Source organism: Echiichthys vipera, assembly GCF_963691815.1.
Source record: "Echiichthys vipera genome assembly, chromosome: 6".
Lineage (NCBI taxonomy): Eukaryota > Metazoa > Chordata > Actinopteri > Perciformes > Trachinidae > Echiichthys > Echiichthys vipera.
In genome coordinates, this window is record NC_139831.1 from 32,194,778 (window position 1) to 32,266,866 (window position 72,089).

General features: G+C 40.7%; 2 protein-coding genes across 5 annotated transcripts; one reads left to right on the forward strand and one right to left on the reverse strand.

The window, feature by feature from the left end:
* Positions 1–3,834: 3,834 nt before the first annotated feature.
* On the forward strand, positions 3,835–11,692 carry hvcn1 (hydrogen voltage-gated channel 1). 4 transcript variants are annotated; one of them, XM_083914764.1, is made up of 6 exons: positions 3,835–3,945; positions 6,871–7,087; positions 9,122–9,226; positions 9,322–9,553; positions 10,411–10,523; positions 11,209–11,692. In XM_083914764.1, exons 2-6 carry the CDS (start codon positions 6,914–6,916, stop codon positions 11,263–11,265), a joined length of 681 nt encoding a protein of 226 aa, XP_083770890.1. In that variant the 5' UTR covers positions 3,835–3,945; positions 6,871–6,913; the 3' UTR covers positions 11,266–11,692. The 4 variants fall into 4 exon arrangements, with proteins under 4 accessions (XP_083770890.1, XP_083770888.1, XP_083770889.1 ...); XM_083914762.1 differs by having other exon boundaries at positions 3,850–3,945; positions 6,866–7,087; XM_083914763.1 differs by lacking the exon at positions 3,835–3,945 and adding an exon at positions 4,245–4,286 and having other exon boundaries at positions 6,866–7,087.
* A 304-nt stretch (positions 11,693–11,996) lies between these two features.
* On the reverse strand, positions 11,997–28,157 carry tctn1 (tectonic family member 1; the record flags this gene model as incomplete). The annotated part of the gene is made up of 14 exons (XM_083915615.1): positions 11,997–12,451; positions 12,550–12,681; positions 13,254–13,407; positions 13,505–13,640; positions 13,823–13,913; positions 15,592–15,717; positions 15,923–16,057; positions 17,642–17,662; positions 18,681–18,793; positions 21,455–21,557; positions 21,646–21,797; positions 22,711–22,844; positions 26,743–26,860; positions 27,866–28,157. 14 exons carry the CDS (start codon positions 28,155–28,157, stop codon positions 12,305–12,307), a joined length of 1,854 nt encoding a protein of 617 aa, XP_083771741.1. The 3' UTR covers positions 11,997–12,304.
* Positions 28,158–72,089: the final 43,932 nt, after the last annotated feature.

A 72,089-nucleotide genomic window follows, 5' to 3' on the forward strand; every position in this document is an offset into this window, starting at 1 on the left:
AAATTGTTCTAAAGTATCCCCAGAGAGCCAAAACACGTGCTAAAGTGCCCTGTAGGAGCAAGAAATGTGCTAAAGTAACCTCTAGAAGCAAAAATGTGTGCTACAGTGCCCTCTTGGAGCCAAAACGTGCGCTAAAGTGCTCTCTTGGAGCCAAAACGTGTGCTAAAGTGCCCTCTAGTAGCAAAAATGTGTGCTAAAGTGCACTGTAGGAGCCAAAAATGTGCTGAAGTATCCCCTAGGAGCAAAAATGTGTGCTAAAGTGCCCTCATGGAGCCAAAACGTGTGCTAAAGTGCCCTCTAGGAGCAAAAATGTGTACTAAAATGCCCTCATGGCAGCCAAAACGTGTGCTATAGTGCGCTCTAGTGCGCTCTAGGAGAAAAAATGTTCTAAAGTGTCCCCCGAGAGCCAAAAATCTGCTAAAGTAACCTCTAGGAGCCAAAATGTGTGCTAAAGTGCCCTCTTGGAGCCAAAACGTGTGCTTAAGTGCCCCCCAAGAGCCAGAACATGTGCTAATGTGCCCTCTTGGGAGCCAAAACGTGTGATAAAGTGCCCTCTTTGGAGCCAAAACATGTGCTTAAGTGCCCTCTAGAAGCAAAAATGTGTGCTGAAGTGCACTGTAGGAGCCAAAAATGTGCTAAAGTGTCCTCTAGGAGCAAAAATGTTTGCTAAAGTAATCTCTAGGAGCCAAAACGTGTACTAAAGTGCCCCCCCGAGAGCCAAAACATGTGCTTAAGTGCCCTCATGGAGCCAAAACGTGTGCTAAAGTGTTCTCTTGGGAGCCAAAGCGCATGATAAAGTGCCCTCTAGGAGCCAAGATGTTTGATAAAGTGCCCCCCGGGAGCCAAAACATGTGCTAAAGTGCCCTCTCGGAGCCAAAATGTGTGCTACAGTGCCCCCCGAGAGCCAAAACATGTGCTAAAGTGTCCTCTAGGAGTCAAATTGCGTGCTAAAGTGTTCTCTTGGGAGCCAAAATGTGTGATAAAGTGCCCCCCCGCAAGCCAAAACACGTGCTGAAGTGCCCTCTAGGAGCCAAAACGAGTGTTAAAGTGTTCTCTTGGGAGCCAAAACGCGTACTAAAGTGTCCTTTAGGAGCCAAAACGTGTGCTTAAGTGTCCTGTAGGAGCCAAAGCGTGTGATATAGTGCCCCCTAGGAGCCAAATCATGTGCTAAAGTGTCGAGCATAAATGTGTGCTAAAGTGCCCTCTTGAAGCCAAAACGTGTGCTAAAGTAATCTCTAGGAGCCAAAACGTGTGCTAAAGTGCCCCCCCGAGAGCCAAAACATGTGCTAAAGTGCCCTCTAGGAGCAAAAATGTGTGCTAAAGTAACCTCTCGGAGCAAAAATGTGTGCTACCGTGCCGTCTTGGAGCCAAAACGTGTGTTAAAGCGCTCTCTTGGAGCCAAAACGCGTGCTAAAGTGCCCTCATGGAGCCAAAACGTGTGCTAAAGTGCCCTCTAGTAGCCAAAACATGTGCTTAAGTGCCCTCTTGAAGCCAAAATGAGTGCTGAAGTAATCTCTACGTGCCAAAAAGTGTGCTAAAGTGCCCCCCCGAGGGCCAAAACATGTGCTTAAGTGCCCTCATGGAGCCAAAACGTGTGCTAAAGTGTTCTCTTAGGAGCCAAAGTGCATGATAAAGTGCCCTCTAGGAGCCAAAATGTGTGCTTAAGTGCCCTCCGAGAGCCAAAACATGTGCTACAGTGCCCCCCGAGAGCCAAAACATGTGCTTAAGTGCCCTCTTGAAGCCAAAATGCGTGCCAAAGTGCCCCCTAGGAGCCAAAACTTGTGCTAAAGTAATCTCTAGGAGCTAAAAGGTGTGCTAAAGTGCCCCCCCGAGAGCCAAAACATGTGCTAAAGTGTCCTTTAGGAGCCAAAACGTGTGCTTAAGTGTCCTGTAGGAGCCAAAGCGTGTGATATAGTGCCCCCTAGGAGCCAAATCATGTGCTAAAGTGTCGAGCATAAATGTGTGCTAAAGTGCCCTCTTGAAGCCAAAACGTGTGCTAAAGTAATCTCTAGGAGCCAAAACGTGTGCTAAAGTGCCCCCCCGAGAGCCAAAACATGTGCTAAAGTGCCCTCTAGGAGCAAAAATGTGTGCTAAAGTAACCTCTCGGAGCAAAAATGTGTGCTACCGTGCCGTCTTGGAGCCAAAACGTGTGTTAAAGCGCTCTCTTGGAGCCAAAACGCGTGCTAAAGTGCCCTCATGGAGCCAAAACGTGTGCTAAAGTGCCCTCTAGTAGCCAAAACATGTGCTTAAGTGCCCTCTTGTAGCAAAAATGTGTGCTTAAGTGCACTGTAGGAGCCAAAACTGTGCTAAAGTGTCCCCTAGGAGCAAAAATGTGTGCTTAAGTGCCCTCTTGAAGCCAAAATGAGTGCTGAAGTAATCTCTACGTGCCAAAAAGTGTGCTAAAGTGCCCCCCCCGAGGGCCAAAACATGTGCTTAAGTGCCCTCATGGAGCCAAAACGTGTGCTAAAGTGTTCTCTTAGGAGCCAAAGTGCATGATAAAGTGCCCTCTAGGAGCCAAAATGTGTGCTTAAGTGCCCTCCGAGAGCCAAAACATGTGCTACAGTGCCCCCCGAGAGCCAAAACGTGTGCTTAAGTGCCCTCTTGAAGCCAAAATGCGTGCCAAAGTGCCCCCTAGGAGCCAAAACTTGTGCTAAAGTAATCTCTAGGAGCCAAAAGGTGTGCTAAAGTGCCCCCCCGAGAGCCAAAACATGTGCTAAAGTGCCCTCTAGGAGCAAAAATGTGTGCTAAAGTGCCCTCATGGAGCCAAAACGTGTGCGTAAGTGTTCTCTTGGGAGTCAAAGTGCATGATAAAGTGCCCTCTAGGAGCCAAGATGTTTGATAAAGTTCCCCCCCGGGAGCCAAAACATGTGCTAAAGTGCCCTCTCGGAGCTAAAATGTGTGCTAAAGTGCCCTCTGAGAGCCAAAACATGTGCTACAGTGCCCCCCGAGAGCCAAAACGTGTGCTAAAGTGTCCTCTAGGAGTCAAATTGCGTTCTAAAGTGCCCTCTAGGAGCAAAAATGTGTGCTAAAGTGACCTCATGGCAGCCAAAACGTGTGCTATAGTGCGCTCTAGGAGAAAAAATGTTCTAAAGTGTCCCCCGAGAGCCAAAAATCTGCTAAAGTAACCTCTAGGAGCCAAAATGTGTGCTAAAGTGCCCTCTTGGAGCCAAAACGTGTGCTAAAGTGCCCCCTTCAGAGCCAGAACATGTGCTAAAGTGCCCTCTTGGGAGCCAAAACGTGTGATAAAGTGCCCTCTTTGGAGCCAAAACATGTGCTAAAGTGCCCTCTAGGAGCAAAAATGTGTGCTAAAGTGCACTGTAGGAGCCAAAAATGTGCAATAGTGTCCTCTAGGAGCAAAGATGTGTGCTAAAGTGCCCTCTTGAAGCCAAAATTCGTGCTAAAGTGCCCCCCAGGAGCCAAAATGTGTTAAAGTGCCTAAAGTGGCGTGATGTGCTATATGTGCCCTTTTTTCCTTTTCAACCCTGCCCTTCAAAAAGTCTGTGCACGCCACTGGTAGATAGTTTGACAGGATGCAGAAGTCCTAGGGGAAAAGCTGCTTTAGAGCAGCTCCAGGTCCGTTATTTTTCAACACTAACACCGTGCCGGAGCACTTTGATTCGCTCGTTTTGACACAAGTGGAACGGTTCATAGACACGCTTCCCGCCGTAAGAATGAGTTTTTGGGATAATACCTTTGGTTTCCACTGGAATTAGTGTTGCAGTGTAAGCAGGGTCTATAGTGTAACGTGAGACGACATTAAAGCTCCAACAGCACCGTAGTTTTGCAGCAGCAGTCACAACAGACTGGGCCGAGGCGGACCGGGGCTGGTTGGACTGAAGGAGGCGGAGTTTTCTGCCCGAAGTTCACACAGTTGAGTCTGTGAGGAGGAGGAGGAGGAGGAGGAGTGTGTGTTTCCTAACCCTGGACAGAGCGGAGAAGACAAAGGTAAGGCGTTTAACCCGATACACCGGTGTCACGGTGACAGTCGGCCTTGAGCACTTCAGTCTCGGCCTCTTCACAAACTTTTCTTCCTGTCAGCAAAAACGCTGGGTTGGCAAAAAACCCACGACGGATGTTTTCATCACGAGTTTTCTCCTGCTGTCCAACAGCTCAAACACACACACACACACACACACACACACACACACACACACACACACACACACACACACACACACACACACACACACACACACACACACACACACACACACACACACACACACACACAGCTGCACTGATCTCTGCGGAATCTGGTGGGAAAAGGCTCTTCTTGTTGTTTATGTGTGAGTGAGTTTTGTTGTAGCTTTGTATCCACCGTGACTTTCCTGTTCACGGAGGTGATGCGTTCAAAGCCATATGTTTGCTGTTCTCTTTGTATTGTGTATAATTGGACTTCGTAGACTCAATAATAACCGTGTCCTGGCTTCATTAACGGTGTAGAAACGGGACGGTGGCAGTTTAGATCTACTTTACGAGACACATGGATTATGATGCTATCTGCTGGCCCTCCGCCTCAGCCAGGGCACATTTCAGTGTTTCAGACACTTAAAGAGCTTAACAAACATCCTGGGTGATGTAGGGGAGACGAGCAAGGTTGTAACTATTACAACTAACTTCTGTTATGATTTGGCACTATAAATACAATTGAATTGAAAAGTTGTTGACACTCTGTCTGTATTGGATCTTTAAAGTCAGTGACTTCTAATAGTCCCACAGACTAGTGACATGTGTCTGCTGCAGCGGTGTCGCCTAAACCTCTGCAACACTAACAGAAAATGTAGGAGTCACCTATTATAATTCGACCAAAATCCGGCTTAGTTGTGTCCTGCCGTGGTATTGAAAGATGGCAGAACTTTTAAAACAGCAAGAGTTAGAACTAATATAAAGAACAGATGTGTGTCTGTAAAAGGGGTGAACTTTAATCTTGAGAGGAACTACAAATGTGTAACTCCGTTCCCAAGTTCAAGAGCAACAGCAAAGAAGCAACGTAAGGGAATGCATCTGCTCTCTGTTTGTCTTTGTTTTGTTTGCCATCATTTTCAAAACGATGCCAATCATTTCAATGTACGAAGTAGTGATCGACCGATACATCACCGTCTGACATCATCGGCTGATATCAGTGTCCCTGAGGCAACTTCAGTCAAGAGCAACTGGACTTGGTTGTTTGTCTAGGACCCACAACCCTTTTTCAGTGGCTCCCTGTAACTTTCCAAAGAAATAACATGTTTTTTTTGGCATAGTAGACAATCTTTCAGAGGGAACACCTGTTATTCTGGAGTTCAAGGTGATTTAAAAATAAATTTTAGGTGAAACTAAAATATGCGTCACATCCTACGTCTACGGCCCAGCGCCTTTCACTGCAGGTCCTAGTCTTGAGTTTCTGATCCGCGCTGTCCTTATGCTAACCGTGGATCAACCCCCCCCCCTCCAAAAAAAAATAGTGAAGTGGACATTAATTTGCTTTCAAATGATGATTGCTTAAATCATCATTTGATGATTTAAGCAATCAATCATCAAATTGATTGCTTATCAGACATTGGTGAGAAATTAGCAAACAACCAAACCTTTTTTATAAAAGGTAATAATAGGAATAAAATGTCAACAGTTTTCTTTTCATTCTATCATTTTGATAAATGCAGCAATATACAATATACTATATATTTTTTATATATCATATAATTTTATATAGACCTTTATAAGCTGTGACATCAAATATGTTTGGTGGCTCCAGACACATTTTATTTGGTGGAAGAGGAGGGGAAAATGGCTCTTTTATAGTAAAGGTTACAGGACCCTGGTCTAGAACCACCCAAGATGCTTCATCAGTTCATGAACGCACCTGACCAGGCTGGGACTGGACCAGGACCAGTACCAGCCTGGGACTGGTCCAGTCAGCCTGGTCGTCTTCCTAGACAAATAACCAAGTCCAGGTGCTTTTGAATGAAGTGGCTTTGGGGATAACGATGACCCGGACAAATGAGAACATTCACTGGCTGATATTAGTGTTTTTTAGTTGCGAGCTGCTATGTTCACCGATAGTTTTTCCCGGCGTTATTTACAGACAGGCGTCCACAGGCAGCTCCGTGTTGATGGAGACGCCTTTTTTAAAGATCAATAAATGACCCTTTTTAAAAAAAAATTTTAGACTCGGAACATTTTTTATCATCATTGTTATTTTTATGATGTAAATTTAGAGAGCAAAAGTCGCATCAGCTCCAAATATCAGCTCAAGTAAATCAGCAGTCCGTTTCTGTCATCGGCTAAGGCTGATGTAAAAACAAAATTGGTATCGGCCCTGACATTTCCATATCGGTCGATCCCTAGTGAGAAGGGTATTTATAATAAACTGTAGCTTCAGCTGACACCTTTTCAGTCTACATAACATGTTTTGTTGCTAAATTGATTGTTATAACTTTCCTTTAATTTAAGGCTTGATATTGTGGACTGAACTAAAAGAATGAAATGATATGAATCAATGATCACATCTGGGGGTTAAGAGGCTGCCTGCAGCTTCCTGTTGACACCACACTGAGAGCTCTTGCTTTCTCAATGACATGTTGCAAACCTTGAAAAGCAGAAGTAAACTCAGATTGTCTAACAGATGGAGAAATCTGCCCAGATGCTCACATTTATGAGAGAGCTCAGGGTGGAAGAGAGCAAACCCGTTTAGGCTCTCACTGACTTGCATTAGTCTGCAACCTTAAAAAAAAGATTTGGCTTTGCTGTTATCGAGGGGCCCAACCCGCTGTTTCCTGGAATAACAGAAAAACAAGTTGTAAGTTGTGATTCATGAAGTTGTGCAGAAAAAGTGGCGTGTATATGCATCTGAATTGAAATGCACACTCCCATTGTTCCCTCTGAGGTGAGCTGAGGTGGGGCTTGGTCCACTCCTGCCGTAGAGCCTGCCATCATGGCTCGGTACCTGAGCTATTTCACCACCGTGGGGGATGGGCCAACAGTCCAGTGGGACGAAGAAGAGCTGCACGTGACCAGTGAGGAGCTGAGTCCGGCCACTGGCCTGGTGCCAACAACGCTGACCTTCAGGGATTCACTGAAAAGGCTCTACAGCTCCGCACGGTTCCAGGTATGCTACTCTAGTCTATTCAACCATTCATGCACCAACGACCCGTCACTTTGAGAGCATGTTTTATGGCTGCTCCACTCTGATGGCCCTGATGTGGATATAGATGTGGGGACCCATCTGTTGGAGCCATTTAGAGGTTTTTTTAAAAGTAACTTTGTCTTGAGTTATGGCTGGAATTGTGAATTATAAAATGCATTAAATATGTACCTAAGTTTGATTTGGATTGATATGTATTTGTAGGCATTTGTTATCTGTGTTTCACCTGGGAAATACACGGCCCACGTCACGCTCTGTCCTAGTCAATGCCCTTATAAGGCAGGCAGAGCCATTTTGTTCGGATTAGGAAGGACACAGAGCAAAGAGTCTTCTGACCGCATTTACTGCATTTATTTTGGTGAACTCATTTATATCATTCAGTCATTTTTGATGACATTAGACTGTCATCTTGGCTGCGTAAAGAGAGGCTTTTTGCCCCCCTGGAAAGTCAACTGGAGATTATTGTTTTGTAAATAAATATCAGACATTAATACAACACTCTCTGCGTGCTTTACATAAAAATGCTGGTCATTATTACAGTACTTTGGATCTGAATATATTACTATTGTAAATCTGATATTTTATGTATATATATATATATATGTATATGTATAGTTACATAAGTATATACTTCTTCCCCCCCGGAAAGTCAACTGGAGATTATTGCTTTTAAAAAATATATCAGAAATAAAGACAACACTCTCTGCGTGCTTTAAATAAAATTATTGTTATTATTATCTGTATATATTACTGCTTTTAACAAATATATGTTATCTGTATAATATTGTTGTTGTTAAATATGTTGTTGTATCGCTGGAGTTTGCCGTTTCGTTATCAGAATTTGATGAATTCGATTCGATAACATTAAGAAAGTCTAGAAGAGCTGCAGAGCTAAATAACTTAATCCCCATTCAAGTTAGCAGAGAGCTGAACCGGACGTAGTCTAGTGCTGCGCCTTCTCTATTGGCCCAACAGAGCGCTGTGATGAAGTAGTGCCGAACATCATGAGCAGCTCCCACAGGAATGAGCGGAGCTCCGCCTCCAAAGCTGTGTCCAGATATCTTAATACATCCATGGTTATGCTAGAAGAAGCTAATGCAGCCTGAAGCCTCCAACCTGCAGCAGAGATGAGAGGCTGGCTATAGAAGTCTTGTAAGATCACTTCTTTCTAACTCCTTCCTCCAGATTTTTTTACCTTTTAAACTTGTAGTCTTCAGACCAAGCAGCAACCTCCAGCTCTGAAAAGTAAAGCCAATGTGAAAGTGCCAAAACCCTGCGTTCTTTCTAATTTACAGCAGGCTTGTCTGCATTGGAGCAGGAAAACAATGGCAGCCAGGTTGTAATATTGTAGCCAGGGATTGAACAGTATAATCTGGCAATAGAGTAACGTCACCGAAGTGAGGTCCAAAAACCTGCACGACCAATAGTGAGTTGATCACGGCTGTCAATCATGACGTTTCACCCCGTTTTTATAGCATCAAATTACTAATTCAAATCAAACGTTAGAGAAAAAGAACAGCTTGATAAAAACTACATACATCAACAGAAATCATCTTTGGGAAAAATCTATTCGAGGTCGACGTTTATAGTTTGGGACTTATGACCTATACTGCAGCCAGCCACCAGGGGGCGATCAAGATGCTTTGGCTCTGCTTTTGGGGAGCCATCAAGCCGTCCATCTTCATATAGAGTCTATTGTTTGATTTGAGACCCGGGAGCCTGGACAGAGAACCCTGGTTACATTAGTAACTATGACACTCCTCTGTCGGTCATCATCTTAAACCCGCCCCACATGAGATAAACGCTTCTGACTGACTTCCCCAGGATCTTGCCAGCTGGAAACCTTTCTGAATGGGAGAGCAGCCAGACATACCTGCCAGAGAACATGAGTTCTTCCCGGCACCTGAAAACACACTTTGATGTGTAAGATGGGTGCAGTTCCTCTTTAAGTTGCTGTGTGAAGACAGGACTTTACTGATAGTCTGACTTTGCTTCCAGGTATTGGTGGTGTGTTTGGTAATCCTTGATGCCATCTTTGTCCTGGCAGAGCTGCTAATCGATCTGTCTGTTATTAAGTTGGAACATGGCCACATTGCTCCTGAGGTGAGACACAGATTTGTCGTCACTTACTCAAACTTAGTTCGACCTCTGTCTAATACCATGTACTATACCATCTACTAACACTAAGTTTTTTGCAGGTGTTCCACTACCTGAGCTTGGCTCTTCTCACATTCTTCATGGTGGAGCTGGTTGGTAAGCTGTTTGCTTACCGCCTGGAGTTCTTTCAACACAAGTTTGAGGTGTTTGATGGCCTGGTGGTGGTGGTTTCCTTCGTGTTGGACGTTGTGTTCATCTTCCATGAAGACGCCTTTGATGGGATGGGTCTCCTCATCCTGCTGCGACTCTGGAGAGTAGCCAGGATTATCAACGGTCAGTAGTGTAGATACTGATCTGATCAGTCAGTGTAGATACGGTTCATATGTTTAAAACACATCTACAGACTGATCTGATCAGTCAGTGTAGATACGGTTCATATGTTTAAACACATCTACAGACTGATCTGATCGGGGGGGTTTACTTTACCCCGAGTACCGTTGGCTACAGTAAAGTCATCAAGCACTATGCAAAGTCACCTCAGCACCACCACAGCTCTCTGCTAAAATGAACCCCCTTGTAAAGAAAATGCTAACATTTTAGAGTAGTGTTAAATTGCAAAGAGGAAGAAGAGGCAGCTGTAGCTCAGCCCATAGGCGACTCAGCTGGGAACCAGAGGGTCGCCGGTTCGAGTCCCTGTGTGGACCATGAATGGAACGTGGACTGGTGGCTGGAGAGGTGCCAGTTCATCTCCTGGGCTCTGCCGAGGTGCTTTTGAGCAACCAGCAACCACTTGCAGCTCCCTCGCTCTAACATATCTCCATTAATTGCATGTATATAGGTCCTGTTTGTGCATTGTGTGTGTATTTCGGGCCTGTGTGTGTGTGTGTATGTGTGTGTAACATGAATAATAATAGTGAAAAAATTGAATTTCCCGTTGCGGGATTAATAAAGTAATTCTTTTTTTTCTATATAAAAATATGATTCAGATTGTATCATGAATACATTAAAGAGGCATATCACCCAGAAAAAAACATATTTAATTATGTGTCTAAATCTTTAGTAAAAAAACTGTTAGAACAGGCTCATATACAGTAGATTGCTACAGTATATCTTTATATATATATAATATGTAATATTTTAAGAGAATTTTAATGAGACTATAGGGATGACTGGGTTTGAATGTGTTCCAGGTATCCTGGTGTCAGTGAAGACCCGTGCAGACCAGAAGATCCACAAGCTGAAGGAAAGTTATGACCACCTTGTTCACAGAGTCACAGAGCTACAGGAGCGCAGTGATAAACAGGTGACTCCTAACAACTGCATCACACTAAACCAGGACGGATCACATTTATTACAGTGAAGAAGATCACTGAGGTCTCTCACACTCCACATACATGGGCAGAGATGAATAAAGTAAGGATTTAAATGGGGCCACTGCTATAATTAAGGGTATTGACACATTTTGACAGTTTAAAGCTTACACATGGTAAGTAATTTTGATCCTATTAGATTTATATTTTACTTACAAATAAATTAATAAGAGGTTTCAGAATTGTATTTCAGCTCCTTAACTGATTTCAAGAGTACAGTTTAGTTTTATTGTGTAGTTCTGGTAATAGAATGAAGACTTTTTCCATTGGATTTTGGAATATTGCACAAAATAAGTCCAGTGGTGAACAAACGCTTATGATACTCATGTTTTGTTCAGTAAAATAATCAGTAAAAAAGTAAAGGAGGTAAAAAGCAGAGTATAAAATCCACCCACTAGCTTCTGACTCATTCCTCTCCTGTTAGCAGCCACCTTTTTAAAGACATGTAGAAGCTTCAAATTCAGGAGTATTTACTGATGCATTTTATGTTTCTCAGCCCGTGTAAACCACAGGCCTTATTTAAGGAATCTAACAAAAACCTGCTGACCTCGTGACGATGGAACAGGATGTTCATCAGTGCATCACTCTCTTCTCTCTGTCTGTCTCCATCTACTTTAGGAACAAGAGAACCAGAAACTTCAAGCACTCCTGAAGAAGCATGGCATAGACTTCTAACTCATGGAGCCACAATACCTGTTGTTGAGCTACTGTTCAGTGTCATTTATCATCATATACCTTTCTGCACTATTCTTAAAATATATATTCCACGACGAACTTTTATTTTAGACCTGATTTCAATATATCTACTACTTGTTTACAGACCTTTAACCGTTACTACATTACCTGAAGAGAAATCATCTTTCCTGAGTATCTGTATCGTATCTGTATCAGCAGATCCATATCCAGGTTTCTTGGCAGTAGAGATGGAAACATGTTGGTCTTCTAATGAATTCCAGATATTCAGATGCTCCTGGATATCACTCAATGAAGATCATTCTCCAAACATTCCTCACACTGATGACAAATAGTTGTACATTTGCCTAATGAAATTTAAAAGTATTATGTTGTGTAAAAAAAACAGTTGACAATAAATGAAGTTATTTCATTTATTAAAAAATACTTGTTAAATTGTCTTTTTTTTTACAAACAAATCCTATATACATTATACACACAATATATATATATATATATATACATATATATATATATATATGTATATGTGTATATATATATATATATATATACATATATATATATATACACACATATACATATATATATATATACATATATATATATATATATATATACATATATATATATATACACATATATATATATATACATACTGTTCATACTGTTCCGACGGAAAGGAAGAAGAGTCCACGTGGACTGTTCCGACGGAAAGGAAGAAGAGTTCACGTGGACTGTTCCGGTCCGACAAGAAGAAGAGTCCAAGTGGACTGTTCCGACGAGAAGGAAGAAGAATCCACGTGAACGGTTTCAGTCTGACAAGAAGGAATAAGAGTAGACGTGGACTGTTCCGACGAGAATGAAGAAGAGTCCACGTGGACTTTTCCGACGAGAAGGAAGAAGAGTCCACGTAGACTGTTTCGGTCTGACGAGAAGGAAGAAGAGTCCATGTGAACTGTTCCGGTCCGACGAGAAGGAAGGAGAGTCCAAGTGGACTGTTTGGCAAAAGGGAAGAAGCTGTTCAGACAAAAGGGAAGAAGAAGTCAAAGGGCAGTTTGGCGTCAATGGTGGGCGTGGCTCTGTGACCAGGAAGAGCAGCAGCAGAAACTGGTATGAAGGCCACTGAGCTCCTGACTGACACGATGCTGCTGCCTCCAGACAACATGTCCTGTGGAAGAACAAGACAATCAGACACAGTAGAAAGGATTACACTGTCTTTATTGTTATGTTAAAACCTGAAAGTCTTTATGAGTGAGTGAGTCTTACCAAAGTGGTGGTGTTGGTTTGAATTACTTCTTTGATGCCCACAATCTGAGCTTGGGGGTTCACCAAGGACCCATATTTAGTCCATCTGATTTCTAAATGAAGTGACAGTGGGATGCTGCAACTCTGTGCTTCCTGCAAAACACAAACATACGGTTGGGTTATGGCCCTTACAATATATTTTTAAATGATTGATTATATTATCAACTGCAATCAAATGGCTGAGACCAGTATTCTGAGATGGTAAAATCATATATATGTTTTTGTTTTTTTGTCAACATGCAGTATCTTTCTATCTAAGGGGAAAGCATCTCATCCTGAATTCTGAATTGGAATCCAGACTTGAAGATTGACTGAAGTCACAGTTGTATTAATGCAAAACTAAGCATGTTTGTGAATACTGCACACTCCTGCAAAAAGTAGTGATTATCAAAGTCATACAGGTGTGTAAAGTAGGCTCAAGCTCATCACACAATCAATGCTGCAGGCTGTGTCAAAGTATCAAACGGGAAAATAATAAAAACATAAAAAACTAACAAATAAAAAAGTTTAGACCCCAAACACTCAAACTGTCACAAAGAAAAACTGCACAAGTTTTTAAGATATTGCATTGTGGACATAAAATATATACGTATTTGACTTATATGCTCTGCTTCGTCTTACACCTCTCCAGTCAGATTCAGGATTTGACTAGACCTGAGACTCACCCCAGGATTGAAGTTGCTCTGGATTGGTACCCATTCCAGTGCATAGTCTAACGGGGAGTTTCCAAAAGAAGCCACATACTGGGCGTGGTTGGGTCCTCTCAGGACATCCAAAAGCACCTGAAAGACCAGGGAGCAGTTGGCAGCATCCTCCAGTCTGTAGAGACAAGTCGCTGTCACACATGTATGAAGACACAAGGGAGCACTGCACCTGTGCACACCGATCACATTTGTAACATGTAAAGATGTCCTGCCTCAATGTGCAGCCGGACACAGAGTTCACACCGAACAGGACAGGGGAGCGCTGATGTGGTCCCTGCAGACAGTCCTGGTCATCAGCACTGTGGAGAAGAGACAGTGTGTCTCTGGGGTCAATGCTCCGGGAGATCCCTGTGACGACAAAGGTTAAGGACAAATCCTGGGCCTTGTAGCACATCAAAGTGTCATGTCGTTCTTACCAAACACTGTCAAAGTATCCTCACAACTGCTGTCAAAGGACACAATACAATCAGTCATCAATCAATCATACTTTTTTTTATAGACCTAGTGTCCAGAAAGGACAGGTGAAGGATATTCTGCTGTTCTTGTTCCAGACACAAGAGGTAGTCCATCCACATAACCTGGATTTCCACTGTAGTGGACAGCTACCTCCTCCACGTCCTCCTGTTCAACAGATGCAAGGTAAAGAACATTACTCTCATTGAGCATTTATTTTAATAACACAGTTATAGTTGACAGAGGGAATCAGTCAGAAAAACATCTCTTTTTAATATAAGTCTACAGAATCAATTGGCTGCTTTTTTGTTTTTCAAAATATAGAATTAGGTAAACTTAAAACCTTCTGGAGCAACCTAGCAGCCCCATAGCCAAAGGTCGTTACAGGTGCAGAATGTTATGGATGGCTACGTTCTTAAAAGTTTCACAGATCTGGGCCTGAACTCACTCAACATCTTAGGGATAAGATGAGCTCCTAACTTTGTTCATTTTTAGGACTCCTAAATGTAAAGTTAGTTGGTCTCTCGGAACAAATCACAAACAACTCTAAAATGACTGCTGATGGAAATCCACCTCATCATCATCATCATCATCAACATTTCAGAAACCTTTAATGACACTGCGCTCTAAAAAAGCTGTCATTTGTCTTTTGTTCTTTGTTCTTGTTTCTTCTGTTTTGGAAACTCTTCATTCACGTATGGAAACATCCCTCCTACAGTATTTCTATCAACAATTAACTGACACAGCCAAAACAGTCAATCACAGTCTGATAAAACATGACATCATCCATAGCAATAGGGTCAACTCCGCCCTTTCTCTGAGATGAGCAGTTCTTTAGTGCTGGTGTCAGCAGATGTGGGGACGGGTTTATACCATAGACTGTATAAAAAATGGACAGAACACGTTACTCAATAAGATTTTGAGTCAATGTTGAGATTTTTTTTCCGGGACTGGGAGAAAACTGGAGGGAACGGGATTTTTTTTATTTTGTAACGGGAACAGGATTTTTTAGAGGGTAGAGACTGACACGGGAGTCAAGTGCAGGCACTCCCGTGTCTAGTGGACACTCGTCAAACAGCAATTTTTGTCACTTTCTTATTGGATTAACCAGGAAGCCACTGTGGTGGGGGCTTGGTTTGCAGAGGACACTGCTCCTGGTGGGAAGATACAATGTTTTAGGAGAATGGGCCCAGAGCAGTAGCATCCATCCGCTCTTAAATGCACATTTCTCTGTGTGATTCCCTGCTGCCTGTAGCACTCCTTCTTTCTTCTCTCAGTCAAATATGACTGTGAGACACTGAAGGTGTGATGATCCTATGGCTCTACCCCCTCAGACACATCTAAACAAAAGTACAAGCTAAATAAATCACAGAAAACTAAAAAAAATAAATGTATTGTGGGTTGAAGATATATTTAGTTGGATATTATATGAATAAAGTCTTTAACCTATTTTAATAATAACTTCATGCTAACAACATAAATAGGGTTCCAGTATTATTTCATGATGTAATCTTTGATGTGATGAGACAGTAATGAAAGCCCTTTAAAACTGAATGATACAGTCTCCATCAAATATATATTGAAATGAAGATATCAACACTGCTTAACCCCTGAGCTCATTCCTTTCTTATAATGTTATTATTGTTTGAATAAAGAACAAGAGAGGTTAAAATAGACAAGCTGAGGAAAAACAGAGTTGAGCCTACTGATCTGTCTTTATTAAACCTGTTCTGAAATAAATATTTGAACTTCTTAGAATAGTAGTTCTGAGTGCACTACTAAGATGTTGAAAAGAGAAACCTTTTGTGGCTAACACTCCATGGTATGCAGACTGTTGCGACACTACCTGGACAAATGTGACATGAAAGTCCTGCTCCAGGGACAGTGCTGCTTCACGGACAAACCCGAGTACCATAGACACCGTCACATTCTTGATCTCACCGGCTGGGCTGTACTTAATCACAAAGGCAACCTACGGAGACAAGAATGTCTAATTGGTCTTCTTTCATTTGCAAGAGTATATCCACAGTGCCAGTAACATTGTCATTTTTGTGACCTATAATGTCTATATTCCCGTTTGAGGGCTCATACTAAATAACTAATACATAAAGTATCTTGGCAGCTTTAATAAAAGAGTGCAGACACTTCCCTTCTGTGTTTAAGTGTGGTTAACTCACCTTCAGCACCACATGAGCACAGAGGTCTGGCTTCAGGAGAACAACCTGGATGTTTTCTCCCACACTGATCTTCAGCTCTGTCTGAAACCCATCTACAGACTGCAGCACGACTGAAGCCACCTCCACAGGAACCACCTCCAGCAACGTGACAAGCACCCACATCAGTCAACTTTTACAAACATTACAGACATTCATGTTCCCCTCAGGATGAATTAAAATAACTTCCAATCATCATCTGACTTTTCATCTAGTGCAATTACCAGATAAACATTTCAACTTTGGATTAAGACCAAATACCTGCAGAACTAATGTGTCCACCAGCCTTAGCTGTTCTTTGTGCTAGTTAGTATATGTTAACGCCAAACAACTATGACTGTGAACATGATGAAAATGATGCTGTTAAACATGAGAATTTTGACATTGTCCTTGTGAGCGTGCTTGCTTGCTGATGTTAGCATTCAGCTGAAAGCACCAAAACACAAATTTCAGTGCGTTTTCCCAGCGTTCCAGGCAGGGCTGGCTGATGTGGGCAATATCTTCCGTCATGGTATAGATCATTTCTTATCTGGATAAAGATTTATATTATGATATAGCACATTTTCTGGTAATTCAATATGCACACAAATCTTCAAATCATAATCCCTAAAAATATCTCACATCTGATTGTCTGAGAAATTTGCTTGTTATTATCAATTTAGACAACTTGATTGTGTTTCACGATATCTTGATATACAACCCTGTTCCCAAGTTGGAATTCTGTGTAAAATGTAAACAGAATGTGATGTTTTGCAAAAACATTGAAACTCCATATAATTTGATAGAAAATAGCACAAAAGACAGGATCATTATGAAACATCAAACCCAACAAAGGAGACCCTGAACTGTTGAGCAGCTCAAAACCTACATCAAGCAAGAATGGGAAAAATTCCCCTTTGAAAATGACAGCAGTATGTCTCCTCAGTTCCCAAAGGAGTGTTGTTAAAAGAAGAGGTGGTGCAACAGAGTGGGTCACATGACCCTGTCCAACTGTTTTAAACCTGCTGCTGCCATCACATTCTAAATGAGGAGATTTTCAAAAACAATTCATGTTTCTGTTTCAACGTTTGAAACCTATTTTCACCTACATATGAGCTTTTGATGATTTACAAATCATTACATTTTGTTTTTATTCACATTTCACACAGTGCTCTAACTTCATCATGATACAATTCCACTAAAAATGATAAATTATCATATCATCACCCAGCTCTACTGTAACAGTATTTGATTAGTTTGATGTGAAACAAAAAGTTAAGTGTGATGTCAATGCAAATGTGACAGTAATTGAATAGTTCCTTCTTCTGGGGAACATAGCATAACGTTATATATTTCCTGTCCTCACATTGCAACAGTTAACCTCGATCTTTTGTCTGTGCTAATATTGCACTATGTGTCATGTGACCGGTTTGGGGGCATTTGCACAAAAGGATTGGTCAGTGTGTTGCTGAATTTCCTGGTTAGACAGGGGATGTGACAGGACACAGACTTGCAGCTCCTTGGTGTTTTATCCCAAAACCCCCTCCCTGAGTTCAAAACATCACTACTGAGCTCAAACTAAAAAAAAAAAAACTCAACTAAAACTTAACTCATCTTTAAAGACAAGCAATTGGCAATTCATTTTCTGTCATTCCGTTAACTGACAGATCATTTCAGAGATAAACAAAAAGCAGGCATACTTACTTCTGCATTGTCATTCTTTCCCTGTAGAGTGGAGAAGATATTTACATTAGCATCATCACATTAAATCATGTGCGTGCTGAAGCAGATTGTCTAACGTTACTGAGCAGTTAAAAAAATGGATATATAAGTTGAAAATATGGGAAATATTCCGGAGAAAAACTGCATAACTTTCGACCAGGGCCCATCCACACACAGCCGGCGTTATCGGAGCCTGAAAACTGTATCATTTGAAACCAGGTCCCAGAGTGGGAAGATTTGAAAACGCCCCCCATGGCGTTGTCTTCTGGACGGGAAAACCTCATACTTTGTTAAAAGATGGCGTCATCTCCCCACCTCGGACCACTAACCCCATGGTGTCACATAACAACAACAGTGCTGCTGCGTGAGAGGAGAGAGACAGACCCATAGACTGTTTATTGAACTGGACTCTGATTCCCACATGCATGGGAATGAATTAGGCCGAGCACAGATTTCTTCCTTTTCCCTGATGCTCTGAATAAGGAGCTAAACTGCTCTCTAGTCTCTTTTGTCTAAGTTCTAAGAAGGTGTGAAAAGTCTCTAAAAGTAGCGAGACAGTGCCCGCCTGTGAGCGCTTTGGGACGGGGTAGGGGCTCCGAGCAGCACCCTCTGCTCGTTGAGGACACTAACTGCAGAGGGATTGGTGCATCAGAGTCCAAAACAGCCCAAAAGTCTCCACTAACACCAGAAACAGTGGACACATTTCTCTATAGGATGGGGGAGGATTTAGGAAGTCTCCAGATTTTTGAGAGAAACTCTCCAGTGTTTGTATTCTCCACAGCGTTTCCCCGTCCCTTCTTCTCCGTTGTTTCTGTGTCAGTTACAGCGTCACATCCAGGCCTGGCATGTGAACTACAGCTTTTGGAGTCAGTTTCACTGGTTTCATGCGGATGCAGAGATTTAAGAACGACGGAGAAAAAAATGGCCGTTGTCGACCGTGAGGATGTACCCTTAGAGTGTTTGAGGGTGGATGTTTTCTTTGAGGGGCAGCAGTGTGTGTCAGAGTAGATGTGGGACTCACAGCAAAAAGATGGATTTTAGTGTAGGTGTCCATGCTGAGGGCCGGCAGAGTGCCGCAGTCCTGCTCCAGGACCACTCGCCGGGAACACTGACTGCTTTGATCCTTAAGGAACGCTGGGGAGACAGACAGGGCAAATTAAAGCAACAGCACTCAAATAAAAAATACTAAAGTCTGTTAATACGCATGTTTGAATATATGAAATTACTATAACAAGAAAAAAAACAAATAAGCAGCTTTTTTGGAGCAGTGGATTTGAAAGAAATATTTAGCTCATGCAGTTTTAAAAATAATGGCATATATAAAGATGGAATAATGTTAATATGATGAAATAAAGCCCTATGTTTCTGAAGAAGCATACATCTCCTGTTGCAGGTATAACTCAGCCATCACTGTGTTTGGCTTTTATTTGTGTTGCACTTTGTACCATGTTTGTTGTAGGTTTATGCATTATGACAGCAGTCATGCTACATGTTCACGACTCTGCAGGTCCAATCAGAAACATAACATTGTTACCTGACCTGTGTTGTTATGACACTGTTGAAGTGTTTTGCAACTATTCATGTCATTTGATTTTCACACACAACCATCTCTAGGGTTTACAGAGAATGGTCCCAAAAAGAGGAAAGATCCAGTGAGCGGCAGATCTGTGGGCGCAAATGCCTTGTTTTAGCCAGAGGTCAGAGGAGAATGGCCAGACTGGTAGTAACTTAAATAACCACTGGTTCCAACAGAGGAATGCAGGAGAGCATCTGTGAACACACAACACCACCTACTTTCTAGCAGAGAGGGAACAGCAGCAGAAGATCACACCGACACTTTATTAAGCAGTAGGTGTGCCTAATAAAGTGGCTGGTGAGTGTATGTATACACTGGAGATCAGAATTAGAGATCAAAGTATTAATACTCGATTAATTCTGAAACACTGTTATTTTTTATTGTTCATAATTTGATAGAATATCCTCTGGCTATACCTCTGCTGTACCAGCATGTTTTTTTTAAAATAACCAAAGCACTTCAACAAAAACCTTTATTCAGTGAAAAAAACAGTGATCAAAATTAGAGAAGTGTTCATTGTGTCAGAAGAGAAGATTTCAACAATGTTTTCTTCTCTAGGATTCAAAGATGAACAGGAAGTGAAGAGGCCACAGCTGTGAATGACTCCAGCACATCTGCGCCCACAGGACATCACTAGTTTCTCACACTGCCCTGCAGAGACTGTTTTCGCAGTCTCCACAGTTCAGAAGATTCTCTATGGGGTTTAGATTTGGACTATGACACTTCCTCCTCCAAATTTGACTGGCTTTTTGATCTCCAGTGTAGTCCAAAATAGTAGTCTGATGTTGATAAAACAGCTGTACTTTAACATGGCATAGAGGTGAGTGTTGGAAAGAAATGATACTGCATTATCATTTTAGACAGAGCAACTACAGTATGTAACTGATATTAATAATAATCATACTGTAATTAGGGGTGTAACTATGTTTTATCACAATACACTATCACATTGATTCTTTGGTACATGGTACAATATTTGCGGATATCACAATGTCTGTGTGAATTAAATACAGTAGTTATTATTTCCCTATTTATTAACAACTTTAGTGCACCTGAATATAATATGCAACCTTAAATCTGCGTCCAAATGACATAAATATTGTCATCAAGCAGTTCAGCCACTGTTTTTTTGATTAAAAAATATATACAATAGATATTTTTATATTGTTACAATATATAAATATATATCTGGCTGCCGTACAGGCTGACATGAAGATTGTTAAGGGGACCTATTATGCTTTTCCTTAGTTTTTGTCATATGTATATTGTTATGATGTGGGATGTTCACGTTAAACATGACAGAAGTCTCAAATAAGGAGGTAGACATGTGTATGGGTAAGCAGTCTCACCCCCAATGAGCAGATCTGCTCAGGACGCAGACTGTTTTTTCTACTTTCTCTGTGGTCTGACATCAAGTCTTAGATTTTTAAATAAGGTCACCTGCTCCTGACGCGACACACCTGGAACGCCCATGAAGTACAGCTCAAACAGCTCTGGTGGAACGGGCTGCTGTTTACTACATGTAGCTACATGCTAGCAGCAGAGAAGCTGTAATATTTGTTGCTTGGGTTGTTCATTACTCTCTAATTTGAGAGCACACACCTGCTGCAACATGTCCAGTTGTGTTTGGTTTATAAAACATTATTAGTGATTCTGACGGTAGAAATCGCTGCTTTATTCCCCCACAGCCCGCTGCTCATGATATTTAGCTACATGCTAGTGGCCGTGCCTGACTAATCAGAGTAGACTGGGCTTATTGGGAGGGGTCCTTAAAGAGAGAAAGGCGCTGCTACAAAAAAATTCAGAGCCATGAGCACTATGAGAAAAATATAGTGTGTTTTCAACATTAAAGCATGTAAATATGTTCATGTAGAAACACAAATACATGTATGGATCTGAAAAAGAGTATAACAGGTCCCCTTTGAACCAAAACTGCAGCTCTTCAATGATATCCCTTGGGTATTTGAGATAACAGTCCTGAGTGAGTTATTATGCTTGTTATTGTCAATTTGTTAAAATGTGTATCGTGATATATGATTTCATCACAATATGATTCCATTGAAAGATGATAAATTTTAATGCCTAGCCCTTACTTGACAACTGTATTACTGAGCTCTGATAAAACCATATATGTATTAAAGAACAAATAAATGTGCTCAGGTCACAGTTGAGACTATACACAGTATCCCCACATTACAGTGAGAAGCAGAAGAAGATACCTGCAGGACTGGTGTCCATACAGTCAGCAGTGAAACCAGGAGTTGGCAGCCAGAACATCCCTCTCTGTCCACTCTCTCCTGCTGTCACCATCACATCCCCAAACTGAAAACATCAACCAGCAACAGACAATCATCATTGTTATTCCATGATAATTACAAAGATCATTAGTTTGAAACCAACAGAGACTCACCTGGTATCCAGATGAGGTCTGGAGCTCTGCAGTGGATACCTGACCACTGTTGTTCTCTGAGCCAAAAACAAAGCTGGTAAATTCTTTAAAGAGGGAGTCAAAGCTGCTGTCAGTTGGAAGAGCAGGAGAGGGATGAGATAATCCATCAACACCTAGGCACAACAAATCAACAAGTCAGCAACTGAGACAGACACATCATAAAGTTATATTTTACTATCTATATCAGTCTACAAGTATCCATACAATCATGTATTAACACCAGCTGTATCCTTTAAATTCAGCATTAGGGTTCATTTAAATCGATCTATTGACTAATTGGTGTAAGATTTCAGTTAAAAGTGATATTTTCGAGAGCTAATTTCTTGATGTTCGCCTTTTAATAGCATAGACATATCAGTATCTATCAGTATCAGCATTTATGTTTTCCAGTATGTGACGATGTGAAAACCTTTGTTACAGAATATATAATGCAGAAAATGATGCTTGAGGGGATTTAGAAAAGGTGTCATAGAGACATTTATTTTATTTATTCTTTCTTTAAATGGTCAGCAATTGACTGATACTAAGCACAATGTTTATTTAGCTATTTATATTATTATTTTATTTATTCTTTATTTAAATGGGCAGCTATTGACTGATGCTAACCATTTATTTAGCTATTTATATTATTATTTTATTTATTCTTTATTTAAATGGGCAGCAATTGACGAATACCAAGTACGTTGTATGATGCTCATTTAGCTATTTATTTTATTTTCATTTATTCTTTATTTTCTCAGTGTTCATTTCTAGAATTGGTTGATGATGTAATACGTGGTATGTATAACGTATACACAATGTATATTGATATTGAATAGCCTTCTTAGTACCTTTGCAGAGTCATATCAGTGAAACATTGGTTCACAATCCAATAATCGGCTATCATGTTGGTAATCTGTGAATTTTTCCCCTCTGAAATTGGTGTCTGCCTCAAAGATCCCATATCAGTCAGGCCCTAATATTTTCTTAAAAATGCTTTGTTTATAGGCCATTCCTAATCATAAATAAGCACCATTGATGACTTACGGTTCTGTGACTGGATGCAGAAGACGTCAGAATTAGTCTCCGTCCGGACAGACGTCTGTAGCTCTGAGTAGCCATCTATGGTGCTCCCTAAAGAGTAGGACGCTACATCGCGGCTGCACAGCTGCTTGTTGCCACTGCAAACAAAACAGCAAGGATAAGCCTGTACGTGAAGTGTGCAGACAGATGCTCCTTCCATGTTAGAAACATCCTTCATATTGATACACAATGGAAAAAGGCCATTACATCCCTCCACAAGCAAGCATTTGATTCAACATGTGTATATAAACTGTGCTTCGTGAGTTCATCTAATTTTGGATCTTTTATATGATTTCAAGCTGAACTGAACTGATTTAATGTGAATTTTAAAAAAGTGGCCAGACTTGGAGAATTAAAGCCCTCCAGAGAAAACCAACAGCATCATCACAGATTTACTTTATTTCTAACATTCCCGGCTGCTTATTTTATCATATTCTAGGAACAGGACTCCCTGTTTTCTGATATATTCCTTTTATTTAACTTGCTATGTGTTGTTCATACAAACTCAACACTTCCTCCGTGTTCATCATTTTGTCTTAATCAGTTCAACATCATGTATATTTCCACACACAGCATTCATTCATTCATCAGTACAACTACAGTCATGTCACATGACTGTATAAAACATGGACTGTATAAAACATGGACGTAGCATACCCGTGGGGGTCTGTTCTCTCAACTTGATCCACTCGTCCTCACCTACAGTCTCCATCTAGTCAGACTTTGACTCCTCCTCATTTCTTCTGACCAAAAAAGGGCATGTATGTGACGTTGGGGGGAAGGAGATACGTCCATCTGGCTGACGTTTACCTCTGAGGAGAAGTGAGGGCCAGAGGCTAGCTGTCACTCAAGAGGCCACGTCCTTAATTATTCATAAACTTTAACCTCCAATAAAATAAAAACAAGCCTGGTACAAAAAAATGTCACCCCCCTCAGTGTTGTCATGGAGATATGACCTAAACATACAGACTAGAATGTTTTTTGTCCCTGGCCTTAAATAGGTTTAATGATGCTGTGAAAACGGCCTGTTTAACAGGGGGTCAATAAGAAACTGTGCCTAGTGGACACTCGACGAACACAACAGAAAGAGCATTTCTCATTCTTTGTTACCATTTGCAAATGTTTAAGCACATTAAGTCAAATTATTGAGCATGACTGTCTGCATGCATTAATTGCAGTCCATGTTGCATAAATTGCATTGATATGGAGTAAATAGATCAATTTGTTGTCAGGTGACATAACAGCAGAAGGCCCAACTGGATGTCCATTGATTCAGCACTTTATTCTTTTACTGTACCAAACTACTGCATACAGTTGACCTATGTTTTTTTTCCTCAGTACATGTTTTTGGTGTTAATAGTAGAGATTAATCAGGTGGCTAACCAATCAGGCCAATTAATGCCTGTGCTCAGGAGGCCGATGGCTGCTGGTTACTGTGGAACAACGCTAGTGCTCCCCCTTGTGTCAGTTTTGGGCAGACGTCAGCATCGTGGTAGCAAGCCTTCAACCAGCAGGGCTGGTGTGGGTGTGCACAGACCCCCTCCTAAAACATTGATCAGATTTTTCATTTGTGATGGTTGTGGCACGGTGAGCAGGTGTAACTGTGAAGCCTTTTAGAGGCCATCACCACGACAACAGGATGTTTTGTCGAGTGTGGAAGTATAGCTAGCCTTAACACAGACTGAACATAATGCAGATAAGAACAGTGTTCTGCAATTTTGTGCCTCAGTGCCTCTTCTTAATAAATTGTATTTTATCCAAAAGCAGCCTGATATTGGGATTATAAATCAGCTATCACCCACCCTGCTCTTTTAGGATTGGCATCAGCTGTTGAAAAATCCATATCATCACTAATTAATAGGCTACACATATTTTCACTTTTTCCTCCTGTACTGTGTGTGACCATTGCAGGAAAATGTAAGTGTTGTGTTGCTTTTTAAAGTGGAGTTGAAAGCCTTGCACTCTTGAAATCAGCATCTCGATGAAGTAATGAGGTCAATGCATCCTCAGTGCTGAAAACTTAAAAGAGAAATTGGCCAAAGCAACTGAGAAAAACTGTAATCCCTAGGCCAGGGATCTCCCCTGCACACAACATCTGAGCTCAACAGACCAGTGTAGCAAAATAAAATTCCCTTCTTTAGTTAGAATTATGAAAATGATCAAAGCATCGTTCTGCATTTAACTTGCTGATTGGTGACCCAATAACAAGTCTGCAACCCATTATCCCAGGTCCCACCCCTTACTCCAGGAAAGACTGGCTAAGGCTTTTAATTTGAAATGTAAGCAGGAAGAGTTGAGTTTCAATGACAGAGACGTAGCCACAAAGAGTGGAAGTGATTGGTGTTCATTTATGGATGAAAAAGAAGAGTATTTCTATTAACAGAGAAAGTGAGAGCAGGTGAGTGGTGAGTATATTCGCCTATTCATTATTTTTCTCACAAGAATAGGGAAAAAAATAGCCTTCAGAAATCACCATGAAAATTACTGAGTTGATAACTAACATCAAGACAAACAAAACATGTATTACAAGTTTTTGAAATGGTTTGTTCACATGGGCAGATGGCGCATAATTAATACTAATTACGTATGTGCTTATTTTCATAAATACAACAACAGAGGTGGAAATGTTCTGTTGAATCTTGTTGACATATAACAGTAAAAGACTTGTTAAGACATGTTAAGGTCTGAATGGAACTAATTTAGGTTACCCATGAGCATTAGAAAATGGAACCAGTCTTTATGAATGATTATTGCAGAGATGGGGTTTGGGGCTGGGTCCGTGGGACTGTTTCTGGGGATGCATCTGAGATAAGAACAGGAGACAACAGGAGAATGCAGAAGAAAAAGGGTTACCGGTAGTTAAAATAATTTCTACGCTTATTCATTTGTTCAGCTCTGTCCTGGGACGCCCCCTAGACCCTGTGGAGGTGGTGGGAGAGAGGAGGAGGGTGGCAAAGCTGTCATCCATGATGGAGAATGACTCCCACCCCCTGCAGGAAACTTTAACAGCACAGGAGAGCTCCTTAAGCGACAGGCTACGTCCCCCAAAGTGTGTGACTGAGCATTATCGTAGATCTCTTCTTCCTGCAGCTGTCTGCCTGTGCAACCAGCACTGCCCCAGTTAGACCACACACACCAAAACAATAATTCGAAATAATGACAATTTCAATCATAATGTGCAATACTTTTATTTTTCCTCTGTGCATTAGTGTAAATTTGTGAACATAAAAGACTTAAAAAATGTGTATATATTCTTCCTATTATTCTTATATTTCCCTGTGTTTATATTGTTCATATTTTTTCTTTATTTTCTCTAATATTAATTGTTTCTTATGGAAACGCGTGCTATCCACTTTGCTGCTGTGAATAAGAAATGTCCCCTCTGTGGGACTAATAAAGGAATATCTTATTTTATCTTGTGCAGGACACATATAAAGTCCTCAGTCATCTACAGGAGTGAAATCCATCCAGCAGTGACCCAAGTCCCTGCTCTAAAGTCCTTCTCCCTGCCTCCATTTCTTAATGCTCATGGTTCGACTAAATGCAAAATTAGCACATACCTAATTAGATTATGCTTCATTTGCCCATGTTAAGAAAATTTCAAAAAACTTGTAATACATGTTTTGTTTGTCTTGTTGTAAGTAATCAACTCAGTCATTTTCATGGTGATATCTGATGGTTATTTGTTTCCCTATTTGTGTGATAAAAATAATGAATTGTTGAATCCGTAGGTTCTATTTGGTTCTTTTTAGAAACGTTCCCCTATTGGGATTCTTCAGGGCTTGTTTCCCTTACTCAGGACATTTTGAGGATACAAAATCAGTTGAGTTTGCTTCTGTTGCAATTTGTTCCACCTTTTTTACTAAAATGACTGGACTAAGTGCCAAGGCTCCAAGGCTCCAGGTTACTTGTGAAATTGGAAGTGAAATGTGGGAAAGACACAGTAGCCTAGTAAGCAGCGAGACCCCCCCCCCTCAGACCAGGTGGGAGACTTGCCTGACAGTGTCCACTGAGCAGCTGGTGAACAGAGCCACCTCCTCACCACACGTTTTGTCACAGCAGCAGTTGATGTCACACACATCCTGGTGCTCGTCACATGGACACGTCCTGTCGACTGAAACACAGCAGCAGGGCTCAGCTCAGACAGAACAACACTCCTTTATCCACCTCTCTTTAACTCTCTCCATCTTACTGAGAAAACACAACAACGCTACCTACACCTTCTGGGCTTTTACAAAGCTAAACAGGAAATATCTAAGTATACATTTCTGATATGTTCGTATGTGTCCACGTGGACATGTGAATAAGCAGTGTGAGTATGGATAATTAGTTGTTATTTTGTTTTAAATGATCTATATGTGTTCATGTATAAGACTTTTTCAGTATGTTTACATATGCAGAAATTGTTTGTGTGTTATATATATATATATATTTATATATATGTATATACAGTATAAGCAGCATGTAAAGTGTTTATATCCTCCTGAAATATGGATATTTTATTTAGACACCAGGTCAATTTAACTCACTTTTAAGAAATGCAACACTTATTTGGTGCATGTTTTAACTATGGTTATATATAGTGTGTTTATGTGTGTGTGTGTGTGTGTGTGTGTGTGTGTGTGTGTGTGTGTGTGTGTGTGTGTGTGTGTGTGTGTGTGTTTGTGTGTGTGTGTGTTTGTGTGTGTGTGTGTGTGTGTGTGTGTGTGTGTGTGTGTGTGTACACAAGAAAAATAATCTGTTGCTGAATTATTGAATAGGGGTGAAGAGGCCTAAATACTGTGCATTTTGAATTTTGAAAGACTTTCAATGAACAAACACTTATAAAATGTTTGTATAATTAAGACTATCATAAATAAAAACAACTTCCCCGAAGAACAGAAACAATATATCTTTATACATTTGTCAAATCAATTATTTGTTGTACTTTGGACCCTTTAAAGTTGTCTGTATTAACATCAGGGGGACACATTTAATGTGATTTAAATTAAACCTATGTAACCAAAAGCCATCTTCGAATAACTATCCCAGCAACAGCGTTGTAGAGTGTATAACTAAGCTGTCTTGCTTACGTTATCTCTTAGGTAGTATTATAGTGCGGTAACGATGCACAACCTACCTTCGGTGACAGGAGTGAGCAGGCGGCCGGAGACAGGCAGGGGATCAGCGGGCACGGTGGGCTGAACGGGCTCCTCCGTGCTGCTGTAGCTCGATGTCGCGGTTGTTGATTGGAACTCTGTCGGCTGTGTTGTTGTATCGTTGTCAGTAACGTTATATGTGACGGCCTGGTCACTAAACGTCGTATTCAGGTTGTAGCTAGTTGTATTTTCGTTTGAAGTGACGACAGTAAACAAGAGGAATAAACAGAAGAGATTGGAAGTGTAACAGAACACAGCAGCTGAGGTCGCCATCTTTGTTTAATCGTTGCTATGGCGCTTCTTCTTCTTCTTCTTCCTCTGTTCCGTTAAAAAGTTACTGCCTATTAATGAACCATTACCGCCCCGGCTGTCCTAGCGAGGTACTGTTCCAGGGCAGATGATGGAGGATTACATTGAATTGAATTCTACGGAAGCCCTAAACGGCCATACATCACATACATTTTATTTCCTCTGTTTTCTCGAGATAACGAGATATTGAATTTGAGAGATTATGAATGAAATGTGATAGTCCTGAGATTCCCATCACAGTGACAGGTCATGCCTCCTAAAGCCTTGTCATATCACACTATAGACAACACCGACAGATGATTTCAGTTGGTTTCTGTTATGAAATAAACTGTTATATGTATGTGCACATTGTAAAACTCTTCCCTGTTCTGGTATTTATGTTGTTGTAATATAATACTGTTGACGATACAATTTGTTTAAAAAACAGTAGTTAATGAGGAAATACGGCTCACTCACTCACTCACTCTCTGATAAAGCTAAAGCTTTCCTACCGTCTTCTTAGATGACTCACTAATGTGAACATCATCTGTAATAAAAAGGCATGAAGTTATTTCAGCCTGTGTCAGGACTGACTGAAGAGATCTGTGATGCTGATCCATATTCTCCTGCTCCTCTGACACTGATACACTGATCCTACAGATCTCTAATGAATAAACTCGTTATTAGGAGAAAACGGAGGAAATTTATCTCATTATCACGGGAAAACTGATCAAAATGATCTTGTTATGACAGGAAAACTGATCAAAATGATCTGGTTATCACAGGAAAACTGATCAAAATGATCTGGTTATCACAGAAAACTGATCAAAATGATCTGGTTATCACGGGAAAACTGATCAAAATGATCTCATTATCAAAAAACTGATCAAAATGATCTCATTATCACAGGAAAACTGATCAAAATTATCTTGTTATCACAGAAAACTGATCCAAATGATCTTGTTATGACAGGAAACTGATCAAAATGATCTCATTGTCAAAAAACTGATCAAAATGATGTCGTTATTACAGAAAACTGATCAAAATGGTCTCGTTATCACAGAAAACTGATCAAAATGAACTCGTTATCACAGGAAAAGTGATCAAAATGATCTCGTTATCACATAAAAGTGATCAAAATGATCTTGTTATGACAGGAAAACTGATCAAAATGATCTTGTTATGACAGGAAAACTGATCAAAATGATCTCGTTATCACAGGAAAACTGATCAAAATGATCTCGTTATGACAGAAATCTGATCAAAATGATGTCGTTATCAAAAGCTGATCAAAATGATCTCATTATCAAAAAACTGATCAAAATGAACTCGTTATCAATAAACGGATCCAAATGATCTCGTTATCACAGGAAAACTGATCAAAATGATCTCGTTATCACAGGAAAACTGATCAAAATGATCTCATTATCAAAAAACTGATCAAAATGATCTTGTTATGACAAGAAACTGATCAAAATGATCTCATTGTCAAAAAACTGATCAAAATGATCTCGTTATTACAGAAAACTGATCAAAATGATCTCGTTATCACAGAAAACTGATCAAAATTATCTCGTTATCACAGGAAAACTGATCAAAATTATCTTGTTATGACAGGAAAACTGATCAAAATGATCTCGTTATCACAGAAAACTGATCAAAATGAACTCGTTATCACAGGAAAAGTGATCAAAATGATCTCGTTATCACAGAAAAGTGATCAAAATGATCTTGTTATGACAGGAAAAACTGATCAAAATGATTTTGTTATGACAGAAATCTGATCAAAATGATCTCGTTATCACAGAAAACTGATCAAAATGAACTCGTTATCACAGGAAAAGTGATCAAAATGATCTCGTTATCACATAAAAGTGATCAAAATGATCTTGTTATGACAGGAAAACTGATCAAAATGATCTTGTTATGACAGGAAAACTGATCAAAATGATCTCGTTATCACAGGAAAACTGATCAAAATGATCTCGTTATGACAGAAATCTGATCAAAATGATGTCGTTATCAAAAGCTGATCAAAATGATCTCATTATCAAAAAACTGATCAAAATGAACTCGTTATCAATAAACGGATCCAAATGATCTCGTTATCACAGGAAAACTGATCAAAATGATCTCGTTATCACAGGAAAACTGATCAAAATGATCTCATTGTCAAAAAACTGATCAAAATTATCTTGTTATGACAGGAAACTGATCAAAATGATCTCATTGTCAAAAAACTGATCAAAATGATCTCGTTATTACAGAAAACTGATCAAAATGATCTCGTTATCACAGAAAACTGATCAAAATTATCTCGTTATCACAGGAAAACTGATCAAAATTATCTTGTTATGACAGGAAAACTGATCAAAATGTTCTCGTTATCACAGAAAAGTGATCAAAATGAACTCGTTATCACAGGAAAAGTGATCAAAATGATCTCGTTATCACAGAAAAGTGATCAAAATGATCTTGTTATGACAGGAAAAACTGATCAAAATGATCTTGTTATGACAGAAATCTGATCAAAATGATCTCGTTATCAAAAAACTGATCAAAATGATCTCATTATCAAAAAACTGATCAAAATGAACTCGTTATCAATAAACGGATCAACATGATCTCATTATCACAGAAAACTGATCCAAATGATCTCGTTATCACAGGAAAACTGATCAAAATGATCTTGTTATGGCGGGAAACTGATCAAAATGATCTCATTATCAAAAAACTGATCAAAATGATCTCGTTATCACAAAAACTGATCAAAATGATCTCGTTATCACAAAAACTGATCAAAATGATCTCGTTATCACAAAAACTGATCAAAATGATCTTGTTATTACAGAAAACTGATCAAAATGATCTCGTTATCACAAAAACTGATCAAAATGATCTCGTTATCACAGAAAACTGATCAAAATGATCTCATTATCAAAAAACTGATCAAAATGAACTCGTTATCACAGAAAACTGATCAAAATGAACTCGTTATCACAGAAAAACTGATCAAAATGATCTCGTTATTACAGAAAACTGATCAAAATGATCTCGTTATCACAAAAACTGATCAAAATGATCTTGTTATTACAGAAAACTGATCAAAATTATCTCGTTATCACAGGAAAACTGATCAAAATGAACTTGTTATCAAAGAAAACTGATCCAAATGATCTCGTTATCACAGAAAAGTGATCAAAATGAACTCGTTACAGGAAAAGTGATCAAAATGATCTCGTTATCACATAAAAGTGATCAAAATGATCTTGTTATGACAGGAAAACTGATCAAAATGATCTTGTTATGACAGGAAAACTGATCAAAATGATCTCGTTATGACAGAAATCTGATCAAAATGATGTCGTTATCAAAAGCTGATCAAAATGATCTCATTATCAAAAAACTGATCAAAATGAACTCGTTATCAATAAACGGATCCAAATGATCTCGTTATCACAGGAAAACTGATCAAAATGATCTCGTTATCAAAAAACTGATCAAAATGATCTTGTTATGACAGGAAACTGATCAAAATGATCTCATTGTCAAAAAACTGATCAAAATGATCTCATTATTACAGAAAACTGATCAAAATGAACTCGTTATCACAGAAAAACTGATCAAAATTAACTTGTTATGACAGGAAAACTGATCAAAATGATCTCGTTATCACAGGAAAACTGATCAAAATTATCTTGTTATGACAGGAAAACTGATCAAAATGATCTCGTTATCACAGAAAAGTGATCAAAATGAACTCGTTATCACAGAAAAGTGATCAAAATGATCTCGTTATCACAGAAAAGTGATCAAAATGATCTTGTTATGACAGGAAAAACAGATCAAAATGATCTTGTTATGACAGAAATCTGATCAAAATGATCTCGTTATCAAAAAACTGATCAAAATGATCTCGTTATCAAAAAACTGATCAAAATGATCTCATTATCAAAAAACTGATCAAAATGAACTCGTTATCAATAAACGGATCAACATGATCTCATTATCACAGGAAACTGATCCAAATGAACTTGTTATGACGGGAAACTGATCAAAATGATCTCATTATCAAAAAACTGATCAAAATGATCTTGTTATTACAGAAAACTGATCAAAATGATCTCGTTATCACAAAAACTGATCAAAATGATGTCGTTATCACAGAAAACTGATCAAAATGATCTCATTATCAAAAAACTGATCAAAATGAACTCGTTATCACAGAAAACTGATCAAAATGAACTCGTTATCACAGAAAAGTGATCAAAATGATCTCGTTATCACAGAAAACTGATCAAAATAATCTCGTTATCACAGAAAAACTGATCAAAATGATCTCATTATCACAGGAAAACTGATCAAAATGATCTCGTTATCACAGGAAAACTGATCAAAATGAACTCGTTATCACAGAAAAACTGATCAAAATGATCTTGTTATTACAGAAAACTGATCAAAATGATCTCGTTATCACAAAAACTGATCAAAATGATCTTGTTATCACAGAAAACTGATCAAAATGAACTCGTTATCACAGGAAAAGTGATCAAAATGAACTCGTTATCACAGGAAAAGTGATCAAAATGATCTCGTTATCACAGAAAACTGATCAAAATAATCTCGTTATCACAGAAAACTGATCAAAATGAACTCGTTATCATAGGAAAACTGATCAAAATGATCTCGTTATCACAGAAAAACTGATCAAAATTATCTCGTTATCAAAGGAAAACTGATCAAAATGAACTTGTTATCACAGAAAACTGATCCAAATGATCTCGTTATCACAGAAAAGTGATCAAAATGAACTTGTTACAGGAAAAGTGATCAAAATGATCTCGTTATCACAGAAAAGTGATCTAAATGATCTTGTTATGACAGGAAAACTGATCAAAATGATCTTGTTATGACAGAAATCTGATCAAAATGATCTCGTTATCAAAAAACTGATCAAAATGATCTCATTATCAAAAAACTGATGAAAATGAACTCGTTATCAATAAACGGATCAACATGATCTCATTATCACAGAAAACTGATCCAAATGATCTCGTTATCACAGGAAAACTGATCAAAATGATCTCGTTATCACAGGAAAACTGATCAAAATGATCTTGTTATGACGGGAAACTGATCAAAATGATCTCATTATCAAAAAACTGATCAAAATGATCTTGTTATGACGGGAAACTGATCAAAATGATCTCATTATCAAAAAACTGATCAAAATGATCTTGTTATTACAGAAAACTGATCAAAATGATCTTGTTATCACAAAAACTGATCAAAATGATCTCGTTATCACAGAAAAATGATCAAAATGATCTTGTTATGACAGGAAAAACTGATCAAAATGATCTCATTATCACAGGAAAACTGATCAAAATGATTTCGTTATCACAGGAAAACTGATCAAAATGATCTTGTTATTACAGAAAACTGATCAAAATGATCTCGTTATCACAAAAACTGATCAAAATGATCTTGTTATCACAGAAAACTGATCAAAATGATCTCATTATCAAAAAACTGATCAAAATGAACTCGTTATCACAGAAAACTGATCAAAATGAACTCGTTATCACAGGAAAAGTGATCAAAATGATCTCGTTATCACAGAAAACTGATCAAAATAATCTCGTTATCACAGAAAACTGATCAAAATGATCTTGTTATCACAGACATGCAGCAAAGGGCCGCAGGTCGGAGTTGAACCCACAGTCACTGCCTTGAGGACCTTCAGCCTCTTTACATGGGGCGACTGCTCTAACCACTTAGCTACCCCAGTCATTTATGTTTAACTTTATTTTTAAATAGAATATCACAGGAAAACTGATCAAAATGATCTCGTTATCACAGAAAAACTGATCCAAATGATCTGGTTATCACAGGAAAACTGATCAAAATTATCTCATTATCACAGAAAACTGATCAAAATTATCTCGTTATCACAGGAAAACTGATCAAAATGAACTTGTTATCACAGAAAACTGATCCAAATGATCTCGTTATCACAGAAAAGTGATCAAAATGAACTTGTTACAGGAAAAGTGATCAAAATGATCTCGTTATCACAGAAAAGTGATCTAAATGATCTTGTTATGACAGGAAAACTGATCAAAATGATCTTGTTATGACAGAAATCTGATCAAAATGATCTTGTTATCAAAAAACTGATCAAAATGATCTCATTATCAAAAAACTGATGAAAATGAACTCGTTATCAATAAACGGATCCAAATGATCTCGTTATCACAGGAAAACTGATCAAAATGATCTCGTTATCACAGGAAAACTGATCAAAATGATCTTGTTATGACGGGAAACTGATCAAAATGATCTCATTATCAAAAAACTGATCAAAATGATCTTGTTATGACGGGAAACTGATCAAAATGATCTCATTATCAAAAAACTGATCAAAATGATCTTGTTATTACAGAAAACTGATCAAAATGATCTTGTTATCACAAAAACTGATCAAAATGATCTTGTTATCACAGAAAACTGATCAAAATGATCTAATTATCAAAAAACTGATCAAAATGAACTCGTTATCACAGAAAACTGATCAAAATGAACTCGTTATCACAGGAAAAGTGATCAAAATGATCTCGTTATCACAGAAAACTGATCAAAATGAACTTGTTATCACAGAAAACTGATCAAAATAATCTCGTTAACACAGAAAACTGATCAAAATGATCTAGTTATCACAGAAAAACTGATCAAAATGATCTGGTTATCACAGGAAAACTGATCAAAATTATCTCATTATCACAGAAAACTGATCAAAATGATCTAATTATCACAGAAAACTGATCAAAATGAACTTGTTATCACAGAAAACTGATCCAAATGATCTCGTTATCACAGGAAAACTGATCAAAATGATCCCGTTATCACAGAAAAACTGATCAAAATGATCTTGTTATCACAGAAAACTGATCCAAATGATCTCGTTATCACAGGAAAACTGATCAAAATGATCTTGTTATCACAGACATGCAGCAAAGGGCCGCAGGTCGGAGTTGAACCCACAGTCACTGCCTTGAGGACCTTCAGCCTCTTTACATGGGGCGACTGCTCTAACCACTTAGCTACCCCAGTCATTTATGTTTAACTTTATTTTTAAATAGAACAGTATAGGACAGAAGAGCAACAGTAACTGAACAAACACAAAACAAATAAGGAATAATAATAATATAGTAATAATTATTAACAAGAACTTCTAAGAATTATTAAACTGATTAATTAAATATAAAGAAGAACCGCACCAGAGCTAACGGAGCTAACCAGTAATTCCTTTCTAATCAATTATGTAGTATCTGATTGGTATCTGATTGGTACCTGGACTCCAGCTTTTCAGCCGTTTCGGAGGCATTTCCCATACCAGAATCGGAACAAGTCTAGTCTGGGGATGGGGACCTTCTGACCGGGGCCATCACCGGTCTTCTGCCACCGCAGTACAGTCTGTGGAGATGGAGACTTCTCTAGTGTCCATCCAATTGACAAAGAGCAGGTCACCATCCCTGACCCACCTGATGGAGCCTCTCTTTGATCTTTTGTCCAGGGCATTTTCCAGAGTTTTTGGGAAACCAACTCTGCCCTGCCTGTATGTACCAAAGGCCCCAAACCCATGCTGGCTCAGAGGGCGGGGTAGGAGAGGGCTGGTGTAAAAATTGTCGCAGTAGACGATGTAGCCACTCCCCAGATATTCTTTGTTCACCAGCTCTGCCAGCACAAAAAATAAAAGCCCACCCCCTGAAGCCCCCAGATTCTTCCCTGTGTAAAGCCAGTCAACAGTTTACCCATTTACATCAGCCAACACAAAAAAATTGATTCCTCACTTTTGCAGTGGTTTCTGATGATTTCCAGCAGCAATCTGACCTTTTGCAGTGGTTCATAGTCAACTGTCCCCCTTTTCTGCTCATTGACAGCATCCTCCTCTGGCTCACTCATGTGCAAGTTGGAGCTTATTGCTCTAAACCTATCCCTGGACATCACTGAAGATGGAAACGGGAGTTGAAAAATGCTCTCGTCCTCCAAAAGTCAGACATTTTTGGTAGGTTACACACAGAAGTAAACAGCAACCTGCCCGGGTATTTTGTAAGCTCCTGTGGGCTGATGTCAGTCAAAGTAAACCTTTTCCCCTTCCCCAAATTTTGACGTGCATTTTTATTTGTGTTTGCACGCAAGAGCTCAGCACCTGGCCGTCAAAAAAAAGAAAAGATCAAAAATTTCTCCTGGTGTTTGGGTGCCAGTGGTGAGAGGGGGTTGGGCACCAGGGTTGTGCTTTGGCATGCACCTGGGCGAGTGAGGGATGGCAGTTTCTGGGTCTGCCTCAGTTTTCCAGGCCTCTTGCTGATGCAGTGACCGGCCAAGAGCACCAGCACCAGCAGCATCCGCACCTCTGCTGCCACGGACCCTACTCCATGTCGTGTACCACAGCTGGTGGGGATGGACGGCCCTTCATCAGAAGAATCTCTAAATGTATAAAAATATATAATAAGATTAGATAAGCTTTATCCTTCCAAATTGAATTTCCCCTTGCTGGGCGAATAAAGGCCTTCTTTCTTTCTTTCTTTCTTTCTTTCTTTCGTTCTTTCTTACTTACTTTCTTTCTAACAGTATAAGAACAGGAAAAGCGACAATAACACATGGAAAGTAATAAATAAAGCAATAATAAAGCATTTTGAGACAAAGCCAATAAGAAAATACACTAGATAATGAATAACATTATTGTAATAAAGATGGGAATAAATATCCAATGTATACAGACTGTATTACTTACTGACGCTGGTTGTGACGGTGACACTCCTGTTCCCTCTTGTTTCCTCCTGTTCATCCCATAGATACAGTCTATGGTTCATCCTCCCATCATTCTCCAGTCCGACCTCCTCTACAAATCTCCATGGGAGTCTCCTCTCCCTGGTAGATTTCCTCGACCTTTTTATAAACTCACTACCGATGTAAAAACACTAATAATGCAGAGAAATACGCACTCGAACTACGGAGACCATGGAGGTTCCAGTGACATCATCGGCCTTGTGAGAGGTTAAATACCAGAATCTCCACACCAGTTAGTAGCCTCTTGGATGAGAGGTGAAACGTCTTCCTAGACAAATAACAAAGTCCAGTTGCTTTTGACTGAAATTGCTTTGGGGATCTTTTAGCACATTGTGTAAACTATAATAGTCCCCTAAAACAATGCATTGAGAACACTCCTTGGGTTGATTAGTTGCATTACAACATTTATTTTCAAATTCCAAAACAGTAATTCAACCAACATTGAATATTGGACAGATCTGGACTGAACAATACACAGGTATGCTATGGCCATTATTGTAGCTGTTAATTCCACTGTTATTGTAAATATTATCCAATAATAACAATATTATCCATCTCAGAAATATCAATAAACTAATGACTGTTCTCTACCCTTTCTCGTATTGAATGTGAATTTTGTAACTAATTTTAAAATGTCCATGTGGATGAGCTGGAGGTGCACTGAGCTGTGACCCTGCTGAGGACTATCCTCACTGAGAACAGTCAGCACACCATCTGTGGCGGATGCTAGGGTCTCATCTCTCACCAGATCCTGCAAAGAAGCACACATCTTTACAACAACTATGTAATGTTTGCTTAACATCGGATTTGCTTCTTCCTATGAAAGCACTCATTTTGGATGTTAAAGTATTTGCTGGAGAGTAGAGCTGTAATTAAGCATTGGCTGAATGAACTCGGTCAGTTCCTTTTTTTGAAAATTAGCAATCATTATACAACAAGATAGAAAGACACTATACACTTCTAGCTTGCTTACAAATCAGACTAGTGCATATACTACTTTCTAAGCAACACAACATACAGATTTGGATCAATATATCCTGAGTGTAAGAACAACATTTCTTCAACTTGAAAACAATGTGAATAACGCTCCTCCTACAAGTGTGGTTGTTGTGTTTTGATTGGATTCTTTTGATTGGTTACTAGTCAAACAGAATGGATATTTGCTGTTATGTTTGGCCTTAAAAAAGTATTTTTGGTCTGGCAAGGGTTTCTAGTTGGCCTGGTAGCTTCCAGGCCTGTACAATTGTAGGGGAGGCACTGTAAGTTCAATGCAACAACATGGTGTAGGCTAAAATAAAGCTAATGTTATCCCTCACTAGCAAGCACATTCCTGGTGCTGAATAACAACAAGCTGAATTACAAAGCGCCGAGTACATGAGGACTGACCTGAGCATGTGCAAAAGTAAGAAAAAAAGCAGCAGTTCAAAAACTTACTTTTTCTAAATTCATGAGTTGGTAAACTTTTTCAACCCCAAATTACAAGCAACTTAGTAAAAACGAGTGTTAATAACAGTTTAAACAAACACATTATAAACTTCAAGAACATGTGTTTTGTTCTACATACTAGATTTTATTTGTATACAATATTTTCTTTAAATCTGTGTTTCTTCACAAATGATCACATTGTGAACTGCATAATGTGCTTTTTCTCCAGGCTTCTCTTGGCAGTCCTGCTTTTAAACCATGATGACAGCTGAGAGGTTGATGGACCAGTGATGGTGACGTCTGATCACCCTATCAATAAGACGCTGAATCACTGAATGTGACCTAAAAGCATGTGTTTGCTTCCTCACCCTTCACGTCGGCCCTAACAGAGTCACAGAGAGATCTACATCACATCATCATCTCATCAAAGACTGCTGTACCAGAGAGCCGTGCTGCCTGCCCTTTCCACATCCTGCCAGAACATCACCGGGGACAGCTGGACAGCCTGTCTCTCAGACAACATCTGCAGTTCAACACAAAGTTTACTGGTTCAGATTAATATTCGTCAAAACAAAGTCAGATAAAAGTCTTCAATTCATAGGAGTCAAAGGAATTAATAAATGTTTTCTAAACATTGCAAGATGTTTGTTTTTACCTTTGTCACTACTTCACTTTTGCATATTTTATTACATTGAGAAAAAAAATGTTGCATAGATCTCATGATTGTCTATGTGTGTTTTTTTATCTAAAACTGGAAATCAATTAAAACACATTTCTAATAATAAAATATTTAATGTAGTGTGTGTGAGTGCTGTCTAGTTTTACATGGATACATGTTTTTTACTTTTGACCATTTGGCACATCCACATTCATATTTTAAAAAGATCCAGTCTTGTGTTTTAAGATTTGCTGGTGCAGTTAACTCCTAGTTTACATTTGTATTGCAGAATGTTTCTTATTGTTTTAACTGTAGTTCCTGAATATATGAATACACTAATAGTTTGTATATTTAGGGATGTTGATAAATAGTCTTGTAATTTCTCTATTCAGACCTAACCATTAATGCAGTATCTGATCTTAAGTGCATAAACTGTTAATATACAATAAGGCACTTTGTGATTCATTTTGTAGGTTGTCACCCCAACGAGACATTTCATAATCTAAGTTCCTCCTCTTTCTGGAAACTGTCTCCTGGTGATGGACACTTGTGAAGGTAAGGGCTTTGATAGGGACACAGTATCTACAGTTAATGATATTAACATCAGAAGGAAGTGATGATGTAATACAAATATAAAAAAGTACAGAAAATAACCCTGATTTAGTTTTAATATAGTCTCCAAATACAATTTTATTAATAAGATACCATTTTGAAAATCGGACTATTTATGTATTGAGCTGTAGTATTTCAAGTTCAAAGAGATACTAAGTCAACCTTACACATAAAACATCAGGTGTATGGTCCAACGGACAATGAGTTCTGGGTTTTAAAAGCTGCTGGACGCTCATTAAACTGGGTCTAGAACATGTGGTAACTGATGAAAGGAAATAGAGTAATAAATGATTTCTCTCTGTTTGTGCTCTCTCCTGTGGTTCCTTACAGCACATAAACGTTGTGTGGAGTTATATAATGTAATTCCAGATATGACTAATAACACATGCACATTTGTGTCTGCTAGTAGTAAGTATTAATACCCGTGCCTATGCTATATTATTATTATTACCAATACTAGTTTAGTTAAAGCCTAACTTTACAGTGACGTGACCGTTAGCTGCTGCTGTTAGCACTCGTCAGCTAACAGCAGTCACTGGCCCAGAGCTGCCCAACTCCTCAGTTTCTGGCTTATCTCAGATATTTGTCAGTTATTTCTCCTGTCCCTGTCTCGTGGACACCTTTTAGGATCATACTTATATGGCTGAGGTCCGTGATATGCCTATGAATATACATTTGCAGGCCCTTTAGTGTCAAAATAACACAAAATAAGCATTGTGATCCATATAAGAAACTGAGCGGACATCCAGATAGGCCATTTTTGCTGCAGAAGTAAAATATCTTTACAAAAACGACTCCAGATGTCGATATAGTGTTTATTTCTGTGTGTATATATATATATATATATTTTTTTTTTATATTTTTTTTTAATTTGATTTGGTTTGTACATCATTTTCCTAAACATTGATTAACGGGGGTCTCTGACCTGCAAGTTGCTCTTTAAATCCTATGTTAGTATTTACAGTGTGGAAGGATTTGCCTAATGCTGCCAAAAATAAGCTGCCTCCTGAGCCTTGAAATGGTTGGGGATTTACGGTATTTCGAAAACATGCATGCACTTTCTGTCACCGGCCGAGGGTTGGTTTTCCCACGTAGAAAGAAAAAGAAGAAAGGCTAAATATGGGAGTGAATCAGTCATAGGCCTACATGTTCAAGCTGCTTTCAGACAGGAGGAGGCGGGGCACTGGAGCCTGTTTGGGCTCAGAAATGCTAAGTGTAGTTAGCATCTTTTCTAGTTTCTGTTGTCTGTTAGCTTGTTAGCTTGTAAGTGTCAGTGTCTGACAGCTATGGTGACAGTGTGTTTTCTCTCTGTACTGACAGTCTGCTCTGAGCTGGAGCTTTCACCTTTCTTTGCCGATTTTGTGTTGAAGTTGGTCCACTGTAGAAAAGTGTTTCACATATCAGACAGTGATTGGTTTATGGATGAGTGACACTAACTAAAACTGCCTGAATACGTCTGAATCTCAGAGAAGTGCACGGACATCTGCTTTTTCAGGAGAAGAAAGTGAAAACACCGCTCAGATTCAATGTGCAACATTTTAGAAGAGACAATCAGAGGCAAAACACACTTTGGAGTGGAGGGGGAGCATTTTCCTGCATTATAATTTGGCGGTTTCCCCTCTTATTTGTAAATAAAAAAAATCCGTATTTAAAAAAATAAATGAATAGTCTTAATAACATGGTTGATAGATAATCTCTTTCATTTTGAGAATTTGATTGATTAACTATGTATATTTTAGACATGTTACAATCCTCCCTGTCATGTGTTACAACCAGAGGTGTCAAAAGTATTCAAGTTCATACTCAAGTAGAAGTATAGCTACTAGATTTTAAAAATAGTATCAATTCAAGCTTTTTACTTAAGTAAAAGTAATGAAGTACTGGTTTCAAAACTACTAAAGTATAAAAGTAAAAGTAATGTAAGGGGAAAAATGCTATCAAGGACAAATGCTTAGGCCACACCGCAGGGCACTACCCCACCTCCCAAAATTTTTTTCTAAAGGCCTTAATGATTATTATATTATGATGTTAATGTGGAAGTTGTTGAGTTTTTGAAAGCTATTAGCCGCTGGGTGTGCAGAGCTTGCAGCACATTTGAAAGGAGTTGTTTTTTGCCTCCTACCACTTCAAAAAATTCTTCAAGGTACTGTCAGAGATGGAGAAGGGTTGGCTGCTCTTCCTGGTTACCAACCTTTCTGCGTGTGCTTGTTGGGACATTTCCCTCCAGTTTTCTTGAGTCTCAGCCACAGACATCTTTGTACTAGGCTCCATACTGTACTGTCTCCATCTGCTATTTCTCTCTGGAATGTACGTGATTTGTGTGTGTCATGTGCAGATGGATGTGGATCGCATACAACCAATAGGGCAGGGCTATTCGATTAAGGTGGAATTAGGGCCTGTTCACGAAAATGATCCAAAATGAGGGGCCGGAAAAATATGAGCATCACATTAATGGATATTGTAAAACAATGCAGCAACATAGGAGTGCATACAGTATATTGTCTTTGTTATAAATGTGAATAGCAATAGGCCTCAAAGTGCAACAAGCTTGTCAAAAACAATCCTTGTTAAATAAACAAACCTGTGAACCAGAGGTTTACACTCAATTATTGGACTAAAGGACAAGTTTGAGGCTCTTGTCCTTTACTTGAGTATTTTATTTACATGCTAGTTTATACTTCTGCTCCACTACAAATCAGTGGAAATATTCTACTTTTCTACTACACTACTTTTATCTGATTACTTCAGTAACTAGTTACTTTACCAGTCTGACAAGCACATATGAAACATTAGTTTATTCATCAAAAACTGGACTGACACAAATGAACGTAACATAAATGCAGAGTAACATGATTTTTATCAACTTCTCCTCTTTACACTCAGATATGGCTGCAGAGTAAACTCAGGCTTCATAGAGACAGAAACTTTTCTGTCCGTTCTGTGGTGAACTGACAGTTTTCTGTGTCATCCTTTCTTTTTTTCAGAGTAGAAAGAGATATTGATGTGGATCATAACCACAGATTTAACCTACAGAAACGATTGAGAACAACAAAAGAGCTTAGCGAGCTGCTGCCAAGAGGATTCAAAAAACCCACGAAGTAGCCCCGAGTAGCGTTGTGGCCACATGACTACAGGGAGCACATGGAGCACGTCTCCCAGCGCCGGGATTTGACACACTGAGATGAATACGAGAGAGGACAGTGGTCATGAATTACTTCACACAGGCTTCTACTCAAAGGGCCGGGAAGTATTCCCTCGCGGGCCAGATCCAGTTGAATAGCCCTGCAATAGGGTGTCGGTACTACTTATCGGTTCTCTTTTAGAGAAAAAATGTAAAAAACATAAAAAGAATTTAACAAAGTGAGAATTGAATGAACTGCTGCTTTATTTTCTTCTACCTTATAATGTACTAAACAAACTGTACTGTAATAAACGTTTTTGAAAGCCAAATCAGTTCTGAAGAAATATCAGTATGATGTCATAAATCAACAGCCATGTTTAACAATTCACTATATTTATATTCATAACAACAAAAACTATAAAGTGGTAACATTTAACATACTGCTGTATAAAAAACTAGAATAGACTAATATGCTGCTAGCATAAGTGAACATCCCTGAGGTTTATGGGGAAACAGGAGAGTTGTGAGCTCGGCTGTCGAAAACGGTTCATTTATCTGTCTGAATATTCTGCACCTTTAGATGTTTTGAGAGGCTGCTCGTGTCCCTTTACATGCATAACCTTTGTTGCCCTTTTTAGCTATTTGCTTCAGTTTTGGCGAAATAAAGCCTCAATTTAGACCGCTTAGTTCTCTCCACCATCTCTCATAGAGCCATGTGAGAGAGTGAGACCTCGCCCCACCCCCTGCATAGGAGGACTGGCCTCTGACACAGACTCTGTTCAGGAGGATTGTGAGGACTGTTTGGCAGAAACGATAACGTCAGAGCCTGTCGATACTATGGTATTTCAAAATCGTGCCCCTGGTTTCGGTACCTTTCCCTAGTAACGAGGCTATTTTTTTTAAATATAAGGAGTAGAAAGTACAGATATTTGTGTGAAAATGTAACAAGTAGAAGTAAAAAGTCGTCTGAAAAATAATTACTCCAGTAAAGTATAGATACCCAAAATTTCTACTCGCGTTACAACTATCCTTGCGGGGAACCTGAAATACATAGTTTTAAACATTGGTGTTTGTAATATAGGAAATTGGCTATTTCAATGTAAATGGTTTTTGATTTATTGGAAAAATCACATAAAGTGTTGCAGCTGCCACTGGCCTGCCCTACTCTTGGAGGCATAGGAACAAAAATGCAACATTGACATTTTAAAGATGTGTTAGCAAACAGTCGTGTGTTATTTAAACAGCCAGCAGACAGAGCCACATCAGCATTTAATGGTGATCCAACAGTCCCTCTCCTCTTCACTCTGGATCCACAAGATGGCAGCACAGGACAGTGAAAATTGGACTCATCAAACTCTCTTTCTCCTAGTTTTATTCAAAGAGAGAACAGGAATGTGATAGCAATTTAGTGTAGAACTGGAAATAAAATGCTGTATTAACAGAACATATTATGCTGTTGATGCTGTAAATGTAAGAGGATATTTTTGGAAGTAAAGTGATCAGACTGGTTAAGGGATTAAGTAATAACTGTAAAGAAAGGGACAATTGCTGAATTGGATAGAATTACTTAAAAAGAGATCAGTTGGAAAGAAATTAACAGGAAGAATGTGGAGTAAAATGATTGGCTATGGACAAATAACAGTGTGTGTGTGTGTGTGTGTGTGTGTGTGTTTGTGTGTGTGTGTGTGTGTGTGTGTGTGTGTGTGTGTGTGTGTGTGTGTGTGTGTGTGTGTGTGTGTGTGTGTGTGTGTCTCTGGACGGTCACTCTGATTGGTCAGCTGATCTATAAATAAATTAAATTTCATGTGTGCTATCCCTACAGAGACTTTAAAATCTAAACTAAAGCATCATATTAAGCCTAGCTCACCTGGTAAAACACAGATGTGGCATCTGTAAATCTATAAACACATTGATTACGTTTTCCACAAAGGTTGTGTGTTCCTGGAACCAGACAATGACATGTATTTTCACATTTACGGCAAATATATCTCTGTAAATTATTCAGTAACCCTACCAGGTACTACTGGTAATACAACTAATACTGTTGAGCTTTGTTTCTGCTGCTGCTAAATGCTCCACTATGTTGGCCAGCTAATGTCATACTGTCGGTCTGGAGCTGAGCGGGAAGTGTACGGTAGCTTTAGCAGAAATCTTTCCCCAAATTAGCTGCTGCTGCTGCTGGTAAGAGTTCAGTGGGAGCTCTGAGACTGAACCAAAACTGTAAATCTGTAAAAATCAAAACATGTTTTGCTGAGGTGAACCGATTATTCACTGTGGTTTCATCACGGGGATCAACCCCTCACATAACACAAAGCCATTTGAGAAATTGTGACTGTAAAAATACTGTTTAAGGCAATGTTTTTAAATGTTCATGTCAGTGGCGGCTGCTGGTCTTTCAAGGAGGGGAAGCTCATTTTCCCGGCCTACATCATAAATGTGTTTGTTTATTTCTATGTAAATTCTACCCTTCGTTCCTTTTCAAGAAAATAATCTGTGACCTTGTCGTATCAACTAAGATCTTTTCCAGGGACTTGACCAGTTTCAGCGGCAGAGCTAGGCTAGTTAAGCGGCCCTCGCCAGGCTACTGTGAAGTGTGACCGCCTGTGAGTGTGAGTGATCATGACGGGGGGAGAAGCTCTGCAGCTGCTGCTGCTCGTTGGGAAAAGAAACCGCAGACTGACAGAACAGAGTCTCCAAACACAACGCTAGTCGTTTTTAACAAAGACAAAGTCTCTGGGGATCGGTAAAGTCTCCGGGTCAGTTCAGAACAACGGAATGAAAAACTTGAGAAATGCTCCGCTGGATGTTTATTCTTCAAGATCGCTGATTCGCTAATTTAGCTGTCAATCAAAAAAGGATTCCGCCTCAGACAGCTCATCCAATCATCATGCTTAGGCCATATTGCTTATTATTATTGCTGATCCCAAACTACCAAAACTCTTCATACATGACTCAAAATAGTCTTGCTGGACCGAAATAAATTGGGTCTGCTAGCAGACAATATCACCCCATATATTTCTGTTTAAGTGACTAATGGGAACAAGGTTATTAAAATGAGTCCAGTATTGGGCGCTGCAGCCTGGCCACTATGAACTGAGCTGTAATGTATTCAAAGAGGGCACCTGCACACTGACAATATACATCAACTTAAAATGCTTGCTTTTGTCCCTGACAGACTCAGATTGTTATCAGAAGTGTCTGGAAGACACTGGAGAGGACATCCAGACAGGGAGAATATTGTTAAGCATAGCTTTGTTTTATCTAAATATTTTGAACAAAAATAATGGTTCGTTTTTGGGCATTTCCAAATTGTGCCAATAACACGTGGAGCTCCACTTCACACAGCTTTCATAGACCTTTGGATACAGGCAGGCAGAAGCTGTGTCTAGATCCAAATGGATCCTAATAACTCCAAAAACATTGCACCTTCAGACCATCAGGTCAGCAGTTTGACTGGGACACTACTGTCAGACAAAGAGGAGAAGACATCCTACCAAAGACCATTTTAGTACGAAAAGTGGAGCACTCATGCTCAAAACTGGACCAATTTCAAAAACAGTTGTTGTTGGTCACCTACACATTTAAGGGAAAATAAGGTCCAGGTTGAAAGATAGAGAAATTCCCCTCTATTTCCGGATTTCATGGATTCAGAGTGATTGGTGCATCACAAAAGTCTCCACTAACACCAGAAAAAGGGACATATTTCTCTCTAGGATGGAGGAGGATTTGGGAAGTCTCCAGATTTGGAGAGAAACTCTTCGGTGTTTGTATTCCCCATAGCGTTTCCCCGTCTCTTCTTCTCTTTGTTGGTGTATTTCTCTGGCAGTTACAGCGCCACATCCAGGGCTAGCATGTGTACTACAGTGCTTGGAGTCGCTGCACCTGGTTTCCTGTGGACGCAGAGATTTCTTGAGTTGAGGCCGCATGGACAAATTTTCTTTTTTTAAAAAAAGGCTGTACCCTTAAACTCAGGTCCTAGCTCTGAGCACAGCTCCATCAGATACTGTGTAATGAAGGTTCAGGTGACAGAACAGAGTCTCCAAACACAACGCTAGTCGTTTTTAACAAAGACAAAGTCTCTGGGGATCGGTAAAGTCTCCGGATCAGTTCAGAACAACGGAATGAAAAACTTGAGAAATGCTCCGCTGGATGTTTATTCTTCAAGATCGCTGATTCGCTAATTTAGCTGTCAATCAAAAAAGGATTCCGCCTCAGACAGCTCATCCAATCATCATGCTTAAGCCAAGCATCCGGGCCAGCCCACTGCCCCATAGACCCCCAAAAGCCCAGCATTTATCCAATGAGCGTCTAAGTTGCCTGCAGTGGAACAACCCGCTCTACGCTTCCCCATTGAAGTCAGTAGAAGCTGAGCGTCCGACTGTGTAAAATGCTGTGGAGCTGTGGATGAATGAGAAGGAAGTTGCTCCGGTTACCTGTGATAAGTAGCTGATTCTGGACAAAAGCTGAAAGCTTTCTAGCACGTACTTAGTTAATGAAAGTACACACAGCAGCCCACATTTCAACCTTTTTTTTTTTTTTTTTTGTGACATTTTAGGGGAAGCTGAGCTTCCCTTGCAGCCTTTGAACAATTGCCACTGTTTCATGTATTACATGTATTGCTTCACAAGAGTCATATACAGTACTTCTGACACATGAAGAAGAGCTTTTATTTTGAAATCCAATAGTTGGGAGTAGGGCCTGACAATTATGGGATTTTAGAGGCCGATACTGATTTTAGAGGGTAAAAATTAACTGATTACTGATCCAAGCATCAGAAGTGCCTGTGATGCACCGATCCAATAGCACAACATTTAGCCCTGTAAAGAATCTATTTTACAGACGTTCATTTATGTTCTTCTTCCGTTATGACTGACTAGATAATAAAAGAAAGTTTTACGGCATCTGAAGGTATTTGTTCCTGTTTCTGTCCCCTCTGGCCCTCACTTCTCCTCAGAGGTAAACGTCAGCCAGATGGACGTATCTCCCTCCCTCCAACGTCACATACATGCCCTTTTTTGGTAAGAGGAAATGAGGAGGAGTCAAAGTCTGACAAGATGGAGACACCTGTAGGTGAGGACGATTGGATCAAGTTGGGAGAACGAACCGCGACGGAAAGCTAACCGCTTAACAAAGCTGTAGTTTCATTTTCATGGGACTGTAACACACACACACACACACACTCATACACACACACACACACACACACACACACACACACACACACACACACACACACACACACACACACACACACACACACACACACACACACACACACACACACACACACACACACACACACACACACTCAGATATCCTTCAATTAAACAAACATTGACTGACCTCATCTACAGAAGTCAAATGGGGTGCTTCACCTTTTCTCGCTCTCCTGATTCAAATCTGACTCCTTGACCTCTGACCCCTACCTTCTCTCTCCCCTCTCTTACTAGGAATAGGCTCTTGTAGCGTGTGTTTCCTGTTACATTACACCACTCTCTCCCTCTCTCCCTCTCTCCCTGCAGTGCCACTCACACTCATTAATTAATTCTCAATGGCCATTAAGGCGGCGTGGGCCGGACCGCTGATGGATATATTCACTCCGAGTCTTTGTGGATAATATCCAAGTGTCAGGGGGAGGCACGCCTGCTCTGTGGATGGTGTGTCCAAGGTGTGTGTGTGTGTGTGTGTGTGCTGGGGCATGGTCATTGAACGATGAACACAGGTTATCACAAGGTCACAACCTCAATTGCATTGCATGTTGTGTGTGTGTGTGTGTGTGTGTGTGTGTGTGTGTGTGTGTGTGTGTGTGTGTGTGTGTGTGTGTGTGTGTGTGTGTGTGTGTGTGTGTGGTTGGGTGGCAGCGGGAGGAAGTAAGTCTAATTAGAGCATTAATTAAGAAGCAAACGGTTTATTGAATAAATCCTGTGGTCATTAAGAGAACACACAGCAGCCGGCCTCCTCCTCTCATTGTTCTCCCTCTGCTCTGTAACTACCAGGTACTTACTCAGAGCTCAGTGTTACTCAGGGACTCATATACTTTGAGATGCCATAAAGAACCAGATTCCTGACATCACTGCCTGTCTAGCTGGTAGGTCCTGGGACTCAATTCCATCTGTCATCGAGAGTTTCCCTCATCGGTTTTCCTGAAAGTCTCAAACATGTTTCTTGGGTTTGATTCCCAGATAAATGAATATCAGCTACCTAGATCATTTTTTTTTCAACAGCTAACAATCACTGATCATTAGTGAAGCCATTTTTCAAAACACTTCATACAGTCCGAATTGACAACATCTTAGCCGAACAGTTAGGGCGCACTCACACTGTCCTTCCGCACCACGACCCGGGCTTTAGGGTACTTGTCCCCCCTCCCTCTCCCTCCCTCTCACCTCCAAAACTCACCCAAACTACCAAAACTCTTCATACATGACTCAAAATAGTCTTGCTGGACCGAAATAAATTGGGTCTGCTAGCAGACAATATCACCCCATATATTTCTGTTTAAGTGACTAATGGGAACAAGGTTATTAAAATGAGTCCAGTATTGGGCGCTGCAGCCTGGCCACTGTGAACTGAGCTGTAATGTATTCAAAGAGGGCACCTGCACACTGACAATATACATCAACTTAAAATGCTTGCTTTTGTCCCTGACAGACTCAGATTGTTATCAGAAGTGTCTGGAAGACACTGGAGAGGACATCCAGACAGGGAGAATATTGTTAAGCATAGCTTTGTTTTATCTAAATATTTTGAACAAAAATAATGGTTCGTTTTTGGGCATTTCCAAATTGTGCCAATAACACGTGGAGCTCCACTTCACACAGCTTTCATAGACCTTTGGATACAGGCAGGCAGAAGCTGTGTCTAGATCCAAATGGATCCTAATAACTCCAAAAACATTGCACCTTCAGACCATCAGGTCAGCAGTTTGACTGGGACACTACTGTCAGACAAAGAGGAGAAGACATCCTACCAAAGACCATTTTAGTACGAAAAGTGGAGCACTCATGCTCAAAACTGGACCAATTTCAAAAACAGTTGTTGTTGGTCACCTACACATTTAAGGGAAAATAAGGTCCAGGTTGAAAGATAGAGAAATTCCCCTCTATTTCCGGATTTCATGGATTCAGAGTGATTGGTGCATCACAAAAGTCTCCACTAACACCAGAAAAAGGGACATATTTCTCTCTAGGATGGAGGAGGATTTGGGAAGTCTCCAGATTTGGAGAGAAACTCTCCGGTGTTTGTATTCCCCATAGCGTCTCCCCGTCTCTTCTTCTATTTGTTGGTGTATTTCTCTGGCAGTTACAGCGCCACATCCAGGGCTAGCATGTGTACTACAGTGCTTGGAGTCGCTGCACCTGGTTTCCTGTGGACGCAGAGATTTCTTGAGTTGAGGCCGCATGGACAAATTTTCTTTTTAAAAAAAAAGGCTGTACCCTTAAACTCAGGTCCTAGCTCTGAGCACAGCTCCATCAGATACTGTGTAATGCAGGTTCAGAGTGAGATGTGGGTCCACTGACTCCACTCGTTTGTGTGCCCTTCACTGTGCTCTGCAGCATGTCCCACTGCCTCACAGGAAACAATGTCCTTAGCTGTAAATCTGCTGTATTTCTGCCTGCCTCCAGCTGGCTATAACTTACCATACAAAGCATGTATGTGTGTGTGTTTGTAGTGTATCATGTCCCAGTGCTACAGAGCACCACCTCTGCTCCTCTAATCCTCTCAGCATATCCCTCTCTCTGTCTCTGTCTCCATCTATCTGTCCATTTATCTGTCCATCTCTCATCAGGTCATCGTCTCTACTGTTTCTGCCCCCCCCCCCCCCACACACACACACCTCTGCTGACACCAGTGTCCTTCACAAGTACACATGCACACATGAAAAACAGTTTGCAGAAGCCTTCAACTGTAGCACAATTTACTTATATTTTCTCTCAATAAATAAATCATTTTAAAAAGTAAATCCTGACCTATGTAGTGTTCTGCAGAAGCCTCTAATATCTGTCACATATATACAAATATTTATTTTAGATGTATTTATAAAACAGTGACTGAAAATAAAACTGAAAAGGAAAATGCAGTAATTCAAATATTAATATTATCTGGTTGTGTTGTCTGTGTCTTTCTGTAGCTTCATCCCTTATTCTATCATCTGCCTTCGTCTGTCTCTGTTTGTCTGTCATCTCTCTGTCCTGATAACATCATGTTATCTACTCTCCAAATTAAAACACCAGCCTTATGCCCTTCACTGTGTGTGTGTGTGTGTGTGTGTGTGTGTGTGTGTGTGTGTGTGTGTGTGTGTGTGGTGTGTGTGTGTGTGTGTGTGTGTGTGTGTGTGTGTGTGTGTGTGTGTGTGTGTGTGTGTGTGTGTGTGTGTGTGTGTGTGTGTGTGTGTGTGTGTGTGTGTACAGGTCACAGTGTTTTGCCATTGTCATATAACAAAGGTCATTTTGTTTCTCTGTTGAGTAAAACTGCAGGGTTTGCTCTATGGTAAATGTGGAAAAGTTGCTTTTATCTTTTCCAATTTGGTCTGATTATTTGTCAAGCCACACAATCTACAAGGTAACTGGGAGTTGAAATGTATATTTCGCATATCCCCTCCTTATATGTAGTTAATTTAACTCAGGTTCAGGAACAAGACCCCACCCCTCTCCCTTCACTAATTCCACCACTCACGCCTCACAACAACCCGTGTCTGATTAACTCAACTACCTGTGCAACCATGTATATATTTGTGTCTTACCCACTCTCTCTCTTGTTCGTCTCAGTTTTCACAACCCTCCCCCTGGAAACCCCGTTCTTCTACCCTCTTCCCCCTTTTTTCGAGACTGCAGCCCAGTAGTCCACACTAGAATGAGAGGCTTCTGGACATGAACCCGGGGGGGGGTTGATGAATCAGCACACATCAAGGCATAACCCAACTCTGTGCCACGCTCCTGGGCAGGTGTGACATCCATACACTCCTCGACTCGCATACCATTCGTCTCCAACGATCGACCCACGGCCTTCATCCCTGGCGATCGACCCTCTCATCATTCCCTCGACCCCTCTCTTCATCCCACCTAATAATAATAGAGTGAAAATTGAATTTCCCCATTGTGGGACAAATAAAGGAATTCTTCTTCTTCTTCTTCTTCTTCTTCTTCACCTAAATGCACCCTCACCCATCCTTCTCACATTCCCCGGCTGTTCCAATAAAACTTCTCCAATATCGTACAATGGTGTGGTCTGGTTAGTGAAATGCACACATGTGGGGTGGACGATTTGCAGTTTGATCCCTGGCTCCTCCGGTCTGCATGTCCAAATGTCCTTGGGCAAGACACTGAACCCCAAAATTGCTCCCTGTGCTGCGCATGAGTGTGTGAATCGGGTTTGAATAAGATTATGGGCAGGCAGCCTCTCCCATCCTTTTGTGAATGGGTGAATGTGACAAGGAGTGTAAAAGTGCCTTGAGCAGAAGACTAGAAAATCCATTTAACATTCCCATTCCATTTGGGGATAGTACAGGGTGAAACAACCTCATACTTGGTCCACACAGGGACTTGAACCATGTCTCTCTAGATTCAGCAGACTGAGCTACAGCTGCCTCTGTGTACATGCAAATACACTAGACTTTGTGGATCTCAGATTTAGAAAAGTTGTGTCACCACCAGTATTAGTCTAAATATCCAACTCACATCACAAAGAGCAAGTTTTGCCCTAAAAAGCCTCTAGCTTTGTAAACTCACCCACTGCATGGAAGACAGAACTGCAGCAAAGCTATGTGTTGTGTCTGTGGCAAGTGCCCACTACAGGGTACTTTCAACCCACCAACCGATGTTGGAGTGTTTGTTTCAAATGCATCAGGCTGTCAACTTTAAACCCATCTGCTGCAGAATTAGATAACAGAGCAAGTGCTCCATTTTCTTTGAATTCACAGCATTAACCACGTGTTCCTCCTGTTTAAAACAGTCACAGTAGTGGAGCGACAGTTGGGCAAGTGACACCAAAGGGTCCTGACAAAACAGCCATAGGGCCTATGTGACGACTTGGGATGAGAACAGGTTGCAGCTAGTAGTGTGTGACCCCCTGGTGCTGGTCAGTCTGGTAGTGTGAAAACAAGACAACAAGACAGCAGGTTGTGTAGTGAGAACAGTACAGGGAACTGATAACTTTGAAAGTATTGTGTCAAGAGGTGGGGAAGTTATTCTGACATATACTTGGCATGTGGGTCCCTTCCTACTCAACCCTATCAAGTTTAGTCTTAGGGCAAAGAAACTATGGACTATGTAACCACTTACAGTATGATACCAACACCAAGTTAGCTGATGACAGCGTGGCCTGATCACAGATAATAATAGGTGTGTTTCCATCAGGGTAAAATGTGTCCACTCTGAAAGTTTCAGGCCACGCCCTCTCAAATGGTCATTCACTCTCCGTTTTTCCATTAGAAAAAAAGGCCCCAGATGGATTTAGAGACTCTTGAGGTGACGTATCACTCTGAATGGGTTTGGATACCCGGTGATTAGCTGTAACAAGTAACATGAAAGAAAACACTCCACCTTAAAAATTCTGGGCGCTGTAAGTGTTTGTTGACTGACAGGCTGTGACCTATAACAGGCAGGAACGTCAGACAGACCCAGCTCTGTGGAGGACGGACATCTGTCTGGACCGGTTGGGGAGGAAGAAAAGACGAGAGAAAGAGAGAAAAGACGGACAGATGGACAGAGAGAGACAAAGACAGACACAAAGACGGAGATCAGACACACTTCCAGTAACTATAATAATATCTATAGTAATGTGAATATGACTTATATGTTATGGCAGTTAATACAGCAGAATAGTAGAAACAAGCACAGCTAAGGTTATAGATTATAATAGTAGCAGGAAGCGTCATGCAGGACCACGGCAGCAGGCACCACCACGATCAGCAGAGACCTGCAAGACGACAAAGCACAAACAACTCCGGGGAAGAAGTTTAATTAGTAACATGCATTAATGAGACATGAATGATACAGACAGAGAGGAGGGAAGCTCAGAGTATCTGGAAAAGTATTATTCCCTGGCAGACTAGGCCTATAGCAGCATCATTAAGCAGAACAAAATCAGTTTAAAAACAACAACATTGCTAAAGGCTCGTAAGCCCTAGCTGTAAGCTTTATCAAAGAGGAAAGTTTTAAGTTTACTCTTAAATATGGGGACAGTGTCTGCCTCTCGAATAACACTTGGGAGTTGGTTCCACAGGAGAGGAGCTTGGTAGCTGAAGGCTCTCCCATTCTACTTTTGGAGACTCTAGGAACGACAAGTAGCCCTGCATTCTCAGAGCGCAGCGATCTAGTTGGGGGATACAGTACTATGAGCTCTTTAAGATAAGATGGAGCCTGACCAATAAGAGCTTTGTAGGTAAGGAGAGGGATTTTAAATTCTATTCTAGATTTTACAGGTAGCCAGTGCAAAGAGGCTAATACAGGAGAAATACGTTCTCTTCGGTTCGTTTTAGTTAGTACACGAGCTGCAGCATTTTGGACCAACTGGAGACTCTTAACAGACTTATTGGAGAAGCCTGATAATAAGGAGTTGCAGTAGTCCAACCTAGAAGTAACAAATGCATAGACTAGTTTTTCCGCGTCTTTCTGAGACACAATGTTCTTAATTTTCGCAATATTACGCAGGTGAAAATATGCATTCCTTGTCGTCAGTTTTATGTGAGAATCGAAGGACATATCCTGATCAAAAATAACACCCAGATTCCTTACTGTGGTGCTGGAGGACAACTCAACATCATCCAGAGTAACAATGGCCCTCATTTATCAAACGAACGTACGGCAGAAAAACGTGCGTACGACCATTTCCAAGCAAACTTCGGCATTTATCAATTTGGACTTGAGCGGAAGCTACGATCAAATCTCACGTCAAGTCTGAGATCGTATACGCAAATTTGAGCCTGTGGATTGCAGCAAAGCAAAATCTGGCTGAAAATAATTAACAAACCTCAGCTGTCATTAAGCATAAGCAGTCACATATTAAGAACAGATCAAAACGGATTCTTAAAACGAATGAAAAAAAAAAATTGTGGTTGATTGTACTCATGTGCGTCTGAAGGCACCATCCATGAATGATTACATATTCATCAATCGCAAAAACTACCACTCGATAAATGTACAGGTGATTTGTGATGCCAAGCTATCGCTTTTAATTGTGGCAGCCAGGTGGCCAGGGGACACACACGATTCTTTTATATTTCAAACCAGCTCGGCTCCAGCCCCCCGCGACCCCGACAGGGACAAGTGGTTGAACATGAATGAATGAATGAATGTGTTGGCATGCGGCTGAAGGAAAGCACACTGCAGAGCCAAAGTCATCTCCTCGGTAAGTGGCTACCCTCGATAAATTGCATTAAATCAAGCAAGGTATCAGATGATTACCATTTTGGTATGGTTCTCCTAGGTGACAAAGGTTATTCTCAAACGAAATACCTAATAACCCCGCTGGCAAACCTCGCTACAGAGCAGGAGCGCAGGTTCAACAGTGCGCACACGCGCACACGGGTCACAGTGGAGCGCTGCTTCGGGTTGACTGCCTCCATTATACTTTTCCATACAGCGTTTTTATGGGCCCCTTTTATTCCACTCTTAAGACTGCCAAGAAGCACATCTTTATTTTGCTCCATCTCGGATGTCAGGATGCCGATCTCTGTGTTGGAAAAGTTTCTTTTCTTACCAGTGTTTCTTCTCTCCATGTTTGACCTCAGAGGGCGAGGCCTCCGAACCAGGAATATTTAAGGGCGGAACATGTTAATGACGATTGAATTCACCCGCCGCATTTATCAAGGCCCGCTCATTCGTACGCTGAGATTGGTCAGATATGAACGTTTCATAAATCACACATGTGTCCTGTCGTAGGACCAATTCTGTGCTCAGATCTGTGCCCGTTTTCACGCAAGATTGATAAATGAGGGCCAATGTCTTTAGCTATTGAGTTTCGGAGGCCTTTGGGGCCAAGTACAATGACTTCAGTTTTATCTGAGTTTAACATCAGAAAATTGCAGTTCATCCAGCTTTTTATTTCCTTAATGCACATTTGAATGTTTATCTAACTGATCGGTTTCTTCTGGTTTGATCGACAAATATAATTGTGTATCATCAGCATAACAATGAAAGTTTTATGGAGTGCTTACTTATAATATTTCCTAAGGGAAGGATATATAAGGTGAAAAGAATCGGTCCAAGGACAGAACCCTGGGGGACTCTGTGACTGACTTTAGTGTGCATGGAGGATTCGTCGTTAACATGTACAAACTGAGATCTATCTGATAAATATGACTTAAACCAGCTCAGTGCAGTTCCTTTAATGCCAATTAGATGCTCCAGTCTCTGTAGCACAATGCGATGGTCAATAGTGTCGAAGGCAGCACTAAGATCTAGTAAAACAATTACAGAGACAAGTCCTTTGTCGAAGCTATTAGAAGGTCATTAGTAATTTTTAACAGTGCTCTCTCAGTGCTATGATTCATTCTAAATCCTGACTGGAAGTGCTCAAATAACTCATTATTATGTAAAAAGTCACACAGCTGATTGGCGACTAATTTCTCGAGGCACTGCTTTAAGTAACCTAGTTGGAATAGAGTCTAGGAGACAAGTAGAGGGCTTTGATGTGTAAGTAGTAGAGGTTAATTTGTTACGGTCAACTGTAGAAAAGCAGTCAAAGAACATATCAGGTCGTACAGTTGGTTCCTGGGTTCCTGGGTTTAAAGAAAAATTGGTGCCAAGCGAGTGGATTTTGTCTCTAATAGTTATAATTTTGTCATTAATGAAGGTCATGAAGTCGTTACTACTGAGGGTTATAGGAATACATGACATGATTGTTCTTATTCTCCTCTATTAAAGATGAGTCATATGCTGCTCTGGCATTACGGAGGGCCTTCCTATATGTTTTTAGACTTTCATGCCAAACTAAGCAAGATTCTTCCAATTTAGTAGAGCGCCATTTACTTTCTAATTTTCGTGATACTTGTTTTAATTCACGGGTTTGTGAGTTATACCACGGAGCTAACTTCGTCTGTTTCATTATCTTCTTTTTTAACGGAGCAACAGAGTCAAGTGTTGTTCGTAGTGAGCCTGCAACATTGTCAACAAGGGGATCAATTTCAGAGAAACTAACGTTAGTGCAGGAATCTTGAATATTAGGATAAGGCATTAAATTAAATGCAGATGGAATCGCTTCCTTAAATTTAGTTACAGCACTATCAGATAAACATCTAGTGTAGAAACTTTTGCTCAGAGGTGAGTAGTCCTGTAATATGAATTCAGAAGTTATTAAATAATGGTCTGATAAAATAGTATTCTGTGGAAAGACTATTAAGTCATTGATTTCCACACCATAAGCCAAAACAAGGTTGAGGGTGTGATTAAAACAGTGAGTAGCTTTATGTGCACTCTGACTAAAACCAATCGAATCTAATAGAGAGATAAACGCAATAGTAAGACTATTATTATCAACGTCCACATGAATATTAAAATCTCCTACAATGATTACTTTATCAGATTTAAGGACTAAATTTGACAGAAACTCTGAGAATTCAGATAGAAATTCAGAGTACGGACCAGGAGCACAGTGCACTATAACAAGTATAATTTGCTGCACAGTTTTCCAGGTTGAATGTGAAAGATAAAAAACAAGACTTTCAAATGAATTATAATTTAGTTTAGGTTTAGGGTTGATTAATAGGCCTTAGTCATAAATAGCTGCAACGCCTCCTCCTCGACCACTGCCTCGAGGAATAAGAGTATTAATATGACTGGGAGGAGTGGATTCGTTTAGGCTAAAATATTCTTCAGGACACAGCCATGTTTCAGTCAGACAGAGTAAATCAATATGGTTATCTGATATCAGATCATTTACTAATACATCTTTAGATCACAGAGATCACAGAACAGGACGGACTGTTTACAATCAATTGCTCAATCCCATGGACAATCTGAGTTGTACTGATCACTTCCGAGGTCACTATATTTGGCCTTCCAGAAGGCTGCCTGCACTCATCTGATGGTCAGGATCTCCTTGCTTAACTTTTGATTGCAAACTTGATTTAAGGAAACAAATCAATACAGTGGTTTAAGGGTCTTTTCACTAAATTCGTATTTTATCAAACGTCAAGTCTTATTTATGTTTTAATGACTTGGAAAGAGTCATGCGTGCCTTTATATCATACAGGCTGGATCATTTTAATTCTTTATAGGTTAGTCTTGACCAGGGCTCGCTCCGCCGTCTGCAGCTGGTGCAGAACACGACTGCTCGCCTTTTAACTGGCACTAAAAAACATCAACACATCACCTCTGTTCTGGCCTCCATCCACTGGCGTCCCATACGCTTTAGGATTCATTTTAAAGTGTTATCAATTGTTTTTAAGATTTGAACTGGTCTGGCTCTTCTATATCTAGCAAAACTTATAGTCTGTAATCCAGTCAGAGGCCTCCGGTCATCCAGTGAGTTGTTGCTGGATGTACCTAGATCAAAACTGAAGACCAAGGGTGATGATGCCTTCTCTGTGGCTGCTCCCAAACTCTGGAACAGCTTTTTATTACATGTTAGACATGAGGGATCCATGGAGAGGTTTAAGTGTGCTTTAAAAATACTTTTTCCCCCGTTGGCCTTCTGATCCAAAGCGACTTCTAATCCAGCCTAGTTTTGTTTAAAATGTCTATGTGCATTTTTAACATAATCTTGCACTGTTGTTTATGAATACTGTAGCTGTGCACGTATGCGTACATGTATGTGTATGTGTATGTATGTGCCTATGTTTGTATATGTGCAGGTGCTCCATGCATTTGTGAGTATGTGTGATCATATGCATGTTTTTCTGTTTCTTGGACATGTGTTCTTTTTGTCTGTGAAGCACTTTGGATGACTGCTACAGGTCTTTTTAACTGTGCTTTCGAAAGTGAACTTGAACTTCAATAAAGACTAAAAGGGTGAAACCTAAAATGACATTTTATATTATTACAACTGTATTTAGTATATTGGCATTTATAATATATACAACAGCTTTAAATTATTGTTGCCCACAGCAGATGTTATACTGTAGTTGTGAACAAACACATGAACATAAACATTTATAGCTGCCTACAACTACATTACAGGGTGTTATAAACTATTAATTAATATATATATATATATATATATATATATATATATATATATATATATATATATATATATATATATATATATATATATACTGATTATAAATGCTAAACTGGGGGACTTAAAGAGTTTGCTGTCTAACTCTTATAAATATAGAGTAGATGAACAGTCATACATATCATATTCACTCTATCAAATGTGAATTATCCATCATAACAAAGACCTTGGCTTTGCCAGATTTCCATCCAGTTATTACTGGTTATTACTGCCAATGAAAATAGAAAAACCCAACCATTGATTTATCCTCAGCAGCTGTGTGTGCAGAGCTCAGCTCATTTCAATCACAAATGGCAGCATCTTGATTTACACCAACCACTGTTTTAATAGAGCTAGCCACAGCCAAATTTAAACTAGCCCGATTAATCAACTAAACATTCAATATCTCCCATTCAGCAGGCGAGCGGCGCGCACACACAACTTCTCAATATGAATTTTCCGGGAGATTTCTCTATTGATCGACAGACAGATGATTTGTGAGATACATTGTGTGGAGATCAATAGGCGGCTAGTCAATAGCTCATGGGAAGAAATGAACTGCTGTGACGTGAAGGCCACAAAGTCAAGTCTGCATGTAATTTTGCATATTGAGTGTGAAAATGAAGACGAACGTAGTGTTTCCAGCTGGGGCGAGGACTCGAACCTGCAGCCTTTCAGTCACAATCCTCAAAGACTGCTCGGCTACATGCAGCCAATCAGGTTTGATAAAGTACAGAGGCACAGAGCCTGAGGAGGCAGCAGGGTGGCCAGTGACTTTTACAGCAATCAGACTCATGTTTCTGTGCCACACACACACACAGACACACAGACACACAGACGCACACACACACACACACTCAGATTCATACACTGCTATTTTACTGGGGTTCCACTTTACTGCTCTGCTCTGTAGGGAGACCTCTGTCTATGGGGGGGACTGTGTGCGTGTGTGTGTGTCTGTGTGTGTGTGTGTGTGTGTGTGTGCGTGTGTGTGCGCTCTACTATATGTTTCTCTTTGTTGATGTTCAGCCATTCAACCCACTAGGTTTGGCTTGACTGGTGTGTGTGTGTGTGTGAGAGAGAACAGTGAGGTTAGAGCAGTGTCAAAGCCAAGCGGATGATGAATGGCATTAGTTTAGTCTGTCATTACAGACTGGTGTTTTATGTAGGGGTCAACTCTAATGGAGGAGATGAGAGGAGAAGAGAAGAGAGGAGAGGAGAGGGGAAGAGAAGAGAAGAGAAGAGAAGAGAAGAGAAGAGAAGAGAAGAGAAGAGAAGAGAAGAGAAGAGAAGAGAGGAGATTTTCTCAACCAACAATGGAGGTCACATCCTTCCATTATTCAGCCCAGTTGATGTCTCAATGGGCCTTGGGCCTCAATGATATCTTTAAAAGTCTGAGGGCCTGCTTGTGACCCCTGGATCCTGCAGTGCTCATTGAGTACATTTACATGGACATGAATATCCCGTTTATGATCGGATTATTGGAGTATCCTGTTCATGAGTTTCACCCTTAGCCTGGCTATTGTCAGACCAACGTGCAATCCGTCATTTTCCTCAGCGCAAGAGGCGGGCGTAGTTCAAATGGCTGCACGCAATTGGACAGTCCCTCAACCAATCAGACCAAGGATCTGTTGACGTACTCCATTCGTTTGGCCACCAGCGGGGCTAACTGGTAGATTCAGCTTTTTCCAAAACCAGTTGGCAGTAAAGCAAATACATCCTCTCTGTGGAGGAATTGCTCCGGGGAAGTTTCTGCTCACTTTTCAAAGTAAACTTACCACTGAAACCATTTCAAACTGCAGCGACAGGTAGTTGTTGCTGCACTTCGGTTTCTCCACAGCGTCTCCCCGTCTCTTCTTCTCCTTATTGGTGTATTTCTGTGGCAGTTACAGCGCCACATCCAGGCCTGGCAAGTGAACTACAGCGTTTGGAGTCGGTTTCACTGGTTTCCTGTGGACGCAGATATTTCTTGAGTCCAGTCTGTGTAGACGGAAAACTTTTTAAGAACGAAGGACAAAAAAAAGGTTGTTTTCGATCGTATGGATGTACCCTAAATCTTGCTGCAACATTTAAACTCAGAAGACATTGAAGAGTGTAGCACATGAGGCCACGCCCCCATTCAGGTGAAAACAAACTACCTTCCGTAATCTGTCCTGATTTTGCCTATTTTACGTTAACCAGCCTGGAAACCTCCTGCAATTACTAACGTTAGTCAGGCAGACAGATGTATTATGTCGTTGCTGAGCGATGATCGTTTTTCTATTTATATATTTTTCTAGCAGCAAATATAAGAATATTATATAACGTTTTGCTAACTAGAGTAGATATATTTCTACTTGGGAGGCTCAATATCAAAGACCATTTGACATAATATTTCAGACTAATAAATCTGTTATTTACATCATGACCATAACGATAACTTTCGTTATGTTAATGGTTATTCTGTCCATTGCTTGGAAAATGTTCGGGTCAGTGCATCTGCTGTTAGCATCTTCACCTCCAGTAGCTACAAACTAATTAGCTTCTTTGTTGTGCTCGTCGTCTTCGTGGGCCATTTTGTTCAAGGTTTTCTACGGTCATGTCATGTTGTCGGATATTTTTGAAAAATAACTGTCAAGAGACATCATATATATATATATACCCCTGCTGTAGAAAATATGCCTTTGCTAAGCGAACACGTATAATAGTGGGATAACTGAATAAAATATCTCCGTAGCTCAATGAAGCACAGTGTTGTTCCTGCGACGCCATGTTGGTCCCCATAATTTGTGTTTTCAATCAGGTTCAGGCCCTCCCTCCCTGTCTCTTCATCAGCATCTCCAGAAAGACCGCAAACTGTCTCACCGACATCCTAAAATATGTCTGGAACTGGGCTGAGCTGGTGCAAATCTTTTCAAACCTTTTGTTCAACCTTTTATTGAGTATGCGTGTTTAGCAGATGGCTAATGCAAAACATCAGTTCAAACAAGACTAGAAAAAGTTTTGGGGCAATGACGTCAAATACCGACGTTTTTTCACAGCCCAGCAGGCTTTTAACCGTACACCCATCCATAGTGATAACAGATGCTCAGAGCGGTGCTCCAGGATTAAGACCGCCAAACTCCACGTAAGGAGGCAGACCGGGGGGTGGATGGGTCAAACAAACACCAGACTTTCACACGGGATACCATGGTTTATGTCCTGGGGTCCGTTTCACAAAGCAGGTTTAGTGAAAACTCTGAGTCTGTTAACCCTGAAATTAGGGAAACTCTGAGTTTTCCGTTTCACAAAGGGAGGTAACTCAAACCAGAGAAAGAGGGGTAACTCTAGCCTGTTTCACTAAGAGACGTAACTTAAGCTCTCGGTCAGTTACCATGGTAACATGCTCTCTGAACCTAACCTGGTCGGGACCAGGTTTTTCTCAACAAACCTCGAGTTTCTCTCTGTCTCCGCCCTCTTTCAGCCACATAGGGTATTTGATTTCCTCATTCATTCAGTTAGCAGGCGAGTTTTGGCGTAGTATAGTTCTGTCGTCTGTTTTTTCAGAAAATCATTGCAAAAATCAGTCATTATAAGTTTTATTAGGTGGCGACTATTTCCACTACCATGGCATGTCCTTTTGATAACGATCCCGTGGATGAAGGTGCAGCATTACTGCACAGAGAATGAAATATTTGTCGGGAGATGATTAACAAACTATTGATTATATATGTTCTTGCATTTCCAGGCAATTATCTTTTTGAGTGGTACAGTTTCACGCCACAGACCATCATTTACATACACAACCTCATCCGTCCTTACATTTCCAACATTAACAACCAAAGTCATGCTCTCACATCCCAGCATATTGTGTGTTGCGCTGCGTTTTTTTGCAAATGGGAGTTTTTTTATACAACGTATAAAACAGCCACTTACGGTAATTTTTACTTTACAATGTAAAACATGCTCAAAATGAGGCGTCACCATGAGATTGTGCTGAGGTTTTATCTGTTTGAACAATGTTTTTATGTTTCATCTTAAGCTGCTGCCAAGTGCGCTTCTCCCCCACGGGAATGCACCTAAATGAAATAAATGAATAAGCTACCACTCAAGCAGTTCCCCCTGTGATATTACTGGGATTGCAACAGGACTACATTTAAACTTACGCACTGACCCGAGCAGCAATGTTCTCCCTCTCTTTTGCTGCCGCAGCGGTGTTACACTTTCGGCGAAAAACATGCTCAAACTCAGCGTATGAGTGCATTAATATTTCCAATTCCAGTGGTAGCGTAGCCCTCCTCTTCCCCGTTGCCATGGTGACTCGTCGAATCAGGGCTCCATTGATGCTGTCTTTTTATACTTGCACGCGCTTAACTCCAGGTCAAACTACTCCGAGTTGATAAAACTAATGCCAAACCGCTATTCTGGAACTAAAAACTCAGAGTTCCCTATCTCAGAGTAGATCAACTCAGAGTTCAGGGTTAGACTCAGAGTTTGTTGAACCTGCTTCGTGAAACGGACCTCTGCTCATGTCCCTAAACCCGTGCATCACAATAGGTACGTGACAGACACCTATTATAACCCACCAATGATTATTTCCTAACCCTGACAAGTGGTTTTGTTGCCTAAACCTAACCACATAGTTAAATATGTTTAAAACAGCAACTGGGAGCACCAGGAGCATCATGTAGTGATGTCCAAATGAAGCTTCATGAAGCATTAGTTGTATTTGTTGAGTCCACTAGATGGAGCTCTTGGTTTAAAAAAAAGTCTCAATGAATGGTGATTCAGTGTGTTTCCAACCCTGTGTTGAACAGAAAGCTTCATCTAGTGGATAAAGAAGATAATGAAAATGCTTCATGAAGCTTCGTTTGGGCATCACTAGAATCATGCTTTTGACGCACAGGGCAACCAGCGACCGGGAGTGCCATGGGTTGTATGCGCAAGGCTACCCAGGGCATTGAAGTGATGCCAAAGGGTCCTGACAAAACAGCTGCATGTGACAAGTTGGGATGAGAACGGGTTCTGGTTTTGTTTGTCTGATAGTAGTGGTAAAGAAAAGGTGATGGGGGGCACCAAAAAGATGAAGACTAATGTGAATATCCAGCTCAAATGTCCTTACATTTTGGCCAGTAGTTGTTGTTGAGATTTCAAATGGACCAACATGTTAGACTGTCCAGACGTCAAGCCAACATCACAATCGTCAGTGCCAGCAGGTAAAAATAACACATGTTACACAAGGGTAACATTCTAATAATTAACTAGGTTCCATCCATGTATGCTTTAACAGACTATGATGAAAGCTGGTAAAAGAAACAACTGTGAACATTTACTTGTCACACACTGGTCATGCTTGTAGATAGTGGATGGTCCTGATGAACCTTTCTCATGGACATGCAGGACAACTTGCCCTTTGTAACTGAGAAGAATAGGGGACTAGAAGACACTAGGAGAGACGAGTCACAGAGGGATGGAGACAGGAGAGAGTGGTTAAAGGACATACTCCCTGTGGTCACGTTGGGTGATGGGGCATGACTGACCCATACCCCCCCCCCCCCCCCCCCCCCCCCACACACACACACACACACACATCCTGTCAGAGTGTTGGCAGGGTGCAGCTGAAACAGGCAGGATGTTTCAGTAATCTCCACCAATCAGCTGCCTGCTAGTCTGTGTAATAAAGGGAGAGGGAGACCAAGCAAGAGAACAAGCGAGTTAGACAAAGATAGAGAGAGAGAGAGAGAGAGAGAGAGAGAGAGAGAGAGAGAGAGAGAGAGAGAGAGAGAGTTGTGGTGGGGATTTGCTCTAGTTGTTTTAAATTACAGCCTGCACTCTCTAGGTGAATAACCCCTCACCTACACACTTTATATGCTGTCACACACACACACACACGCGCACACACACACACACACACACACACACACACACACACACACACACACACACACACACACACACACACACACACACACACACACACACACACACACACACACACACACACACACACAGATGGCCTATGAACGCTATATTAGCCACCTTACAAACGACCAGCAGCCTGGGCTGGGAAACATTGAGGACAGCAGGGTCCTGCTGGCTGACCAACCTTGTTATTAAGTCAGGGTGGCCAAACACAAGCTAGCAAGAACATGAATTAAAGTGGCCCAGCAACAGCTTGTCACTCCAGGCCACACCAGGTGACACCTTGATGTAGTTTAACCCTGAAATAGGTGAACAACAAATAGTTATTTCCAGCAGGACTCAGGGGATGCAGGGTTACACATGCATGAGACCTGGGACCTGACCAGTGCTACTTTCATTACCACTGAGTTACTGCGTGTGGCTCAGTGGCCCCTCACAAGCAGCTGGTGATGGGGAGGGTATATGTCAGCAACTAATCTGAAAAAGATTCAAGATTCAAGATTCAAGAAGCTTTATTTATCTTGAGGGAAATGATTGTGCAACAGTTTCAATACAAAGGTGGGAAAGGATCAGAGTGACAATAAGCATAAAAACATAAATCAAATCAAAATAACATAAAGTAAATCAAACAATAACTAAATGTGACAGAGTGCAACAGACATTGTGGTTAAACGTAGGTATATACAATATACAACAATACGCACTGTGCAGTTTAGCAGCGTTATTGAAATGAGATAAGTACAAACTAAATAAGTGATAAGGAGCGATAAGTGATAACAGTGTTAAAGTGTAGCAGCATTTCTGACTGAACTAAGTTACAGTATAGTACAGTAAAGTGTATCAGCATTTCTGACTGAAGTAAGTTACAGTACAACTAAATAAAGTGATGTAGTGGTGATATAAAGTGATCTAAAGTGACAAGTGACATTTGCTCAGAATACAGTGTCTCCACTGTTCCTTACCTGACCGGGGGGAGCAGTTTAGACAGCATCCTCCTTTCAGACACCACCACCAAAGAATCCAGTTGGACCCCCAGGACGGAGCCAGCTTTCCTGATGATCTTACTGATCCAGTCTGCTGCCCCAGCACACAACAGCAAAGAAATGGCACTGGCTACCACCGACTGGTAGAACATCCTCAGCATGGTTTTACATACATTGAATGACCGGAGCCTCCTCAGGAAATAGAGACGACTCTGGCCCTTCTTGTAAACAGCCTCAGTCTTCTTGGACCAGTCCAGTTTGTTATCCAGGTATACTTTAAGGTATTTGTAATCCTGGACAACATCAACAGTCACGCGGTTGATGGAGATGGGTGTGGGGGCAGATTTACTCCTGCGGAAATCCACCACTAGCTCCTTAGTCTTGGTGGCGTTTAGAATCAGGTGATTAGCTGCACATAAGTCGATGAAGGAGTCCACAATGCCCCTGTACTCCTCCTCCTTCCCCTCACTGACACAGCCAACAATTGCAGAATCGTCAGCAAACTTCTGCAGGTGGCAGGATTTAGAGAGGCGCTGAAAGTCTGAGGTGTACAGGGTGAACAGAAAGGGGGACAGAACAGTTCCCTGTGGAGCCCCAGTGCTGCCCCGGGGCAGGTAGGGCAAAGTCAGGAAGGAATTAAGGGGGGGAGGGGGGGGGGGGGTCTCAGCAGGGCTGGAGGTTTGGAGGTGGATGGTTTTCGAGGAGCCGTGGGGGGGATGTCCAGAGCCCTTTCATCAAATCTGTTGAAGAACAGGTTCAGCTCATTGGCACGTTCAGTACCACCTCCTACTCTCTGGCTACCAGATGGTTTGTAGCCAGTGATGCTCCTCATGCCGCTCCACAGGTCCATGAAAAAGGACCAGAAACTCTGTCCCTCTTTAAGACTATTAAAGTGAAATTTCAACGTAAAATCATCCCAGGGTCTTTTTTGGTAAATTCACTCATCAAATAAGCCATTGAGACAGTTTTCATGTAACAACTATTAACAGAGAAATCCCAGAGAGTCGCTAACAGCCAAATGTGGCTAACACTAATAGCTTGGGACCGTACGGTGAAGTCATTCAAACGTCTTTTTTAACCACTTATACTGCTGAAAATAACAGCAAACCTCTAGAAGAAGAGTCCCTACGCAGAAAACAAAGCACCAATGGGCTCCTCCCTTTGGGATTGACTTTGGTAATCCACTTGAATGGACTTTACTATGAGAGGAGCTGGTACAGGGGCCAGTAGGTAAGTCTTTAAAACACTCTTTAATAAACTCTGGGTTCTCTAACTACGTTGTTGGTGTTTTGTTTTCTGTGTAGGGACTCTTATCATGTTGCTGCAGAGGTTTGGTGTTATTTTGAGCAGTATTAGAGGTTAAAAAGGACGTTGGAATGCCTTCACTGTACTGCCCTGAGCTAATCAGTGTTAGCCACGTCTGGCGGTAGCGGGTGTTAGCGACTCCCCGTAATACCTCCGTTAATAGTTGTTACAAGAAAAAAAAATTTCTCGATGGCTTATTTGATGAGTGTATTTGCTGACACTCGGATCATTTTACGTCAGAATTTTACTTTAATGCTGCTTCAGAGAGCAGCTTGGATGTTGTTCTCTTATGTCTGTTTTGACATTCATTGCAACAGACTGAGGCGGACTTAATGATCTAGGGGCCCGATTCAAAACCTAATGTGGGGCAACCTCCCATATGACACAGACTCCCATGTTTATTTGACTGACATTTCAAATTAAATTAACATAAAAGTACTTTGATTGGCCTCAGGAACTACAACTATCAAACTGGTGTTTACAGGGAACTGTGCTCCTCTCCCTTTCAGCACCATGGCCAGCTCAACATAGAGGACATAAAAACAGCTTAATTCTCTCAAATTAAATTTACATGAAAACTATTGAAGGCCATTGACTCACGATCAGATGATGGGATTGAGTATTCTCAATAAACTTATTTTCAATCAATTAATAGTAGCTATCACCAAATAATTTTCAAAGATAATAATAAAAATGACTCTGGTTAAATTAGAGTACCAGAAGACAACACCCTCAAAGAGGGAAAGTGACAGTTGAAAAAATCTAAATATAATAAACTATTAATTTAGGGTTATGCACCAATAAATGTAATAGTCTTAGTAAGTGATGTCCAAATGAAGCTTCATGAAGCATTAGTTGTATTTGTTGAGTCCACTAGATGGAGCTCTTGGTTTAAAGAAAAGGGCTCAATGAATGGTGACTCAGTGTGTTTCCAACCCTTTGTTGAACAGAGAGCTCCATCTAGTGGAAATAATGAAAATGCTTCATGAAGCTTCATTTGGACAACAGTAGTCTTAGTCACTTGAAAGATTTGGGAGTTCTTTCCCAGAAGAGGTTGGCAAAGTCATCTTTGTGTAATACGTATGTATAAGTAAACAGACATATTATAAACACAAATAATAATTAACAGATTAATAAATGCAAACAAAAACATACAGTAAATCTAACTAAACTGAGAACAATGTGTGTGTGTGTGTGTGTGTGTGTGTGTGTGTGTGTGTGTGTGTGTGTGTGTGTGTGTGTGTGTGTGTGTGTGTGTGTGTGTGTGTGTGTGTGTGTGTGTGTGGTGTGTGTGTGTGTGTGTGTGTGAGAGTGGGAGTGTGAGTGTGTGAGCCGTTTCACACTCGGCTGCAAAACCGATCCAGAGATATTGACAAGGATTCCCCATCAGCTTCCAGCTCTGCCTCTACAAAAGAGGGTGTGTTAGTCGGATTAAGGCCCTCCGGAAAGTGCTCCTTCCACCACCCGATTACCTCAACAGCTTGGACGGTTCCCTGTTTCCCCCTCCTGAGGTGTCTAATGGTTTTCCAGAAGCACCTTGGTGCCGCCCGGAAGTCCTTCTCTATGACATCTCTCACACCCACTGCTTTGCCTCTGACACAGCAGAGGCTGCAGCCCTTCTGGTCTGTCGGTACATTGCTACTGCTTCCGGAGTCTTCTGGGGATAACATATCCCGGAAGGACTTCTTCTTCAGTCGGACAGCTTCCCTGACCACCGGTGTCCACCACGGTGTTCGAGGATTACCCCCCCTTGAGGCACCTAAGACCTTGAGGCCACAGCTCACAGCTGCAGCTTCAGCAATGGAAGCTTCGAACATTGCCCACTTCCGGTTCAATGCCCCCAACCTCCACAGGGATGCCAGAAAAGCCCCGCCGGAGGTGTGAGTTGAAGATCTCTCGGACAGAGGCCTCCTCCAGATGTTCCCATTTCACCCGCACTACTCGGTTGGGCTTATCTGGTCTGTCCAGAATCTTCCCCATCCTCTGACCAAACTCATCCCCAGATGGTGATCAGTTGACAGCTCTGCCCTCTCTTCACTCGAGTGTCCAAAACATAAGGCCTCAGATCAGATGATACGATCACAAACTCGATCGTGGACCATTGGCCTAGGGCGCTCTGGTACCAAAGCCAGCCTCTGCTGCCGTGTCTGGTCCGTCGAGGCCCCTCACCTTGCAGCGCACCTGACCCCAGTGGTTCCTCCTGTGAGTGGTGGGCCCACAGGATGGAGAGGTGCCACGTCATTTTTTCAGGCAGTGCCCGGCCGGGCATAGTTGAGTCTCTTGGCCTTGCTTCCACGTCAGAGGTTTCTGCCAGTTCTGAGCTGATGGAACTGGGTCTTTCTTCTGCTGCACTAAGTTTCCTTGACCAACCACTGCGTCTATGATCCTCAGTGTTTCTTTGTTCTTCTTCAACAGAGCTTGAACAGCACATCCTGAAACCCCAGTCTGCTTTGTAATATTTGTTTGCAGAGACTTTGCTGATGCAGTAGAACTACCTTGAGTCTTGTTGCTGTGCTCAGTCCTGCCATGGTGTATGACCTGGGACATTAAACAGTCTTCCACAACCTCACTTTGGTATCAGGGTTTGGCTGTTCCTCAGCCAGTTTGAAGCCTCCTACACAGCTGTTTCTGTTTCATTTAAGGACTGTTTCAACCTACATGTGAAATTGATGATCATTAGCACCTGTTTGGTCTAATTGGTTGCAGGTTTGACACCGCAGTGACACATAGCCAGCAGTTTCCGTTAAGTTAACAGCTAACGCTAGCTAGCTTACATTCCTGTGTGGGAGCCAAAGATAAGAATTTTGGAGGATTTAAGACTTGAACTGCAGCCAGCCACCAGGGGGCCATCCAGATGCTTTGGCTTCACTTTTATGAAGCTGTCCATCTTTTTATAGGCCTTCACCGTCCAACACACATGACAAAAAGCACAACTAATATTTTTTAAATGGATATAATTACTTAAATTAGCATACATTTAACGGAGCCACTTGGTGCTTTCTGTTGGATTTACAGATTAAAAATAAATAAATATGGCTTAAATCATGTCTATTCACTGTTGTTGACACAGGTTAGCTTAAGTAATACTCTTCAACTGCATTGCTGCCCTGTAGTGCTGACCTCCAATATGGAAGCCACAGGGTGTGTCACTTGAAAGTCATCTATACTGGCCCCATGTAGTGCTTTTTTGTCTGTGAGGTGTGTGTTGGTGTGTGTCCAGGGCGCTCTGTGGGTTAGTATAATGTTGTGGGTTCAAGCGCAGCCCTCAGCCCTCAGCTGGATGTCATCCCCACTCTGCCTGCCGGGCTTCAACACAGCTAACCTCTGCCTGTGGTGGGTCTACAGGGTCAATATGGTGTTTTACCAACAGGAAAGTGATTCTCCGCAGCTGTCAACATCTATCAACCTCAATCACGCACACACACGCAAACACACACAGGTCAGCCACTCAGCCATACACACACACCCACGAAAACACAGACACACTGGGGTCAGCCACTCATAAAGCCGTAAACAACAGAAAATGGTATGTGGCTGAAAAAGTGTCAGCTCAATTGGATTCTGCAAACACTGCTCTGTTTTTCCACAGCTCCTTTATTTTCTCTGTCCATGTTGATATGTCTACTATCTTTTCAGCTTGCAGAGAGGTTTTTACTTCATCTAAAGGCTATCTGAGTGGCTGATGCTTATGGCTCTGTATTTTTCCCCTTTTACTCACCAGTTGGCTCCCTCAGACAAGCACCATTTTCTGTCTTATCTGCGCTGAGAATGTGAATGCTTGGGTTAGAGCAAAATTAGACAAACCTTCTCAATTATTTTTTAATTGTCTGGATATTGATGACATTGATTTCTAGAAAATAAAGCAAGTAGGACTATGCATGCTCAATAATAGTATTATGAATAATTCACGATTAATTTTTTTCAAGTTTTCTGTTCCTGTTAACCAGTCTTAACAGCCTAAAGCCCTGTTAGCAGTCCCCAGAGGCCGCTGTGTTTCAATTGAAAAGCAAATACTAAAAAAAAAAACAATACTATTCAAGGTATTCATGAGGTTAAAATGTAAAGTTTGTCTTAAAATCTATGGGGTTGTCCTCCTTCGAGCATGAGTGTGCTCAGTTTTTTTATATTATTCTGTCTATTAGTTAATGAAATATCTTGTGAGCAAAGTTGGTGGACAAAATGGAGAGAGCTCATCCTCCTGCAAGCATGGCTGTCACACCAATCAGCTGCTTAGATGCTGATCGCCAACCATGCAAACCATTTACATATTTAATATGGCCTGCGGGATGGCAGATGGAGGGCAATGTCCACATACTACTATTGGATGGATTGCCATTAAAACATTCATCCCCAGAGTCCCCCTGTGACCACAATGAGGCTAACATTTGTCATTTTGAGCATTTACACTATTTTTTTTCAAGGTGAAACTTTGGGTCAGACAATAACGTCTCCCCTAGGATGAATTGTAATGACTTTGGTGATCCCACAATCTAGAGCCATCGTCAGGTGTCATCAAATGTTTTCATGCTAAACTATGCTAATGTGCTAAACTAAAGCTACATCCACACTACTATGTCTTTGTTTAAAAACTCATACAATACTTTGCAAAAGTTTTTTTAACCTGCAAAACTTTTGCACAGTAATGTATGTTATGCTACATTTACTCCTGGTATCCACAATACATATACGTTTAAGAGCCCCTAAAACTGAGACATTTGCAAATGCCTCTGAGCCAATTTTAGATTGAAACTCCGACGATAATGCAGATACCCACGTCAGTCAGTCTTATCAGTGAGGTAGGTTGACATACCTTTTGGGATTTCACCCGCCAGTAATTAGTCCACCGGATGACTCGCATCGACTGGTTGAAAAAGTTGTAGTTTCCTTCTTTAATGTTGAAACTTAGTACTCCTCCCCAGACC

Bases quoted from the DNA above. Each gene is read 5' to 3' on its own strand.
- hvcn1 (XM_083914764.1), top strand. From the start codon at position 6,914: ATGGCTCGGTACCTGAGCTATTTCACCACCGTGGGGGATGGGCCAACA. The intron at 7,088-9,121 runs GTATGCTACTCT...CTTTGCTTCCAG, and splicing joins ACAGCTCCGCACGGTTCCAG to GTATTGGTGGTGTGTTTGGT. The intron at 10,524-11,208 runs GTGACTCCTAAC...CATCTACTTTAG, and splicing joins AGGAGCGCAGTGATAAACAG to GAACAAGAGAACCAGAAACT.